General features: G+C 36.8%; 3 protein-coding genes and 1 long non-coding RNA gene across 19 annotated transcripts; all 4 read left to right on the top strand.

The window, feature by feature from the left end:
• The first annotated feature begins 14,208 nt into the window (after nucleotides 1-14,208).
• Nucleotides 14,209-16,338, top strand: LOC135671392 (PWWP domain-containing protein 6-like). The gene has a single exon (XM_065179495.1). The coding sequence runs from the start codon at nucleotides 14,209-14,211 to the stop codon at nucleotides 16,336-16,338; it is 2,130 nt and encodes a 709-aa protein (XP_065035567.1).
• Nucleotides 16,339-33,430: 17,092 nt separating this feature from the next.
• On the top strand, nucleotides 33,431-50,819 carry LOC135671442 (transcription termination factor MTERF5, chloroplastic-like). Of its 11 annotated transcripts, none has more exons than XR_010512748.1 (2): nucleotides 33,431-33,613; nucleotides 39,232-40,798. XR_010512748.1 is itself a non-coding variant. In XM_065179567.1 (2 exons), exon 2 carries the CDS (start codon nucleotides 49,581-49,583, stop codon nucleotides 50,748-50,750), a length of 1,170 nt encoding a protein of 389 aa, XP_065035639.1. In that variant the 5' UTR covers nucleotides 33,453-33,613; nucleotides 49,253-49,580; the 3' UTR covers nucleotides 50,751-50,819. The 11 variants fall into 11 exon arrangements, 9 of the variants coding, with proteins under 9 accessions (XP_065035639.1, XP_065035637.1, XP_065035640.1 ...); XR_010512749.1 differs by having other exon boundaries at nucleotides 39,226-40,798; XM_065179567.1 differs by lacking the exon at nucleotides 39,232-40,798 and adding an exon at nucleotides 49,253-50,819 and having other exon boundaries at nucleotides 33,453-33,613.
• A 3,365-nt stretch (nucleotides 50,820-54,184) lies between these two features.
• LOC135671505 (uncharacterized) lies at nucleotides 54,185-61,552 on the top strand. The gene is made up of 2 exons (XR_010512761.1): nucleotides 54,185-54,367; nucleotides 59,986-61,552. It is a non-coding gene; the product is annotated as an uncharacterized LOC135671505 (long non-coding RNA).
• A 2,642-nt stretch (nucleotides 61,553-64,194) lies between these two features.
• Nucleotides 64,195-71,575, top strand: LOC135671515 (transcription termination factor MTERF5, chloroplastic-like). 6 transcript variants are annotated; one of them, XM_065179708.1, is made up of 2 exons: nucleotides 64,195-64,368; nucleotides 70,019-71,575. In XM_065179708.1, the coding sequence occupies exon 2, from the start codon at nucleotides 70,340-70,342 to the stop codon at nucleotides 71,495-71,497; it is 1,158 nt and encodes a 385-aa protein (XP_065035780.1). In that variant the 5' UTR covers nucleotides 64,195-64,368; nucleotides 70,019-70,339; the 3' UTR covers nucleotides 71,498-71,575. The 6 variants fall into 6 exon arrangements, with proteins under 6 accessions (XP_065035780.1, XP_065035779.1, XP_065035777.1 ...); XM_065179707.1 differs by having other exon boundaries at nucleotides 70,012-71,575; XM_065179705.1 differs by having other exon boundaries at nucleotides 70,006-71,575.
• The last annotated feature ends 514 nt before the right edge of the window (nucleotides 71,576-72,089 follow it).

Genomic DNA, 72,089 nt, shown 5'->3' with positions numbered 1-72,089 from the left:
TGATGAGTTTACAATCTAATCTATGTTTTGAGTGACATAGGACTAACTTCGATTAGAAAAGGTAAGTCAATTAAAGCAGGAAGAATCAGACGTTGGGCCGGAGTGAATATGTCAGAAGATTGGATGTTGGTCGGAGGATCGATTGACGGGCCAACAGAAGGACTTCATGTCATGAATTCGGGCATCAGGCCGAAGGATCGGACATTGCACCTAGGAGATTAGAAGTTGCAAGAGATTAACATGCCGATTGGGCAATACGCTGAAGGAGATAACGATGCACCGAAGGATCGGACGAAGTGCTAGATGAACCAATGACATGCCAGACAACATAGAATTCTAGTTCTAGTCTTGTAATTAGTCATAGTTAGGTAGTAATTTAGTTAGATTCGGGTGTAACATGCCAACTCAATTACAGACCCATTGGGCCTAAGTTAGGACTGTTTTGGGCCAAGTGGAAGGCTCATTTGATTACCCAAGGTTATATGAAACCACCTATGAGTTAGAAAAGTCAAGAGCACACTTTTCCAGGCTGTCAGGTGGTGGTATTGCCTAGACATAGTCTCCCAGACTGTGTTAGGCGGTGGTACTATCAAACTGGGTGGTGGTACCACTTAGTGTCAATGTTGCATGTGATGGTACCGCCTAACATAAGCAGTGGTACCGCTAGGACCTGAGAAAACTGGTATGAGACCTTTTTTGGCTTGATTCTTGAAGCCATTTTGGGCCTATAAATACCCCACTCTTTTTTGCTTGAGAAAGCATGAAATTGAGTAGAAAGGGGCTATTATTCTGAGTTGAAAAAACTGTTAAGTGTTCTCCTCCTCCTCAAGATTTGTGATCATTCTAAAAGAGGTGTGAAACTTGTAAAGGTTATCTCCTAAACTTGTGAAAAGGAGAAAGAGTGTAAGGGTAGTTGATCTTCACCTATTGGAAAGAAGATCGGTAGTGGAAGCCGGTGGCCTCGAGTGCTTATTCCGGTCCTAACAGTTGGTATCAAAGCTAAAGTTTTTCTCGTTTGGTTTAATACATAAGAGAAATGACTTTTACTAACAATCAAGAGGGTCTTTTGTTAGAACCCTTACATATTCTAAACTTGGGGTTGATCTCTTTAGGGGATCAGCCTCCTTGGAACTCTATAAGGGTTCCTCCTTCTAAGTTGCTGGTCAAAGGCTGCAGAAAAGATTCATCTATTGTTTAAGAAAAGAGGATGAATACATGGCTATTTATAGGGCTTCTAAACCCTAACTCCTAATAGGACTCCTACTTCTAACCAACTCCTAATAGGACTCCTACTCAATACTCCTATTCCTTTACAACTCCTAATTCTTCTCTAAAAAACAACCTCCTAACCCTAACCGGCCTCTTCACCTCTTTAATAGGGGTCGGCTTAGGTAGGTTTTACATGAATGCCCCTCTCTATTAGGACTCTCCTAGCTATAGTCCTAACAGACCTACCCTCTTCAAATCAGACTTATCCTCGAGGCTAATATTCCATGAACTTTGAGAATTTGATATTCAAGTCATCATAGTTCTCCCAAGTGACGCATTCTGCTAGTAAGTTCGCCTATATTAGCGCTTTAGTAGTGGGTCATCATCGTCGGGTCATGATCTATCGATCAATAATGGCACTGGACTGGGTCTGGGGTTCTCCTTGGGTAGTCATATTTGGTGGATGGCTTTGGGCTGTCTCCAAGCACCTGTTCACCACTTCCGTCTGGCCATCGATTTGTGGGTGATACGCATACTCCTTTTTAATTTAGTGCCTTGCATTTGGAATAACTCTTTGGAACGTGGCAGCCCTTTGATGAAGTCTATGGAGATGTCAGTCCACATCGAACGTAGCTTCCCTAGACTTGCCACTATTTTACCCGTGTGCTATTGACATACATCACATTGTGCCACATATTCAGCAATAATTTGTTTCATCCCTCTCCAAAAAAAATTTTGCTTCACTCTTTTGTAGGTTCTCAGAAATCCGGAGTGCTTTGCTAAGGGTGTGGAGCGCATTTCATGCAGGATGATTTTGATGCAAGGGGAATCAGGTATAAGCACAATGCGACCTTTGTAGCATAGATCCCTCGAATCCCAAGTGAAGTGGCTATTGCACTTGGATCCTCCTCCAAATTTTTTTATGATGTTGCTGATCTCTTGATCCTTCTTCCATTCTTCCCTAATGTCCTCGAGGAAGCTGGTGGTAGGAAGGGAGATGGCTGAAACCTTAGCTTGCTCAAGTAGTCGTGAGAGTGCATCTGCAATAACATTTTATTTTCTCTTTTTGTAAATAATTTCATAATCAAATCCAAGAAGTTTGGTTACCCATTCTTGCTGCTCAAGGGATGATATCTTTTGCTCCAAAAAGTACTTGAGGCCTCTATGGTCAGTTTTAATTTGAAATCGTCGGCCGATCAAGTAGGGTCTCCACTTCATTGCTACGTGCACAATGGCGAGCATCTCCTTTGACATGTTTTGATGGGAGAGAGACAATGGCTTGATAGTGTATGCGAGTGGTCAACCGTGTTGCATGAGAACGACTCTAATTCTGACTCCAAATGCATCGGCCTCAATGATGAAGGGTCGGCTAAAATTTGGTAGCGCTAACACCGATGTCGTCATCATGACTACCTTAAGTTTGTCGAAGGCAACAAAGGCTTTGTTCTACTATTGGAAGGCATCTTTTTTCAGTAGAGAAGTGAGGGGTGCATTGATCTTCCCATAGTCCTTGACAAATTTTCAGTAGTAACCCATTAGTTCAAGGAACCCGCACAATAATTTCACGTTTGTAGATTTCGGCTAGCCTTATATTACTTCAATTTTTGTTGGGTCTATCGCCACTCCTTCTTCTGATATTATGTGCCCAAGGTACTCTACTTTGTGCTGGAGAAAGCTGCACTTTGGTTGCTTAACAAAAAGAGTATTCTCTCGAAGGACCGTCAAAACAATTCATAAATGCAAGAATTCATAATGGTCATCATGTGTGCGGAATGCAGTTTTTGGAATGTCATCTTCACATACCCGAATTTGGTGGTAACCAGATCGGAGGTCCAACTTCATGAAGACTCAAGCTCCTTTTAACTCATCAAGAAGTTCATCCACCACTGGTATTGGGTACTTATCTTTGATGGTGATGCAATTTAAAGCTCGGTATTCGATGCACATCCGCCAAGTTCCGTTCTTCTTACGTACAAGTAGCATCGGTGAGGAATAGGGGCTGTAACTTGGCTGTACCACTCCTATTTCAAGCATCTCCTTTATGATCTTTTCAATTTCATCCTTTTGGAGGTGAGGATATTGGTATGGCCGAGTGTTCGCTGGTGGCTTGCCCGGAAGGATTGAAATTTGATGGTCATGTTACCACGTAGGAGGAAGACCGTGCGGCTCAGCAAAAATATCAGCAAATTCAGTAAGCAATTAGGCAATATTTTAAACCTCAATTTCTATTTTCTTCCCCTCTAGTTGTTGTTGGAGATGCATTAAAAAGCCACCATTTATCTTGTACAAAATTTTCTCTATTTGTTGGGTCCAAATGATAGTTACGTTGCTTCTGCGCTTTCCATGTAGGATGATCTATGGACATCTTTGGTCGCACTTTAGTATTCTTCCATCGACGACCTTTATGTCGAACTTACTGCAACCTTCAATGTGGAGCACCATCCTTGCAGCAACCTTACTATTTAGGAAGTTATTAGTGCTGCTCATGTCAATGAGAACAGTGATCAGTTGTTGTTTGAGAAGGCCTCCAACTTTTATCGTTTGCAGGTTTGAGTAGCCGGCTAGTGCGTGTACTGTAACATCGGTTGATTGTGGCTCTTCTTTTACATATTCTTCTTCATGTTCAAGGCTCTCTTCTAGATGTTCAATGACCTCTTCTTCTACTGATTCAATCATAAGAAGTCTCCCTTTTCTACAACGATGCTCGTGGCTCCACGGCTCATCGTAGTGCCAACATAACCCCTTCACAGATTACTCCCAAAGCTCTTCTCTTGTCAACCTTTTTGGTGCAGGAGCTCATTTGATAGTAGGAGGGGCTGAGGGCTTCAGTATTGCTAGTCGAGGGGTGACCCTAGTCTTTCGAGCTTCATAGTTCAATCGCTCCTCTTGAAATCGTGCAAAAAAGATGGCTGCCATAAACATGTACGATTGTCGCGCTTTAACTTCTTCCCGGATCTCCGGCCTCAAGCCATCAATAAAGGTCCCCAATAGTTATTTTTCAGATGAATCATGAGTTCGATTAGAGAACCTTTCAAACCTGATTTGGTACTCCTGAATGGTAGAGGTTTGTCGGATCTTTGCTAGTTGTCCGTCAACGTTCTCGTAATTGGTTGGTCTGAAGCGGATCAGCAGTCCTTCTTTGAATTGTTGTCATGAGAGGACTCTATAAGTGTTTTCAAACTAGTCAAACCACTGTATGGCATCCCATTTAAAATGTATAGTCGTAATTTCCACCATAGATACGTCTGCGATTTTGTGGTGCCGAAAATATCGCTCTGCGGACGAGATCCAACCAATCGGATCTCATTCTTTCCATCTAGGGAAGTCCACTCTCATGTATGGATAGTTGGGGTCGGTCATAGAGCCTCCTCTCCCTTAGAAGTCATCTCTTTGGGCTTGGTGCAATTGAGCATAGCTCTCTCCTTGATGTGATTTCTTCGGGCTTGGTGGTTAGCCCAATTTGAGTTCGGTAAAGAGCGTTCGAATCTTATCCTACATTCGCACATCGAAGGCTTCGAATTTAGTATTGATTGTCTCCTCAGATGCCATAGTATATGCCTCCAAATCTATGATGTTAAGATCTCTCTTTTATTATCAGGTTAAAGGTATGTATAGGTTAAGAGAATTGATGGTCGAAAGGGTTGGTGGATTGGTGGATGTAGGCTATGGTTTAGGCTTGTTTTGTAGCTATTTTGGGTGCAGTTTGAGGGTGTGGTTTAGTAGAGTTTCAGGGCTGTGATGGTAGTAGATGAAGGTTAGGGAAAAAAATTTAGATATATGGTAGATGGCAGCAAAGGTTTGATAGAAATCAGTGGAAGTTACTATAGATATGTGTTATCTTGTAAGAGCAGATTGTCGTCGAAGAAACAACGATTTCTCGATGAAATTTCCAGCAAAAATCAAGAGATTTGAGGAGAAAATTTGATAGTAAAATTTCAGTTTATATAATATCAAAGATGACTAATTTAATCTAGAAAATTTCAGCAGTATAATAGCTAGGAAATTGGTGCAAGTTACGATAGCAGAATTCTTGTCGAAAAATTTCAACGGTTTGTGATGAAAATTTACAGCAATATAAGAATGTTTTTAGAGATAAATTCTTCAATAAATCAATTTTAGATAGAAGCCAAGATGATCTATAATGCATATAAGAAATTTTATTTAAAAAGGATTGCAAATAGATTAGTTAAAGGTAATAATATCCGGTTAGAATTCTGAAGTGCAGATTTTCAAGTATACAGATTGGACGTAAAAGATTAGTGGTTTATATTGAGAATTTTTTGACAAAACCAAAGGAAAATCTGCCGTTAAGAAGTTTTAAAGCTGTCATAAAAATTTTGTAGAGATTTGGAAAAAAAAAATAGTAGTAAGATTAAATAGACTGTGCTATGTGGCTGAAATTCTGTAGTGTATCTTTCATCGTAAAGATGAAAACTTTATGACAAAAAGTTTATACAACAATATAGGAATATTTTTTAAAAATTTTTTGAATAAGGATAACTAAATTGTAGCAGTAGTAAGGTAAGAAACCAGAACATATTGTAATTCACGAGGTGATCAAAGGATGATCTGCGGTGGTGGAGATGACGAAATTCGGCGATGATCTTTTAAGCAATTGTGAAAATTGCTTTAGGTGGCTATGGAGGGCTGATGGATCGCTATGGAAGGGCAACGAGATGCCAAGAATGCTACTCTGATACCAAGTGTTAGAACCCTTGTAAATTTTAAACTTGGAGTTGATCTTTTTAGGGGATCAGCCTCCTTGGAACTCTATAGGGGTTTCTCCCTCCAAGTTGCTACTCAAAGACTACAGAATAGATCCATCTATTGCTTAAGAAAAGAGGATGAATATATAACTATTTATAGGGCTTCTAAACCCTAACTCCTAATAGGACTCATACTCAAGACTCCTACTTCTAATCAACTACTAATAGGACTCTTACTCAAGACTCCTATTCCTTTACAACTCCTAATTTTTCTCTAAGAAACAACCTCCTAACCCTAACCGACTTCTTCACCTCTTTAATAGGGGTTAGCTTAGGTAGGTTTTACATAAATGCCCCTCTCTATTAGGACTCTCCTAGCTAGAGTCCTAATATCTTTCTATCTTTTATCCTCCTATGTTCAATGGGATGGACTACACATATTGAAAAACTCGAATGTAGATTTTCTTGCTTTCTATAGATTTTGAATTATGGAATATTGTTGAAAGCGATTTTGAAAAGTTTTCCAAACCAATAAACGAATAGAATGAATTAGAGAAGAAGACTTTCTCCTTGAATATTAAAGTGATGAATACTTTGTTTTGCGCTCTTAATAAAAATGAATTTAATCAGGTTTTTATATACGAAACTACACATGAGATTTTGCACATACTTGAAATTACACATGAAGGCACAAGTAGGGTTAAAGAGTCAAAAATTAATCTTTTGGTTCATAGCTATAAGTTATTTTGTATGAAACCAAGCGAGACATGTACACCCGTTTTATATATGTCGTCAATAGTCTAAAAACACTTGACAAAAGTTTTTCTAATTTTAAACTTGTTAATAAGATATTAAAATCTCTTCAAAAAAGTTGGGATCCTATAGTAAGGACAATACAAGAAGCAAAAGACCTAAATAACTTTTTGCTTGAAGAACTTATTGGGTCTTTGATGACCTATGAAATGACGTGTATAGCACATGATGAACTTGAGAACTACCTTCCAAAGAATAGAAAGGATTTTTCACTTCGAACAATAGAAGACCACTCGAGCGAAGCTCAAGTGATGATGATGACCTTGAACTCCTAACAATAAAATTTAAAAAGTTCATAAAACAAGAAGAAGCTACAAATGAGTGTCTGCAAATGAAGAAGAAGCTACAAAAGAAGAAGAAAGAATTCAAGGTGACATGGGATGAAATGAGTTCATTCGAAGACGAGGTTGCGAACCACACTTTGGTGGCTTTCGACAACAAGGTAAGTGACTCAACCAAAACCCCATTACATTACTATGAAATCACTTAATACATTTCATGAGTTATTTTTAAATTAGTATATAAAATAAAAAAGGAGGATCATGCTTCTTTTCTAATGATTTTGAAAAATTAAAAAATTAAGCATGATAATTACATGTTAACTCCTAGCACTAAGTATAAAGAGTCAGATTCACTTAAGAAGAAAAATGTATTACTATAACAAACAAAATGATTTTGATTGAAAATGCTTTATGTTTAATGAAATCATGCTTGATGATTCAATGATGCATAATGATTTAAAGTAATGATGATTTTTGTGATTTATGGTTTATTGATCTTGATGACTCTTATGATAAATCTTATTTTTCGATTTTAAACGATGATGCATGTTTTTGTTTGACATAAAAGACAAAAGCATGCTTATAAGAAATCAATCGCATAAATTAAAACAACTAAAAAAAAAGGAAAGCATTTTTCTTAAAAATTTCTCTATCTCTATCTTATCGATTTTTTTAATAAGATATTGATAAATCTATTTATGTCATTTTGAATCTCTTGAAAGCGATTTTGATGATTTGATGATTTGAATTTGAATGAGTTTTGTCGAAATCATAATCTTGATTTCTCGATATTTATAACTTGAAATATTTTATGAATCATGATATCTTATTACGTGTTCTCGTATCATTCCTTCTAATTACTAAAGAGAAAAATTATCCAAATGAATCATGATTATTCTTTTGATTACAATTTGAAAGTTTTCTATGAATCAAGATTTTTTTCTTTCGCTAAAGAAGAGATTCATTCAAACGAATCTTGATTCTTTCACTTGATATTTATGAATTAAGATTTATTATGAATCAAGATTTTTTATTAATTATCCTCCTACGATTCTTCTTAGTATTTACTAAAGAAAAGATGTATTTAAATTAACCATGATATGTCACTTGACTTCTTGATGTTTATGACTTAAATTGTATTATGTACAATTGCTTTGTATTTATGATTTGTATATTTCATGATATGATTGAATCAGTGATGTAAAAAAGAAACAAAATTGCTAGCATCTCAAGAGAACCAAAATTATTAACTTGAATGTTAAATTTAGGTAAATTGTTAAATCTCTCAAATGCATAAACTCTTCTTATACATTTTTTGGATCATGATCTTGATTTCTCGATTTTTATAACTTGAGTTTTCTTTTTAAATCAAGATCATTTTCTATCATTCTTTCTATTTACAAAAGAAGAGATATGTCAAAAATGACTCATGATTTTTTGGTATTCATGACTTAATCTTTCATTTTTTATGATTGAAATATTGATGTAAATTTATCTTTGTCATGATTTGAAAATTAATGTAAAGTGAAAAGAATTATAACAATGTATTCTTCCCTTCTTTTAACAATAACAAAGGGGGAGAAAGATTTACTAGCTTGCACAATTCAAGAAGAAGCAAAAACTTGTAAACTTGCAAAAATTCTTAGCTTGCAAAGAAAGAAAAAACTTGCTAGCTTGCTCATCTCAAAAGAGAAGCAAAGTTTGCTAGCTTACATATTTCAAGAAGATGCAAATGGAGAAAGAGGTAAAAAGAATGAAGAAGTGGGCAAACTTGGGAAAGCGACCGAAAGAGTTCAAGATTGGTGATTTAGTGTTAGTCAAGCTCCAACCAGCATCACTCCAATTCTTTAGGAACAAAGTACACAAAGGATTGGTGCGCAAGTATGAAGGGCCCTTCCCAATTATTAGCAGGGTGGGCAATGTCTCCTACAAGTTGTAGTTGTCGACATGGTTCAAAATTCACAATATTCTTTAAGCTAGTAGCTTGAAAGCCTACGGCTTAGATCCGCAAGATGCTTCTCGAAGTGTTCTAACTCGGCTACCCCCCACCAGAGACTCCTACGAGAAGCAAGTTGAAACCATTTTAGAGGACCACAAGATAAAGCTACCCACTAGAGCTAAGCAGACCGAGTACTTAGTGAAGTGGCAAAAGCTTCCCCGAACTGAAGCTAGTTGGGAGCCCGAAGACACCCTACGACATGAAGAAGAAATCATCAATAACTACCAACAAACGTCGATGAGGGCATTGACAGTTTGAGTGGGGTAAAATGTCATGAACGATCGTCGCGCACCTGCAACAACTCTGTTCAATGAACCATTCGTCGTTTGTGTTTATATGTACAACTACTTGGCAGCATATTTTTGGCTTGGTTTTATGTCCTTCTGCTTGTAAAAAGATAAGTTCGAATAAGTTGTAGCGCTATAGTGCTACCGCTCACCAAACCGAGAAAAACAACCTAAAACAGCTCCGTTTTCGCATGCCACGAATTATTTTCTACAACCAGCTGCTGCACGCGAAACGTCAGCCATCTTAGCACCCTGGAACCACCCGGGTGGCATCATGGGGGATGGGGCTTCGGTATAGTGTCGGGCATTGAATAATCTTTCTCAAGTCTGTACGTTACTTTGACAGGAACTTATTGTCGCGCCCGGCACCCAGTGAGCAGTTGTTTGTGGACTTGCAGCTGTTCGTTCAACCTTTTCTCTTGTGCATGCAAGGTACTCGCTGAATTGCTTGTAAAGCTTTCCCTTTTCGTGAGATGTCGGGACTTGTCCGTCACTCGTTCTTCGAACTAATCAACTTTCTCTTTTACAGGCCCTTCGGGACCTATGAGAGATTGCAAGTGGGCTGATCTTTGCGGACACATATCGCAAGGACGAGGCGCGACTTAGGCAACATAAGCTAAGTTCACGTCTTTACTATAAGGGTGCCTCATGACTTAGGCAATTCCAATTGATTCAGTGATAGTCTGGGGACTACAACGTAGTGGCCTAGTACGATTGCAATTGATGAGTGGAGTGAATTATTATAGGGATAATAATATATTGAGCCAAAAGGAGTTCTGACAAGTATGACTCATGGCTAGCTCGATATTAGGCTTAGAGGGTCACACACATATGGTAGGTGTTGCGACGAGTAGAGTTTCGAATATGAGATATCCCTTGGACTCCTAATCTTATTGGATATCCAATAGGACCCTGAATTATTGGATCCTATGTATGAGATCCAATAAGAGCCAATAAGAGATTATTGGGTAGAGACTCATTAATCTAAGAGGCTTGGGTAGTTGGATAGAGATCCAGTACCCAATATGGCAAGATCCATTAGGGTTAAGTTGATAGAGGGCCTCTATAAATAGGAAAAAATTAAAGGGCCATGGGCTAGGCTTTTTAGCTACTACCTCCTATTCTCCTCTCTCCCTCTCCTCCTCATACTGTAGCCTCTATTTGGGGCATGTGGATAGCAAGAAAGGGCAGTCGGTTCTTGATTGCATGGTGCATGCGATGATGAGATTTGGGCAGTGATTTGATGAGCATCTTCGTAGCCCCTACCATGTGGATCACCATTAGAAAGGAGGATAGTTGACCTCCTTCATCCTCTCCCATAGATTTGTAGGTTTTTATAGATATACGATCTCCCTAGGTAACATATCTTTCTTATGCGTGTAGTTTTCGGTTTCGCGGTTTTTTGCATACCAACTTTTGCACGACGATGAAACCTTCTTTTATGTGAAAATTTTTAGAATTTTTATTTTTTATTCTTTCGCTATGCATGTGATATCACATCAAGATTTCCCAACAGTGGTATCAGAGCCAGGTTGCTCGTGTAAAAGATTAGCTTTTAAACTGCATGTGTTGTGTTCAATCGCATAGAAATTGTTTTGTGCGATTGTTGTGATTTTTTATCATAGTTTTCAAATCTATGCTTCACCTTTTCTTGCTATTAAGAGGTGTTTAAAAGAGGTCTTCTAATGTCAAAATTATTGACATAAAAGGGGAAGAAAGGGCAGCAACTGTTGCTGCCCCTTGGATTGGCTTAAGGATGCTTGCAGCCTTACCCGAGAGCTCCAATTTCCTGCTCTTAGCCAGTTTTTCTTGGCCACCCATAGCAGCCCTGCAATCACAGTTTTCTAGCTGCAAGGGACTCCTTGGTGGCTACGATTTCCTAGACACATAAGATGTTGGGAAATCTTGGGGGTGACATCACATGCGCAGCGGAAGAACAAGAAAACAAAATCTCCGATTCCTAAAGAGATGTTTGTCATCGTGTGAAGATTTGTGCATAAAATCCGCGAAACTGAAAAACTGCATATAGAGTAAATTGTGTTACCTAGGGAGATCGTATATCCATGTTTCCTTGCAGATCTTTAGGAGAGGGTGAAGGAGGTCAAGCGTCCTCCTCTCTAGTGGTGATCCACACAGCAGGGCTGCGACGATACTCTTCAAAACTCCAAACCTGCTCTGAGGTGGAGAGGGGAAGGAGAATATGAGAGGCAAGCAAAGGCTCTAGCCTATGAGGCTCTGAATCCCTCCTATTTATAGAGGTCCCATGTCAAAACCTAATGGATCCTCCCCTAGTGGGTATTGGATCTGCATCCAATAACCCAAGCCTTTTAGATTAGTGGATCTCTATCCAATAATCTCTCATGGGCTCTTATTGGATCTCGTCCATGAGATCCAATAATTCAGGGGCTTATTGGATATCCAATAAGACAAGGGCTCCGTCGGATATCTCATATCCGAACCTCTACTCATCGCAATACCTACCATATGTGTGTGACCCTCTAGGCCCAATATCGAGCTGGCCGTGAGTCATACCTGTCATAAGACAGTCTAGTGTCCTAGGATTCCTAGCTTTATGGGATCCATACATTGTAAGATTTCCTTGCTTGTGAAGGAACAACCTGCCATGTGGGGCACCCTGTGGTAGGGTTCCCAAAATACTATGAAATAAGTAATTAAATAATTTAATTAATTATTATAATTATTATCTAGTAGTCCTACATAGTGATGATGTGTACTTATGATATGAATATTGTTATTATTGGGGCCTGCAAACCTCTAATTTTATTCTCGTTTATTATTGGGTTTGCATGTCTATGATTAAGTTGTAATCACATGAGAAGGTGCAGCGAGAGCGTAGAGGTAATAGCGGAACCCACGAGGCTGAGACGGACGATCGTGACGTATGGAGATGCATTGAGATATCGATGGAACCAACGAGGATGAGATGGACGATCATAGGGCATAAAAATACACCGCTACACATATAGATCTTGATATGAGTAATTAGACTCACTAGCTTGAGGTGTGAGTTGGGTGAGGTGAATCTGATTAGCACGATCCCGAGGTGTTGCTTGTTTGCTCGCGATGGGTTCTGCGCTGGACAGAGGAGGTTTTGACCACCTCCTATGGAGTCAACTCAAGGTGTGCCTTAGCCTCACCAAGGTTTTTACATAAGAGATCGGTGTAAGGGAAGTTCCCGACTCTGACCTCTCCGATGATAAAGTTAATGGCGAAATGGGAATAATAGAAATTTTTTCGTCCCCCTTTTAGATTCTGGGGACCGACTTTTATACTTGGGTAGTTGATGACGAGAGGCGGATAGCTCTTCCCCCCAATCTATAATAGGATTTTTTTTGTCCCCCTCTGAGATTTTGGGGGCCAACTTTAATACTTGGGTTGTCGGTGGCGATAGGCGGATAACTCTTCTGCCCAATCTATGGTTTTTAGGGGCTCATTTATGTTGACAGTCGACTGGTACACTTCATTGTGATGCATCATTTGTAAAGGATGGTTATAGGGGTACCGTTTGTTTGGGCTGGAGTCTGCCGGATAAGTGACCAGTGATTACCTATGGGTATGAGATCAGAAAATGCGGAGATGAGCTCCACCATCTAAGATTAATGCTCCCCGCGATCGAGCGTGTAACCTTTCCCGAAATTACGATTAGCAGGGAATGAAATGTCACTTCCCTGTCATTTGCTGCACGAAGGGGGAGGCGCGTGGACTCCTCTATCCTTGTCACTAATAAGATAATAGTGAAAAGCTGAGTAAGCTGTTGTCACCTTGTATCACTTATCAAAGCTCTTTAGATTTTAACTCAAGATAAAATATATAATTTTTTTCAATGATTTATATACATATTATAAGCAAAATAAAAGGTCAGATTAATCATGAGAGGCAAATAAATAATAATATAGAGTCGTTGTAATTATAGTGTAATAAGATCTTTAAAAATTGTTTTCATAAAGTAGATTATAATAGGAATTGATTGGGTTGGTCTGATTCGATCTAATTAATAAAAAAATTATCGATTTGGTTGGATCAAATTCTCGACCCATATAGAGTGGATTAGAGGAAGAATACCCACATAGATTTGGTTTAATATCGACATTTAACCCAATTCATTTTCATAGAATCGATTAATCAAAAATCGAAGAGTTTCGAAGAAATTAAATCGAATCGAACAAATGAGATCGATTTGGGTCGATGATTTGATTTTGGTGGAACAAGCGCCAATTAGACGCAAACTGATCCGATCCGACCCGAACCGACCCGACCAATTCCCAACTTTACGTGGCTTTCTGATGTCATACGTTGGGGCCCACAGGTGGAGAGCCACCTATAGGATGTCTGAACTAATGGGTGAGAAACTTTGGCACGCGTCTTTTTATGGGAAGTTAGTCTTGGCGGATGAGAGGTAGTTGGATCCGAAGACCCGCCAATTTTGTTGTCATTGTTAATTCTTGGCGGTAATCGCCTCTCTGGTAGGTTTCGAACTTGTCATAAAGTCACCACCGAGTCAGGACACCGCCCTATAACCGCGACTCAGTTCATCAGCATTGATCCTCTGCGATACTACCTTGATCTACAATCTTAAAATCGCATCTCAGACGTCTAATTTCGTGGGCCCCGGCGTTAATTCCGACTTTGATCGGGTTCGTGGATCCTAAGCGGATCGTGGGAACAAAATTTTACGCGGTGATCTCACCTCTGAGTACGGACACCCTCCTCCTCCGGTCCCTCGGGAAGCACGCTTCTATCGACGAACTCGGTCTGTCTTCCCCCTCTTATTGCTTCGGTGTTCGAAGTAATGATTACCGGCTTTTCCCTCTTTTTCTTTTCTTAAAACCTTTTAGGGTTCCTCCTCGAGCTCTTAGAAAGCCGCTAGGGAAATCCCTAAGATTGCTTCCTGCATGGCTTCAAATCCGTCGGAGGACTACGCCGGCGGCGTCTTCTATCCCTCCTCCTCCTTTTCCGCAGCTGTTGCTCCGCCCGAACCCGGGAAGTCTCGGCCGGAAACCCTAACCACAACCGTCGAGGTGGCCATCGATTTAGAAGATGGAGCAACAAGCGAGGCAGAGAAAGATGCGGCGTACAGCATGGCGATCGAGGTTACGGTATTGGGAAGTGAGAATCGAGGTTTCGTCGCCACGGTTGATGCTGGTGCGGCACATGAAAAGACCAGAGAGTCCGCTGAGATCGGGCTGGTCGATGTGAAAACGGTGGATGAAGGTCACATTTCTACCGCTGAGGTCGGTGTGGAGGCGGATGCGGGTGGCGTTGGAGACCAGAATGTGCAAGTGCAGCGACAAGAACCGTCGGAAAGGAGAAAGAGAGGGCGGCCGCGGCGTTCCACCGTGGAGAACGTCCAACATGCTAGGTATTTGCAATCCTTTCAGGATGAGCAGAAGGATGGGTTTGCGGTCTCGGACTTGGTGTGGGGTAAGGTGAGGAGCCATCCTTGGTGGCCAGGACAAATATTTGATGCCGCAGATGCATCAGACATGGCGTTGGGTGCTCAGAAGGAGGGCCACTTTCTGGTGGTCTACTTCGGCGACAAAACTTTTGCTTGGTGCGATGAGTCCCACCTGAAGCCCTTCCAGATGTACTTCACGCGGTTGGAAAAGCAGGATAGCTCGGATGTGTTTGGTACTGCAGTAAATGAAGCATTAGGAGAGGTTTCTAGGCTTCTAGAGCTGGGAATGGCATGCAATTGCTCCGGTGATGAAGCTTATGCTGTTCTTAAGGACAGAAAGGTCGAGAATGCTGGGGTACGGGAAGGGACGTGCAGTTCTGATGTTGACAAATTCTGGATCGTGAATTCTTTTGAACCAGGAAAAATAATTGACTATGTGCGGATGTTAGGTATATTCCCATGTAATGGCGCTGACAGCCTGGATCTCGTGATTGCAAAAGCGCAGTTGAAGGCCTTTCGTCGCTCAGACAGGTATCTTGAACTCTCTGCATTTGTCCTGGGCCAAGGGATAGAGAATGCTGGTGAGAGTTCGGCATCTGGTGAAAGAAACTGTGGCAATGACTTTGATCTTTCGATTCCAGTTTCTTCAGATTCTAGTTCTCAGAAGGATCAGCTCAGCAGCAGACGAGCAACATCTGCAAAGAAGAAACATGTTTCGGAGAATGGTAGAAAAAAGAAGAGCTTGTCTGAGCTCATGGACGAGAAAAGCTTCTCTCACAGTACAGATGGTTGTAGAAGTGGGTCTGGAGTAAGAGACTGTGTGCATACATTGGGAAGCAGGCAAGCAGATGCTAGTTCCCATCCTGGATTCTCAGGGAAGAGTAAGATGAAAAAGCTCGACACTCTGGGGGATCTGACAACACAGTCTTTATATTGTGATAAACCGCTCAAGATTCGAGAACGCATAGGAAGAGTTGAACGAAAGAGGACACAGTCACCTGCTATGATAAAAAAGAGTCCATCTGGTTTGGGACATAGGAGAAGTGCTGTTCCTGATGAAACTAATCTGCGACTGGTGAACCCACGAGTGAAAGGAGATGACTTAAAGGATTTCACTCCTTATGAAATGCTTTCACAACTGTGCTTAGCTGCAATTAGTCCCCTCAAAACATACAGTTTTCTGAATACAACAGTCAGTTTTTTCACTGAATTTAGTAATTGGATAGTATTTAGTTCTGATGATAACACACTGTCAGAGATATTTGGTGGTAAACAAAGAAGGAGAAAATTGTCATATTTTGAGACAGCCACTTTGGATTTAGCCACACCTGATTACATTCAAGATTCATATTGGTCTGATATTATTGTTTGTAGCAACTTTGATGAAGAACATGGGTCTGAGGGACCGAAAAGAAAAAGCGAATCTCAAGTAAAGAGGCAGAAGAAGAGGAAGAAGCCCAAAGAACAACCAGAACTCTTCATTCCATCAGGTTCTGTGCCGGAGGCTGAACAATATTTGCAGATTGGTTCAGCTAGCACTGGTATTGTACATGAATTGGAAACTGAAAGTCCTTTAGATAGTTTAGAAGAAGATGTCTATGGTTGCATTTCCATTAACCAAGTATGATCACTACAAGCAGTTTGTCTTCCTCTTTGAGTATGTCTCATTAAGATTTTTTGTAGCTATGGGCCTTTTAAGGAGGAAGAAGAAAAGGAAGCTATACAAAGAGGCATGCTGATGGAAAATTTGTTAAATGATACCAAAGGAAAAGATAACACCTTTGGGCCAGCAAGTGTTAACTGTAGCCTTAGTTAGTTGGAGATGGCATCATTTCCAAATAGCACATGACAGTAACAAAGGTGCTTCACATTTTGGATATAGTACTAGTTAAGAGGTCTTTGCTGTTTCTGCTTTGTCCAATTAACTATCCCTGGTTGCTGTATGAACTAAATGTGAATCTAACTGTAGTTCTGTTTAGTTTAGTTGTCTAACAAGATGCTGGTAATTGTGTAAGATAATATTCACCATGAAGCTAATAGATTTTCTAAATGAACTGTTAGTTAAATCAGCAGACAGTCTTTTCTTCAAAGAACTTTTTACATTGTACTTATTGAGCGTAGCTACAATTTGACGTGTTATATAGTCTGAAGGTATGCATTTGCATCCTGTATAAAGATTTGCCAATATTTCATGATGAGTATCTGCTATTTCTGTGTTTTGAGATGGCACTTTCAACTATTCTGTTTGTTGACAGTTTATTCTTGAATTTTCAAGTTGCAATGATTACCTAATGGTGTAAGATGTACTAGTTACCTTTTGCATGTTTATTGATGGAAATTTTGATGTGAACTCACTGGATGAGAACTCTGACCACAACTCATTTTTTCATTCTAATAATTAAACTATGCTTTGATTGTGCGCTGCTATTAACACAGTATGCACCAGTGGTATTGAAGATGTTCCTTATTCTTGAACTCATGTCAGGTTGATAGTTTGTCTTCTATAGTCGCTCTTTGGTTACCCATCTTTTTCTGTATGTATTTTGGTAATGTCCATCTTTATCATTATTATGCAAGCTGTACTATTAAAAGCAAGGTTCGTAATATCATACCGGACCGATGTTTCGACGTTCGCTCGGTATGGTACGAAACGGTATACTGAGCAGTATACCGCTCGGTATATATATATATATATATATATATATATATATATATATATATATATATATATAACTCGGCGACGTCGCTTCGGCGACGTCGCTTCGGCGACATCACCTCGTTTATATATATATATAAATTAATATATATATATATATTTATATATATATATAAAAGATTATATATATATTTATATATATATATATTTAAAAGGCGACGTCGCCTCATTTATTTAAATATATAAATATATATATATATATATATATATATATATATATATATATATATATATATAAAATCCGAAATAGGCGCCTCGGCGATGTTGTCGAACGTCGCCTTTTTCTAATATATATATATATATAATTTTATTATTATTTTTCGTTCCGCTCGGTAGCGGGCGGTTCGCGTACCGATATGTCGTCGGACTGGTACGTATCGTCCGTACCGGACGGTATCATTCGGTATTGCCTACCTTGATTAAAAGCATTGAAGTTTTGTGATGTTGGCTACTTAATATATTTCTTGTACAATAGACTTTCAAGTTATTAACTTGTCTGGGCCTGCCTACTACATATGTTCACGACTACAGGAAGCAGCTAGTTGGTACAAAATTGAAAAACTTTTGCAGGTATATGGTTGGAACCAGATGATCGATTGCCTAAGGTGTGATAATTTTATTCAGGACTTCACATAATCGGTCAGTAAAGCATTGTTGTATCACTCAAATCTTGTTGCAAACTTATAATATCAACTTAGTTGTAGTATAGTAAAATCATTAAATCTCTATTTATTTCAACAAGTAACTTGTTCTTTGGTTCATGAGAGGTATGGATTTGATGGTTGTCTTGGTAGCAATCATATCATTTTTTTTCATCTTGTTGCTTTTCAGTTGTTTGATAAAAGGATTGAAATATTATACTGTACCAAAATTTTGATATTTTCTTGATACGGTACGGTATACTGTACCGAGCGGTATACCGCTCGATATACCATTCGATACACCGCTCGATATACCGTTCGGTATATCGCTCGATATATCATTCGGTATATATATATATATATATATAAAGTAAAAAAAAAATTCGGTGACGTCGCCTCTCTTTCTCCCCAGGCGAGGCGACATCGCAAAAAAATGAGGCGACGTCACCTATATATATATATATAATCTTTTATTTATATATCTATTTATTTATATATTTATATATAAAAGTTTAAAAAATGTACAGAAAAACGAGGGGACGTCGTATATATATATATATATATATATATATATATATATATATATAATCTTTTATTTATATATCTATTTATTTATATATAAAATTTTTTAAAAAATTATGCGGCGTCGCCTCTCTTCTCCCTAGGCGGCGCAACGTCGCCGAGACGACGTCGCTGAAAAACGAGGTGATGTCACAGAAAAACGAGGCGACGTCGCCTTTATATATATATATATATATATATATATATATATATATATATATATATATATATATTATTTTTTTTTGTTTATTTATAAATAAAAAATATCGTTTGGTAGAGAGCGGTCCACGTACCGGTTTACTATCGGACCGGTATGTACCGCTCGTACCGGGTGTTATCATTCGAAACTGTATACCTTGGTTTAATATACCAGCTGTGGTACTATGTGTCCATGATTAGAAAAAGATAGGGACAAAGTTGATTAGGACATTACTGTAGATGAGAACTTGTGATGAGCAGGAAGCTAACTAAATGGAGCCTTTTCTGATCAGACAGGTCAATATTTTGATAAATCTTTTCATCATTTATAATATACACAATATCAATAGCCATTGTATTCATTGCTGCTGTGTAAGATGCTACTCCTTGTGTGTCTTCTCTAGAGACTTGAATTTTCATTTTCTCCATAAGCTTTGCATCATTTTAACTTTTGAGTTTCTGGTACTAGATTGGCCAACCAACTTATTAGTCTCACTAGAGTTTGATCAGATTTTGTGTTTGGTTGGGGGATATAAGATTTGTAAAACCTCACTGCATTTGAAATTTGAATCCTAGGATATACAGGGTGAGATCTAGAGGGTCGGTTTGGCTCAAATTCACGAGAAGCATGCATCCCAAAGGGGTTTTGGAACTCGAATGAGGGCATGATTTGGATAATGCTTTCTTAGCATAGGATCTTAGGGTGGAGACTATTGGGTGGAATCTTAAGGGTGCTTGTTTAGAATTCCCATGATCTTACCAAATGATGCCTAGGAGAAATTTGGAAGTACCAAAAAAGATCGTGATAATTGCTTTTGCAAATTTTCAGCTTCAATAAAATTCAAATTCAGCACATGATGGCAAATTGATTGGCCTACCTTTCATTTGGTGAGGATGATTAAGCAGTGATTATTGTTTGTATCTTTGCAATTTTTTTGTCTCAATGTTATTTCTTTGTAGCAATAGCCTTCTTTGCGTATATTGGCCCTTCCCAGAAATTTCATTAGTGGGAGCCTTGTGTGTTGTGTGACCCTTTTCTATGATATTTCTCTGCCACCAATAAGAAAATTTATTCAACCAAAAAAATCAGGTTCTTTTAGATTGAGATAAAAGTATATATGTTTATGCCAATGGTTCTTTTGTCATTGTCTACCTTATGGAAATAACTTGTAGTTGACAATTAGAACTATTATGATATAGCGATATTCTTGGTTAATTTTGCTTATAAGTTTTGGTTTTTAATTTTTTTCTAATATGTTGCTTTTGTGCTTTCTATTTACCAATAAAGCATGATATTTAACCTTATAAAGTTTTTGGATTATTAATATGCACTTGTTGACATATGCATTCTGAGTAATAATAAGTTCTGATTTTTCTTGTTCTCTAGTTGTTGAAGTTTTCACCATGTTTAATTGACTGTGTTGATTCTCCCTGAGAATACTTTTCTTATGGGTTGTGATGTGTGAATTGGAATGTAATACATCACATGAGGCAGTAAAGTTCAGATTTGATTAGCTTATGAATTTAAGAAAAAAAACCCAGACGATAGCAAGATCTTTCTGCTTAGGAGATGGCAAGGCTTCCTATTGAAGAGGAGAACAAGTTTCAATGGTGACAAACATGATATAGGAAGAATATGAAAAAGCTCTGATATAATAACAATAGATACATCGGGTCACAGAGTGATTAGAGAATGAGGAGCTATGTGGAAAATAGCCAAGAGCCAACTGAAACAAATTTTGCAATCTGATTTATTGTACACTGTACCTTACTTTAGCTGTAAACCCCTCTGATAATATCTGATGAATTTTTGATATGAAACAAACTGAAGGAACCAGGATGCTAAAATTCAGGATCAAGCTGTATGCGATAAAGTAGGAAGCTAAAAACTGCTGAGTTCAATTCATATATCATATATGTAACTTGTTGGTTCCTTTACCCATGCAAAGATAGGGTGATAGTTAGAGTATTCTTACATTACACTTAACTTGATATTCTCATGTGCTGCATCCTATAAAGTATTTAGTTGGAAAACTTTTCTTACCTTTAAGATTCTTCGACCAGAATTCCATCAAACATAAACTTCAGATTGCAGTCATTTTAGCAGGATTCCATTCCTTCCAGTCGGTCAGGGCCGGTCCAGTTCATACTATCCTTGTCTTGTTTTGGAGAACATGGTTCGCTCATTTCTATATAATTTTGTTTTGTTTGTTGTCCAAGCAGGCTATTGAATGGGGATGATGACTTGGGTGCATTCATGGACTTCGATCTGTGTGATAGTGTATATGATTTGGAGTCTGAAGCTTGGAAACCTTGATTTTTGAAATGGCAGGCTTTCTATTTCGGTGACAAGAGTTCAATGAGCAGTTTGGTCAGTTTCAACATTTTAGATGCTTTAGTTTGTTAGTTTTTTGTGATCAGCTTCATAAATTTTTAAAATATCTCATTATGATTCATTTTGCTTAAAGGTCTTTGTAAGGTGCTGTGTAAAATATAATCTTGCTTCTAATTTGCTTGATTGATGTCAAATGAGATCTGTAGAGGTCTTAAAAGATGATGTCTATCCCAGGTGTGTTTGACAAAAACTGGATTTTATGGACACATTAGGAGCTGTCACTTGAGTCTTAACTACTATGTTTGTTTACTTCAAACTGTTACCAAGTCACTCAACCACATGTTGGATGCTTACAAACTCTTCGATTGTTTAGTTGAACTATTAGCTAAAAGATTTTGATTTTTGCAACATTACGTACACACCATAACATTATTTTGTAGGTGAATATTTGATAAGCAGATAAGATTTCCTCAAGGCAGTTGAGGAAATCTCTCAGTAGTTGAGAAAAATCCTCCATGCTGAATGTGTATAAATGGCTATCAAGAGCTCACTATCAAAATGTATTAGCCAATTACATCTTATACATTTCATAGTTTCTTCTACAATTTCTATCTTTCTATCTTCTTTGTTTAATTCTTATCATGGTATCAGAGCTGTAATAGGTGGTCCGGGCAACTTATCATCACGCTTCAAGTACGTCTCATAGTCGATCAACTTATCATAAAGTTCTTCGAATGATATTGGTGAGTCACGTGCCCGAAGTGCTGCCATCAGTTCTTTGTACTCGCCTCCTAGGCCATTGAGGGTATGGATTAGGACTTCTTCATCGCTGAGAGAATGACCTATCAAAGCTAAATCATCGATGATAACTTTGATATTTTGTAGATAATCAGCAATAGTACTTCCCTCTTGTTTCATTTTCATCAGATTGGAGAGAAGTCCGAGCATGCGAGTACGCGAGCGATTTGCCAAAGTTGTTCGTAATTTGCACCATGCTTCTGCAGCAGTCGTACATGAGGATATCAGCGGGGCAATGGATCCAGCAACGGAAGCTTGAATAGCTTGGAGGATGAGGCGATCTTGACGTAACCATAGTTGGTGGGCTGGATTTGGCACTGGATTGTTGCAGCGAGGTGGAAGAAATCTCTGCAGCTTGCAGCGATTTCTGCAGCGATGCTGGAGAAATCTGCAAGGTTGGAGATAGTTGCAGTAATGCAGTATTGGAGTTTGGTGGCCGGAAGAGCAGCGGAGTTTTCAGCGGAAGACTTCGGTTGGCAAGGGAGCAGCAGCTGGCGGTAGAAACAAAGGCCGTGACTGTGCTTCCTTTAGGAGCATTGCCCACGGATCTGATATTAGCAGCCGCAAGTGCTGCAGTAGGCTGCAGCGAATGGCTACGGCTGAGGGGCGGAGACGTCGCCACAAGAGGGATGGTCGGACTCCGGTCGGGAGGTGGATGATGAAGACGTCAGATGTAGAAGAGTAGCTGTATGCAATGCTGAAGAGGGCTGCTGCTTCTTCCAAATGAGGCGATCTAATATTAACGCTTAGTTCACTTACCACAACCTTTACACTCGATGATGTTTTGTGTGCACCTAACATTAAAAGAAACCTCATTTCCGTTTCTCAATTCTGTAAACAAAATAATACATCAATTGAATTCTTTCCTAACTTTTTTCTTGTCAAGGATTTGAGCACGGGGGCATCCTTGGTCCAGGGCCAGAACAAAGACAACATTTATGAGTGGCCATCCACTTCACAAATTACCCTTCCTACTGCTCACTCCTCAATCGCAGCTCCGGTTGATGTATGGCATCGTCGTCTTGGTCATCCCTCCCCTTTTATTCAGCAAAAATTACTTTCTCGTTATTCTCTTCCTACCTTGAAAATCAATAGCACTATTAATCATTGTGATGCTTGTCTTTGCAATAAAAGTCATAAACTGTCTTTTGGGACAACCTCCATTTCTTGCTCTAAACCATTTGAAATCATTTATACCGACGTGTGGGGCCCTGCCCCAATTCCTTCTTTTGACAAGTTTCGTTTTTATGTCATTTTTGTAGATTATTTTACTAAGTACACATGGTTATATCCATGGCTCCGTCCCTATGCGTCACATAAGCTAACACCACGATCTAAGCCTTGCACTTTTATAGGCTACTCTCTTGAACATAATGCTTTTCGATGCTATGAACCCCAAACTAAAAAGGTCTTTATATCACGTCATGTTATCTTTGAGGAGTCTGTCTTTCCTTTTCAAAATAATCCTACCATGCAAACTACTCCGATAAACATACATCACTGGAATATCCCTCCGATCTCATCACACGAACCTCCAATGACACCGTCCAGTCCTTACTCTCAAAATTCACATACTACTATTACTCCAGTTCAACAGCTTCTCACTCCCTCTATTCCTCCACTCCCTTCCTCACAAGTTTCCCCTATTAATGAAGTCATACCCTCGGCAACATTGCCACTGGCTTTACCTTCTCCTAGATCTAGTGACATTGTTGTGCCGACGGTTGGCCCGGTCCATGACAGTGACTCGCCCTCGGCTATACCACCAACACAATCTACCACTTCCACCCCCCCTAGACATCCAATGACAACACGCTCCAAAAGTGGTATTTTCAAACCACGTCAAGTCCTTGACTTACATGCTATAACAAATTCCTCCACTGAGGCCAGTGAACCCACTACAATCACTCAAGCTCAAAAATCTTCTCACTAGCGTAAAGCCATGTGTGACGAATATGATGCTCTCCTCCATAACTCTACATGGACCTTAGTACCCTTTCATCACACACAAAATATCATCGGGTGTAAATGGGTCTTTCGAATTAAGCGGAACCCAGACGGATCCGTTGCCAGATACAAAGCACGTCTAGTCGCCAAAGGGTTTCATCAACGACCTGGTGTCGACTTCACAGAGACATTTAGTCCCGTTGTTAAACCCACAACAATCCGTCTTATCCTGAGTTTGGCTATCTCAAAGGGCTGGCACATACGACAATTGGATGTTAACAATGCCTTTTTACAGGGGTCACTTACTGAAGATGTCTTTATGCAACAACCTCCTGGTTTCGTTCATCCTCAATATCCGAGGCATGTCTGCAAACTTCAATACTGCATTACTGCAACTATCTCCAACCTTGCAGATTTCTCCAGCATCGCTGCAGAAATCGCTGCAAGCTGCAGAGATTTCTTCCACCTCACTGCAACAATCCAGTGCCAAATCCAGCCCACCAACTATGGTTACGTCAAGATCGGCATCCTTGATGGAAGCTCAATCTTGCGGGGGCATGATAAGCAGATAAGATTTCCTCAAGGCAGTTGAGGAAATCTTATCTGCTTCTCAACTGCTGAGAGATTTCCTCAACTGCCTTGAGGAAATCTTATCTGCTTATCATGCCCCCGCAAGATTGAGCTTCCATCAAGGATGCCGATCTTGGACCGATGAGATGAAAATAGTTTACGGGCGATGCTAACTCATCGATGATAACTTTGATATTTTGTAGATAATCAGCAATAGTACTTCCCTCTTGTTTCATTTTCATCAGATTGGAGAGAAGTCCGAGCATGCGAGTACGCGAGCGATTTGCCAAAGTTGTTTGTAATTTGCACCATGCTTCTGCAGCAGTCGTACATGAGGATATCAGCGGGGCAATGGATCCAGCAACGGAAGCTTGAATAGCTTGGAGGATGAGGCGATCTTGACGTAACCATAGTTGGTGGGCTGGATTTGGCACTGGATTGTTGCAGCGAGGTGGAAGAAATCTCTGCAACTTGCAGTGATTTCTGCAGCGATGCTGGAGAAATCTGCAAGGTTGGAGATAGTTGCAGTAATGCAGTATTGGAGTTTGGTGGCCGGAAGAGCAACGGAGTTTTCAGCGGAAGACTTCGGTTGGCAAGGGAGCAGCAGCTGGCGGTAGAAACAAAGGCCGTGACTGTGCTTCCTTTAGGAGCGTTGCCCACGGATCTGATATTAGCAGCCGCAAGTGCTGCAGTAGGCTGCAGCGAATGGCTACGGCTGAGGGCCGGAGACGTCGCCACGAGAGGGATGGTCGGACTCCGGTCGGGAGGTAGATGATGAAGACGTCAGATGTAGAAGAGTAGCTGTATGCAATGCTGAAGAGGGCTGCTGCTTCTTCCAGATGGCTGCTGCTTTTTACAGGGGTCACTTACTGAAGATGTCTTTATGCAACAACCTCCTGGTTTCGTTCATCCTCAATATCCGAGGCATGTCTGCAAACTTCAAAAAGCTATTTATGGACTTCGTCAAGCTCCAAGGGCTTGGTATAACGAGCTTGGCTCGTTTTTGACCTCAATTGGCTTCATCAATTCAAAATCTGATGCCTCGTTATTCATTTGCCAGCACAATGGAAGCATAATATATCTTTTAGTATATGTGGATGATATTATTGTCACAGGAAATGATCCTTTGAAGACTCAGGCATTTCTAAAGCACTTGGCCGATCGATTCTCCCTCAAAGATCTAGGAACTTTAAGCTACTTTCTGGGAGTGGAAGCAACATTTACATCTTCAGGTCTCTTCCTATCACAAAGAAAGTATATTCAAGATTTATTATCAAAGGCAAACATGCAGGATGCGAAAGAGGTTACAACTCCTCTCTCTACCAGTGAATCACTTAAATTATGTGATGGAAGTCCTGCTACAGATTCGACTCAGTATCGACAAGTCCTTGGCTCCTTACAGTACTTGGCTCTCACCCGTCCAGATATTTCATTTGCCGTCAATAAGTTATCGTAATTCATGCATCGACCATCTACTACGCATTGGTCTGCGGTCAAACGAATTTTGCGGTATCTTAAAGGGACTCTTAATCATGGCATTTTTCTTCATAAAAATACTTCACTCCATCTCCATGCCTTTGCTGATGCTGATTGGGCAGGGAACTTTGATGATAGAACATCTACATCCGGATACATTGTCTTCCTTGGAGCTACTCCAATCAGTTGGAGTTCTAAAAAACAAAAGACGGTTGCACGATCTACAACTGAAGCTGAATACCGTGCCGTCGCCACCGCCGCTGCTGAACTCAATTGGGTCACAAATTTGCTCAAGGAACTCAACGTCAACTCCACGGTTATTCCTATAATATATTGTGATAATATTAGAGCTACTTATTTATGTGCCAATCCAGTGTTCCATTCCCGCATGAAACACATAGCCATCGACTTCCATTTTGTGCGAGATCAAGTTGTCAGACATCAACTCCGAGTTTCTCACGTACATACAGCAGATCAACTAGCCGACTCACTCACAAAGCCTCTCGCCCGTAAACTATTTTCATCTCATCGGTCCAAGATCGGCATCCTTGATGGAAGCTCAATCTTGCGGGGGCATGATAAGCAGATAAGATTTCCTCAAGGCAGTTGAGGAAATCTCTCAGCAGTTGAGAAAAATCCTCCATGCTGAATGTGTATAAATGGCTATCAAGAGCTCACTATCAAAATGTATTAGCCAATTACATCTTATACATTTCATAGTTCTTCTACAATTTCTATCTTTCTATCTTCTTTGTTTAATTCTTATCAATATTTTGGTTTTTGAGACTTCTTATCGATGTTTGATGAACAACTCGAAATAGTACGAAGAATATCGTACCGATACAACATCTTATCAGTATACAGACTAGCTTGTTTAGAGTAGTACATGTGTTATCAGTATACAGACTAGCTCGTATAGACTAGTACGTAGGAAAAAGATTAGATATTAGTCTATACGTAGAAAAAGGTCGAGAATCGATTAGTACATGTGCTTGTATCGATTGATACTATTAAATAAGTTAATATGTTACCTTTTTACTTTTTTCGTATATCAGATCCTTACTCCTTCTCAAGTATTTAAGGATGTATTTTACTGTCTTTCAGTATTTCAAATCTCAAATCTGAATCCGTGTGATACCTACTTGTAATACTTAGAGCATGTATTATATTAGACCTGGTACATAACATAGTATATATGATAGATCTTATCGCTGAGACATAGGGTATCCTATTCATGTCTGTCCTTTCTATAAGAGTCTTTTGGGATATACTCCTCGATAGTGATATTTTGTGTCTTATCGGTATGAGACATCTCTTGAAATTTTTCATACTAAATATTTTGACAATGATGTCTATGTAATTAGATTGGAATAAACCAAGCATCCTCTTGAATATATTTCTATAGATTCAAATCTCCAAAATATAAGATGCTTTGCCTAAGTCCTTCATGAAGAAGTGTCTAGATAACTAAGCCTTAACCGTGGAGAGTATTCCTATATCATTCCCAATAATTAGAATGTCATCTATATACAGCACCAAGAAGGTGATAGCGCTTTCACTTATCTTCCTGTACACATAAGGCTCTATACATATTATCATTAGATTTAAATCTAACATTTTATTCCATTAACATAAAACATATAATTTTCATTATTATTTTTAAAATTATGAGCTTGATTATATTCTTGCATTTTTAATTTTTTTTAAACATATAATTTTCAAGAATAATTATTAAAAAAAGAAAATACATCATGAAAAAATCAAGTAATTTCAAAATAAATTAAGGGGGTTTCGATTTTTGTTCTGCTTCTTGCATTCAAGGCAAGTAGTTCCGTTCTTTTTGTTCTTAAGTTTTTATTTCATTGACTTTTTAAATTTCTTAGCGAGGAGTTCATATTCACCATCACTTGGGCTTATGCTCGAGTGGTCTTCAAATGTTCTATGTCCCAAATCCTTCCTGTTTTGTGGAAAGTGGTTCTCAAGTTCTTCACGTGTATTGCACGTTAATTCATAGGTCATCAAAGACCCTATTAGTTCTTCAAGAGGGAAATGGTTCAAATCTTTTGATTCTTGAATAGCGATTACTTTTGAATCCCAAGTTTTATTAAGAGAACGCAAAATCTTGTTTACAAGTTTAAAATCCGAAAAACATTTGCTAAGAGCTTTTAAACTATTGACGACATCCATAAAACGAGTGTACATGTCAACAATGGTTTCGCTCGGCTTCATTCGAAAGAGCTCGAAATCATGCATTAAAAAATTAACTTTAGAATCCTTAATACTACTTGTGCCTTCGTGTGTGATTTCAAGAATGTGTCATATGTCGAAAGCCGATTCGCAAGTAGAAACCCGATTAAACTCGATTTTGTCTAAGGCGCAAAATAGAGCGTTTATAGCTCTAACATTTAAAGAAAATGTCTTCTCCAAATCATTCCAATCTTTTATTGGAAGAGAAGACCTTTTAAAATCGGATTCGATAATGTGCCATAAATTCAAATCCAATGAAAGCAAGAAAACTCTCATTCGAGTTTTCCAATAAGTGTAGTTCGTCCCATTGAAAAAGGGAGGATGAATGAGAGAGTGACCCTCTTGGTTGCCGAAAAGAGCCATTTCAATTTGGGTGTTAAACCAAATATGAAAAACGAGGCTTTGATACCAATTGTTAGGATCAAAAGCACTAAGAGGGGGGGGGGGTGTGAATTAGTGCAGCGGATAACTTTCGACGATTTAAAACGATGTTCGTATGATAAAAACACTTTCGATGAAAAATCGTTTCGGAAAGTTCTTCAACTTAAGATTAAGCGAAGTGCAAGAAAGGGTGAGGTTTATATAGACCTCAACTAGTTCGAATTTGGAGCTCAAAAATATCATCTCCCGAATTTCCGGGGTCCTGGCGGTACTACCGCCATAACTAGGCGGTACTACCGCCTAGCATTGCTCAGAGACCGAGCTCAGGCGGTACCATCGCCTAACAGGGGTGGTACCACTACTCAGCTTTGCTCAGAGACCGAGCTCAGGCGGTACCACTGCCTGGCATTCCTGGGAGACTGAGCTCCTAGGCGGTGCCACCACTGGACAAGAATTCTAGGTCCGAATGGGCTAATCCATTCGGCCTAATTTGGGTCTGTCAAGGGCCCAATTGCCCCCAGATTAAGTTAATGGGATCACCTTCTATTCCTAACTTAATCTACATGCTAACTACGATATTTAAGACATTAATACTGCAACTTGCTCTGGTGCATCAATCGCTTCTTCTGGTGAGCTTCCGGCAAACTTCTGGCGAACATCCGACGAACCCTCGGCGATGCTCCGGCAGACTTCCAGCAAACTCCTGGACTTACGACGATCCACTTAGCGAGTTCTGACGAGCTTCTTTGGCAAGCTCCTGGACTTCTCGGATTTATTCCCGTAGAACCTCCGACGATCATCCGGACTTCCGTCGAACTCTCGAACCCCCAACGTGATCTTAGTCTTGACTCCGGCACAACACCTGCTGCATGTCTTGCTGTAATCGTAGTTAATCCTGCATATGTAAAACAAACTTTGATCTAGACAATTAATACTAAGCATTAATCAAGTTGTCTGGCATGTCATTGGTCCCTTGACGCTTCGTCTGATTCTTTGGCGCATCATCCTCTCCTACGGCCTATTACCCAATCAGCCAGTTGACTCCGTAACTCCAATATCCTTGGCGCAATACCTGCTCTTCTTGGCCCGATGCCTGAATCCACGGCCTGAAGCCTTCTGTCGATACGTCGACTGATCCACTAGCCCGACGTCCAATCTTCTAACATGTTCCTCCGGCCCAATATGATTTTTCCTGCTTTAATTGTCTCATCCTGATCAAAGCATCCTACGTCACTTAAAATGCATATTAAAACATAATTATCAATTAGTTTCATCATCAAAATACGAGATTCAATAGCAGCGAGGGTCGTGATAGGGAAGGAGGGCTGCGACAACAGAGGAAGCTTTGTTTCTGTAACCGTTGCAACGAGGGGCTGCGACTGCGACCCAGGGGGGGCACGGCTAGGGTTGCGGTTGGGAGGCGGGTAGCGGTGATCGAGCGGCCAGGAAGCAACGGCGGTAGTGGAGAAGGAGTTGCCTTGCAGCAACAGTGGGGAAGAAGGGAAGTTGGGGCTGCGGCAACCGGCGACTGCGGCTGCGACCCAAGGGGGGGCACGGATAGAGTTGTAGTTGGGAGGCGGGCGGCGGTGATCGATCGGCCGGGAAGCAACACCGGCGGTGGAGAAGGAGTTGCCCTGCAGCGGCGGTGGAGAAGAGGAGCAGGGCTACGGCGGAGTGGGACGTTGGTAGTGTCATCTCCTGGCAACGGTGGTGGCTCAAATGGGAGGCGATGGTGGACTCTGGCTAGAAGTGGGGCAGAGTCGATCGCTGGCCGAAGAGCAGCGACGGGCGACGGGTGAGCTGGCCAGAAGCAAGGGTGCGTGGCTGCAGTTGTTGCTTCTTCTTCTTCTTCTTCTTCTTCTCTCTCTCTCTCTCTCTCTCTCTCTTTTTTAAAGGCTGCTGGTCGTCTTCTTCTCGGTGGCTGTCGGGTTCACCTTCTTACAAACGTTTTTTTTTTTATAGCTATGACAATACTACAGCGAGAACGCCGAGGATCGCTGCCCTGCTACCAATTGTTAAAACTCTAAGGTCTTATCGTGGAAGAAAATGAAGAAAAGGAAATGATCGCTTCGAGGGGATCGGCCTCCTTGATCACTTTGAGGGGGTCGGCCTCCTTGATCACTTCGAGGGGATCTACCTCCTAAGGTTTGTCCATAGATTGGAACTCATTGATTGATTCCTTAAAAGAAAGAGTTACATCATTGTTTACAGAGTTCCACCTATGGTCCATCAGAATTTGGACTCTTAATAATAAATAAATATTAAATAAATCTTTATCTGATTTTAACTAAATTAAATCGACTTAATAAATAACTGAACTAAACAGACTCAATAAATATTATTCAAAAACTCAGGAAAAAAAAACCCTAACAATATCCGGATCATCAGAGCCTCCGGGAGATGAATGACTCTCCTTACTGCTAGCTTGTCTCCAAGCCCAACTTGTGAAGGAAGCTGGTTGTGAGCTGACATATATCATTTTCCGTCTTACATATAGCTTGGAGAAGAGGTTGAGACCTCGATATGAAGTTCCGAATTTTCTTAAGCAGAATAAATTGCTCTATTATAAGAGGACATAACCTTTCTCTAGCTGTCGTGATGCTGCTATCTGAAGAGTTCTGAAAGAAATTTCTTTTCCTGCTAAGCGAGGAGAAATTTATTAAGAGAATAATTACCAGGTAGGTAATAGTATGAACACATCTATGGTCATTTTTAAAAAAATATGAACATTATTAAATTATATTGTAAAGAAACATCCAATAAACAACTTGACGTGGAGAAAAGTCAAACTTAAATTTTTGAGTACCCTACTAATCCCATTTTTAATTTTTATATTAAAAACTATCAAACATTAGCTATATTAATTTTTGTTAAATATTTGTCTTTTAGTTTTGATGAAAAAAATTAGATTTATCAATTATTGTCAAGGCTTTAAATCCTACCACATGACAAATTCCGTGTACCACATTAGCTCGCACATTATACATTTTTTATAAAAAAAAATAGTTATATTTTTATTTATTTTAATATTTAGAGTGATCACTGGCAAATATACACTAGGAATCACTTATCATTAGATTGATAGTGATTGGACCATGTAAAAAAACTTATTGCTTTTAGAGTTTTTGTCAAATGACATAAAATCAATAATATTTAGGGAATGATAAATTTTATAATATATTATTTGATTGTTAAAAATTTTTTCCATTGGTTTTAATAATACAATGATAAATACCGCTTTTATTTTGAAATTACAAAAAGCTTGCCAACTTGGTTTCCATGGTTTTTTTTTTTTCATGTTAGATGTGCTCGTCATGTTTTGAATTTATGTTCAAACTTTTATCTCTCCTATTAAGCAAGCTATTTCATTCATGTGAAGTCATCCATAAGTAATGAAAAAAATAAGTCATATTTTATAAATTAAATAATAAAAGGATCAAAAGATTTCCTAAAGATATTTCTACCTAATGGAATTCAATATATAAATTATTTAAAAAATCTTTTGAATATTAAAAATTATTATATATTTTTATTACAAATAATATTATGAAAGTTTGCTTATATTCGCAACATTGGAATGTATGCGAAAGAATTTTAAAACTTTTTAATAATGTAATATATATATTTACTATGCATATTTTTTTAGGTTGTTTGTATTAATATGCTTGGTGAGTTATAAGAATATCAATATGATAATAATTTAAATATGACAATAATTACTATAAAATTTAAAAAATATAATTTTTTTTAATTCTATCGATTTATTTAATAACATATGTTTTTAACTCTCGTATTAGATTAAGTGACTTTAGTAATTATTCAATTATTTAACCACTTATTATGAAAGTTTAGGAGTCAATGATATTGGTCATAAAATTAGAGATATTAAAAAATTAATTATTAACATATATAACTATTATAGTGCTAATTATAGGAGACAACATAGTTCCTTCCAAACTTTTTCGGATCTAGTTATTAGAGATAATAAAATTTGTAAGGGAGAAAAACTATTATTACAAAGATAAAAAAAATCAAATGGATCATCAAGCTCAAACTTAATATGTATCTAGCAACTTAATATGTGACAATAATAGAGTTTCTTGTTGGATATGATATATAATGATATTTTCAATGTTGATGATGAATACTAGTAACCCTAGTGTCGATGATAACTATGGATCGAGACTTCAACTGAATTATAGATAAAAGTAGATTGAACACGACCCTCAAATTAGTTAATTAGACAAAGACAATGAAATAGAACTTAGAGATCATATAGAAGGATAACGATCTCCTATTTAATATATCAATTGAAGAAACGATCGAGACATCTAACATCAAAAGCGATTAAATATTTATAATATTTACATAATTTCATATCAAATATTTTATTATATCATTACATATTTACACTCATACTCAACATAGTTGTACATTCATTATCTTCAAAAAAAAAAAAATTATAAATTATTTTTAAATGAAATAATGAAAAATTATAGGTTCAAACTAGAATAAACCGAAACCAATTCTTGCCAATTCGATTTTGATTCCAAATTTTGAATTGACAATTTTTGAAATCGATGATTCTGAAATGGTGACTAAGGCTTAAAAAATATAACTTATATTTAAATCACATTGCCCTACTTATATTTAAATCATCAAATCTTATATTTGCTGGTTTAGTTTGTGAATCGAAGGAGGATTGACGTCAGCGGGCGCCCGATAAGTGGGCCGGGCGAGGGTGTTCAACCGGGTGCAGCCCAGCCGGCCGCCCTGATTCAAGCATGGTCGAGCCCGAGTCAAGTCAATTTGGATCTTCGTTCCGATTGAACCAGATGAGAACGGCATCCTCAAATGCCCTAAATGCAGCGGTGAAACTGTCTCCCTTCCCTTCTCTTACTGCGACTGCGGCGTTTTCCTTGGCGAAAGGCGGCGGCATCTTCCTCCGTCGAGCTCTCATCGCTGCGGCTTTTTCCTCGGAGAACGGTGGATGCTGCGGCTTCCTCTCCGCCAGCGAACGGTACAGCGTCCGGTATCTCTCTCTAACCCCTCGTTCGCCGTCGCGCAATCCCTTCTCCTTCTCTTCACCCTCTCTTTACATCTTCCCCTTCCCTTTCCTACTCCCTGATAGTTACCCGCTACCCCTCCCAACAAGCAGTCTGCAGCATGTCATGAGCATTTACTTTAAAGAAATAGCATGTCACTGTATGCAAGTTAAATACTGTTGTTAAGATAGACAGCAGGAGAAGTGATGCTTTCGGAGAGAGCAAAGAGGATCGGGGAAGTCTTAGAGACAAAAAAGCATGGAAAAGTTAGAAAAAGAGATAGCAGAGACAATAATCCGGTCACTGTGCAAAGAAAATCATAATCATTTGTCAATAGAATCGTGCACCAGTCTGACTATTCCTCATGTGAAGCATTTTAATTAAAAATATACCTAAGATAATACTAATCTTACTAGGTTTCCCAAAAGAAACTATCTCAACAGCAACTATTTATTTTGATGAAGTATTTGATTCATCAAACCTCTTAGTTTTCTTATTATGTTTACTGCATTGTAGTTTCCTCTTCCAGCACACCAGAACAACACAAAACCCCAAATGATACAAAGGACTCGACTCACCCTAAAGTACAAGTTGAGTAAACAACTAGAATTTGACTCGATTTCCAAACCCCAAAATAGACCCAAAATCTCAATGTATTTGGTTAGGTATAAACTTACACTTTTATGTCAGCATAGTATGTTCTCTGCCAAGTGCTGAAAGCAACTATCTTCGCTACTTGAGGCTTGCTCATACCTCAAAACACACTGGCCTGCTTATATTTGGATTGTCAAATCTTGTATTTGGTGGTCTTGTCAGTGATTGAAGGAGATTTTACTGGTAACAATAGAGAGATATTATAATGCTCTTAATTTAACAACAGATATTTTCTTACACAGAGTTCAAAGATACAAAAGATCCATATGGATGATGATAAATAGTTTGGACATCATGGCTTTTGTTATTATTGTTGTCGTTTGCACTTGTTGGTTTTATTGGCATATTCTCACTGATTTGAACCAAATTCATCATAGGTCCAGAAAGATTATTGAATTTGAGCTACATTGGTTGTATATCTATCTATTTTTTAAATGTCATGAGATTCAAGTTAGATCATCTTAGTTCTATCTAACCTAAACATTGGGTGCTTGGTGCTCGTCTAATCGCTCGAGGCGAGGCCTGAGAGCCTTGTTGTGCACATCACGCAGACCTTTTCACTCATGCGACGCTTAGGCAAGGACCGATTGGGCATTGGGCGGTCTAGTCGCACGCTCGAGTGGTGTTGAACCTTAATTGAACCCCATTTGGGTCCATTAAGACAAGCAATTTGATCCCCACCCTCGTGTGACTCACCTCCCTTGTAATGTTTCTTCCCCTCCTATTGGAGAGCCCTAGGAACCCTCAATTCCTACTCCCTATTGCGTGTAAGTGCAATGTCTAGGTTTAGCATCCCGATCCTTACATTTTAAAAATTTATATTGCCATCCCTATAATTACAAAAGTATAATATCTAAGTTTATTTACTCTAACGTTGTCAGTTTTACCAACGAAAATACAAAAATAAAAGGTTAAAAGGTAATTTAAATATTTCAGTTAGTGGTGGCGGATGACGTCGGTGGTTGTGGACGATGGCGCCACCGAGGGTTGTGGGTGATTGTTGTGGATAAGGAGAGCGATAACGAGAGGTGATAGTCGCTTTGTATCTATATCGACGTCGATGCAGTTGTCGAGCGATGAAAGGACTGTCGATATAAATGTCGAAGGGTGCCTCTCGGCAACTGCGTTGATGTTGACGCTGAGCGGTGCCGCTCAACATTTGTATCAGTAGCCCTCTCGTCGCTCGATACTACATCGACGCAAATGCAGATGCAGAGCGGCCCTCACCTCACGTTACTAGTCTCCTCATCCATAACAATCACCCGTGACACCCAGTTGCGTTGTTGTCTAGCACCACCAACGATGTTCGTCATCACAAACTGGAACGTTAAAATAATATTTTTACCTTTTGTTTTCGTATTTCCGTTAGTAAAACTGACGTCATCATGGTAAATGGATCTAGATGATTCACTTTCGTAATTATAAGGATGCAAATGTAACCTTTTAATGTGTAGGGACAGAGATGCTAAAGGTAGCTAACTACATGGGTTAATCTGTAATGAGTCTCTAATGCATAATATCTGGCCGTGCCTATACATATTGGAATACATGCTATTTTATTTAATCTTTTGATCCTTTATTAATTTCTTGTTGCTTGCCGCATAAGTCGGTTCTCAAATGGTTATGAACATCAAATAATTTTGTAATATGAATCGATACCTATTTGTTGCTTAGACATAATAATATGCATACTTTAGTCATCAGATGGAACCACACATGGGAGCGTAGCTCATGTTTCTTGTCAATTTTTTGCCCTTGGGATAACTTCATCACATGCATGCTGGTTCTGGTGTCTTGCTTTGAACCACAGTAATGAAATGTTGGACCTCTTTTCACACGTATTTACTAATTACACATAGAGAATGCATGCATATATTCAATTTTGAGGCTAAGGGGTGCCATCATTAATGGGATTTGGAGAGGGCACTTTAGTACTAGAAGCTATTAGGAGCTGTCTATGTATCTTCATGCTCTGCTCATTACATCGAAGCTCTTAGTTCTTTTTTGTTGCGCATGGCTGTGGATTTCTTCATCCATAGATGTGATTTTATATTTTGCTGTGCTTATATTTTAATTTCCATTTTTTCTCATTTTCATTTCTTTGCAATGGGATGGTAGATATGTGCCTTGGCAGTCATAATAAACTGTGTTTTCATTTTTACATTGTTGAAACATTAGTCATTTTGGTATTCAAAATAATTTTATCTGACATTTCAAATTCCCTATGACATCAATTATCTTCTTTTGTTCTTGAACATTGGTACAGTTGTTGTAGTAGAAATACAGATCTGAGTAAAACTTGAACAAAACAAAATTAGGCAAGGCATTTCTAGGAAACTATCTTCAAGATAGATAATTTTCCCACTACAATGCAGATGGCTTCACAGAAATTCTATCTTTAAGGATACAATGCCTATTACCTGAAATAATCAAGATTGCACTTCTTGATTACTTGAAGAATAAAAAATCAACTAGAAAATAAAGAGAAAGACATAATTCAGTACTTTGTTTGCACTAGAATTTTCTTATTGCTTTACTCTTCAATATAGCGGAGTTTATTTAGACATTGAAAGGATGCTAAAACATCCTTTCAGTTATCCTAAAGAGTTATGACTTTTTGAACCATTACAGCACATTAAATGAGTTTTTAAACTGCAAGTAGTTTCCATAACTGTTCCCGACATTTCTTTCCCATTTGTTTTTAGTAAATCCTTATACATAACAATCCCTGACTAATTTACATATGAGAAAAATATAAATCTTAAAATTACAAATCGAAATCTGTAATAGGCATAAGTGTAAAATCTGGGATGTATATAGTGTATATCCATAAGTGGACTACCCTTAAACTTTGGACTAAATATAAGGAACCATATTCACAAAATATACGAGTTTTGAATTCTAAATTTGGCAAACCTTTTTTGGACTTTGCACTGAATCCTGACTTACCCAGTACTTGTAGGATCTTACTGGTATGATCCGTAAGAAGCAGCCTCTTACTTCTCTATTGGCAAAGTTAGACTTATTAAGAGTGTCGACAATCATTGTAACTTGTACTGGAGGTCATAAAAAATAATCTTGACTAATATTTATCTAAATTTGCTTAACTTGATCGTAATCTAGATACTGTGGTCAAACATGGTGCTCAGTATTCTAAATTTTGTTATATTACGACATTTCCAATGAGTGTATTTAGTGGCAAGTGACAATTAATTTCCAGCTCTCGGATATTAGTTGGTTTAGAACTTACCTAATAATGTAAATTTTATCATTCTCAAATGTTCAATGATGCAAAAATGCATGCATATCATGTATGCGCATTTACTTTAAAGAAATAAGAAGTTGCAGAATGCAAGTTAAACACTGTTGTTAAGCTAGACAGCAAAAGTGCTGCTTTTAGATAGAGCAAAGAGAACTGGGGAAGTCTTAAAAAAATAAAACGCATGGAAAAGATAGAACAAGAGATAGCAGAGGCAATAATTGGGTCACTGGCCAAAGAAAACTATAATTATTTGTGCACTAGTCTGACTATTCCTCATGTGAAGCATTATAATTCAAAATATATCTAAGTAGTACTAATCTGACCAGGTTTCCCAATAGAAGCTCTCTCAACAGCAACTGCTTATTTTGATGAAGTGTTTGGTTCATCAAACCTCTTAGTTTTCTTATAATGTCTACTGCATTGTCTTTACAGCCCACACCGGAAAATTTCAACACAAAACCCGAAATGATCCAAAGGACCTGACTCACACGAAGGTACAAGTTGAGTAAACAACTAGAATTTGATGTGATCTCCAAACCCCAAAATAGACCCAAAATCTCAATGCATTTGGTTAGGTATAACCTTACACCTTTATGTCAACATAGCGTGTTCTCTGCTGTAGTGCTGAAAGCAACTATCTTCACTACTTGAGGCTTGTTCGTGCCTCAAAACACAGAGGCCTGCTTACATTTGAATTGTCAAATCTTGTATTTGCTGGTTTAGTTGGTGATTTGAAGCGGACTTTACTGGTAACAATAGAAAGAGATTTGAATGCTCTTAATTTAACTACAGATATTTTCTTACACAGAGTTCAATGATGCAAAAGATCCATATGGCTGATCGTGAATAGTTTGGACATCATGGCTTTTGTTATTATTGTGGTTGTTTGCACTTGCTGGTTTTATTGGCAACTCACTGATCTAGGCTTTTTTTCTTCATTAATGATATGTAGCTGAGGCTACATATAATGTTTTTACTGTAGTTGAAGTTGTTTACATGAGCATCTTTCTCATAAATTAAGTTCCTTTATCAGCATAGAGCCAAATAAACTGTAGCATTTCTTGATTGAGGCAGTTTTGTTATCTCTTTATTCATTTTTCAGAAAATTTATTGCCTTTCTCTGGTCTTCCAGCTATGTTGTTTTCTTTTGTCAAGTTGCACATCTTCATCAGCAATGCTTTTTTAGCATGTTGAACCTCACAAATTACTGTTATTGATTAATTAAACAGTGTCTTTTCTACTTACCGGTTTTGCTAGACTTATAACTAGATCATCTCTTGGCATTCTTGATGAAATGGATCAATTACTCTGGAAGTGCTGATTTGAAATGTTTCAGGTTTTAGTTGTAGGACATTAGTGAATCTAGATCATCTCTTGGGCATTCTTGATTAAATGGATCAATTACTCTGGAAGTGCTGATTTGAAATGTTCCAGGTTTTAGTTGTAGGACATCAGTGAATCTGATGTTAGAGAAAACATTATTCATCTTCCAGTTATTCTGAATTCGGTGGTACCCTTTGCAAGTCATTGATGTTCAACCTATTAGTATAAACATGAGTATACTCTAATGCAGCATATTTGATGAAAATACATTTGATATGGTTTTTCAATTGCTACTGGGATATTGGACGCTTGGTAGTGTCTAAACCCACCAACTACAATAAAAAAATAAATGGAATTTAGTGCCAGTGCGCAGGTGTTATTTGAAGCCATTATTTCAGTGGTGAAGAATTGCTTGGATGTGAGCATGAGAATGAGTAACTAATCATAGGTACTCTTTATTAACTCGCAAACACCAGTTAGAGACTTATCTCTGAAAGAAATGGCTGATTGGAACTGAATGCATGTGGATTAACATGAGTGGTAGAGGAATGTTGTCTGAGACAGATGATTAGTTGAAAGTTTTCACCATCCTTGATTTGAGGCAGAGGAGGAATTTGGATTGGAGAGGGCAGAAATAAGACTACTTTTCTTGTATTTTTCTGCAAACAGTACGTGATACTGCCTCAAACGACAATGTTTTTGGTGCAGAAGAGGCTCTTTTGCCTTCTCTCATGTAACAAGTCCACCATCCATCTTTCCTCGTATCAACTCTGCAGTCTGTTTAGCTTTTCCACTGCCGAAGACCACAGTTCAAATCATAGATCCAAATTTATGTTGGTCGACCCCCTTCAGTCATGTGAACTTTCCTCAAAAGAGGCTGCGAAAATGGCCAAGGATCGCATCTGTGAAAAAAAACTTCCAAGTTCAAGTCCTTCCATTGAGTTCTTTAAGCAGAGCGGTTGGAGTGATGCACAAGTCATGAAGCTTACCCGGAGGCGACCCAAGTTGATATTTGCTAGCGCAGAGACTGTCCTGAAGCCCAGGATGAGATCTTTGCAGGACATGGGATTTTCTGACACTGAAATATTTCAGCTGGTTTCATCATGTCCGTCTCTGCTCAGTTTCCGTGATATCCAACCAAGGATCAACTTCTGGAGGTCACTTCTTGGTTCTAATGAGAGGTTTCTGAAAGCCTGCAAGAGGAACATGTTTATGCTTACTTCTAGCTTGGCTCGGAATATAGAACCCAGTATATCTCTCTTGAGGGAACATGGCATCAGTGAAGAGCGCATCTCACATATGGTGGTGACAATGCAGGGCTATTTTGGTAGAATAGACAAATAAATTAAAGGAAGCTATCAAATATATTGAGGAATTGGGTGTCCCACGTGATTCTAGAGTATACACTTATGCACTTAATGTGGTCATTAATGTGAGCAGGTCCAAGTTTGATGCTAAGTCGGTAACTCTGATGAGCTTTGGGTGGTCCCAGCCTGACATCAATGCTTTATTCAGGAAGTGCCCATCCATTTGGTCATTCTCAAAGAAGAACATATCTGACAAGATGACATTCCTGATGAAGGAAGCTGGTTGTGAGCTGACATGTATCAGTAGCCATCCCATACTTCTTAAGTTTAGCTTGGAGAAGAGGTTGAGACCTCGATATGAAGTTCTTAATTTTCTTGATCAGAATAAATTGCTGGATAGAGAACATAACCTGCCATCTGTCATGATGGCAACCGAAGAGAAGTTCAGAAAGAAATTCCTTTTCCTGCTCCGTAAGGAGAAATTTATTGCTCAATATGATTCCTATGTTGTTGCTGTGCATGGAAAGCACCATGTTGCGGAAAACTAGGATTGCTAGTGTAAACCTACAACATTTGTGACAATTTAAATTCTGCAAGAGTTTATTAGAGTAGAACTTCCATGTTGATTTTGGGATTTTTCTTCTACTTATTTTTCTCTACAACAAAAAGAATACTGATTCTTATATATATATATATATATATATATATATATATATATATATATATATATATATTTTATTTTTTTTATTTTTATTTTTGTTGATATGTATATACAAAGCGATTTTAATACTTTTAATTTGACTACATATGTTATACTTTTAATTTGAGTACATATGTTTTCTTATATAGAGTCAAGTGATGCATAGCTCACGAATAGTGACTAGTTTCATTAACAAATTCTTGATCTATATTATGCATCTTAATTAAAAGATTTTTTTTTTTCACCAATGATGTGTATAGCTAAAGCTACATAAAAGTGTTTGGTTCATCAAATCTCTTAGTTTTCTTATCTTGTCTACCTTTCTACAATTTCCTTTTCAAACATATCACAAAATTTCAATAATCAACGAAACCCCAAATGATCCAAATATGCTGAACAACTATAACATAACTTATTTCCAAACCCGAAAATAGACCCAATATCTAAATGCATTTAGTTAGGTATAACTAGTTCTTATCTAAGTTCGATTCGAATCATAACTAAATCAAATCGACAATCTATTAATTTACAAATTGAATCCGAATTGACCATGGACAATTGATTTTAGTTCTTGGATTTGAAAATTTAAAAATATTGATCCCGAAATCTACGATTGGTTCGAATCGTTAATTTGATTATTTTTATATAAAAAAAACCTCGATCAAATAGGATGTTGATGGACTGTTGGTCTCAAATGATAAAATAGTTATATTTCTATTTATTTTAATATTTAGAGTGATCACTAACAAATATACATAGGAATCACTTATCATTAGATCGATAGAGATTGGACCATGTAAAAAAAATTATTACTTTTAGAGTTTTTGTCAAATGACATAAAATCAATAATATTTATGGAATGATAAATTTTATAATATATTATCTGATTCTTAAAATTTTTTTCCATTGGTTTTAATAAAACAATGATAAATACCGCTTTTATTTTGAAATTACAAAAAGCTTGCCAACTTGCTTCCCATGGTTTTGTTTTTTCATGTTAGATGTGCTCGTCATGTTTTGAATTTATGTTCAAACTTTTATCTCTCCTATAAAGCAAGCTATTTCATTCATGTGAAGTCATCCATAAGTAATGAAAAAACTAAGTCATATTTTATAAATTAAATAATAAAAGGATCAAAAGATTTCCTAAAAATATTTCTACCTAATGGAATTCAATATATAAATTATTTAAAAAATCTTTTGAATATTAAAAATTATTATATATTTTTATTACAAATAATATTATGAAAGTTTTCTTATATTTGAAACATCGGAATGTATGTGAAAGAATTTTAAAACTTTTTAATCATGTAATATATACATTTACTATGCATATTATTTTTGGTTGTTTGTATTATTATGCTTGGTGAATTATAAGAATATCAATATGATAATAATTTAAATATGACAATAATAACTATAAAATTAAAAAAAAATATAAATTATTTTTTAATTCTATCGATTTATTTAATTACATATGTTTTTAGCTCTGGTACTAGATTAAGTGACTTTAGTAATTATTCAATTATTTAACCACTTATTATGAAAGTTTAGGAGTCAATAATATTGGTCATAAAATTAGAGATATTAAAAAATTAATTATTAACTTATATAACTATTATAGTGCTAATTATAGTAGACAACATAGTTCCTTCCAAACTTTTTTGGATCTAGTTATTAGAGATAATAAAATTTGTAAGGGAGAAAAACTATTATTACAAAGATAAAAAAAATCAAATGGATCATCAAGCTCAAACTTAATATATATCTAACAATTTCTTTTCAGTTTGGTGACAATATTATAGGTATAGAGTTTCTTATTCTAGAATGATGTATATGATATATAATGACATTTTCAATGTTGATGACGAATACTAGTAACCCTAGTGTTGATGATAACTATGGATCGAGACTTCAACTGAATTCTAGATAAAAGTAGATTGAACACGACCCTCCAATTAGTTAATTAGACAAAGACGATGAAATAGAACTTAGAGATCATCTAGAAGGATAACGATCTCCTATTTAATATATCAATTGAAGAAACGATCGAGACATCTAACATCAGAAGCGATTAAATATTTATAATTTTTACATAATTTTATATCAAATATTTTATTATATCATTACATATTTACACTTATACTCAACATAGTTGTACATTCTTTATCTTCAAAAATTAAAAAAAATTTAATTATAAATTATTTTTAAATGAAAATAATGAAAAATTATAGGTTCAAACTAAAATAAACCGAAACCAATTCTTGCCAATTCGATTTTGATTCCAAATTTTGAATTGACAATTTTTGAAATCGATGATTCTGAAATGGTGACTAAGGCTTAAAAAATATAACTTATATTTAAATCACATTGCCCTACTTATATTTAAATCATCACATCTTATATTTGCTGGTTTAGTTTGTGAATCGAAGGAGAATTGACGTCAGCGGGCGCCCGATAAGTGGGCCGGGCGAGCGTGTTCATCCGGGTGAAGCCCAGCCGGCCGCCTGATTCAGGCAGGGTCGAGCCGGAGTCAAGTCAATTTGGATCTTCGTTTCGATTGAACCAGATGAGAACGGCGTCCTCAAATGCCCTAAATGCAGCGGTGAAACTGCCTCCCTTCTCTTACTGCGACTGCGGCGTTTTCCTTGGCGAAAGGCGGCGGCATCTTCCTCCGTCGAGCTCTCATCGCTGCGGCTTTTTCCTCGGAGAACGGTGGCTGCTGCGGCTTCCTCTCCGCCAGCGAACGGTACAGCGTCCGGTATCTCTCTCTTACTCCTCCTTCGCCGTCGCACAATCCCTTCTCCTTCTCTTCACCCTCTCTTTACATCTTCCCCTTCCCTTTCCTACTCCCTGATAGTTACCCGCTACCCCTCCCAACAAGCAGTCTGCAGCATGTCATGAGCATTTACTTTAAAGAAATAGCATGTCACTGTATGCAAGTTAAATACTGTTGTTAAGATAGACAGCAGGAGAAGTGATGCTTTCGGAGAGAGCAAAGAGGATCGGGGAAGTCTTAGAGACAAAAAAGCATGGAAAAGTTAGAAAAAGAGATAGCAGAGACAATAATCCGGTCACTGTGCAAAGAAAATCATAATCATTTGTCAATAGAATCGTGCACCAGTCTGACTATTCCTCATGTGAAGCATTTTAATTAAAAATATACCTAAGATAATACTAATCTTACTAGGTTTCCCAAAAGAAACTATCTCAACAGCAACTATTTATTTTGATGAAGTGTTTGATTCATCAAACCTCTTAGTTTTCTTATTATGTTTACTGCATTGTAGTTTCCTCTTCCAGCACACCAGAACAACACAAAACCCCAAATGATACAAAGGACTCGACTCACCCTAAAGTACAAGTTGAGTAAACAACTAGAATTTGACTCGATTTCCAAACCCCAAAATAGACCCAAAATCTCAATGTATTTGGTTAGGTATAAACTTACACTTTTATGTCAGCATAGTATGTTCTCTGCCAAGTGCTGAAAGCAACTATCTTCGCTACTTGAGGCTTGCTCATACCTCAAAACACACTGGCCTGCTTATATTTGGATTGTCAAATCTTGTATTTGGTGGTCTTGTCAGTGATTGAAGGAGATTTTACTGGTAACAATAGAGAGATATTATAATGCTCTTAATTTAACAACAGATATTTTCTTACACAGAGTTCAAAGATACAAAAGATCCATATGGATGATGATAAATAGTTTGGACATCATGGCTTTTGTTATTATTGTTGTCGTTTGCACTTGTTGGTTTTATTGGCATATTCTCACTGATTTGAACCAAATTCATCATAGGTCCAGAAAGATTATTGAATTTGAGCTACATTGGTTGTATATCTATCTATTTTTTAAATGTCATGAGATTCAAGTTAGATCATCTTAGTTCTATCTAACCTAAACATTGGGTGCTTGGTGCTCGTCTAATCGCTCGAGGCGAGGCCTGAGAGCCTTGTTGTGCACATCACGCAGACCTTTTCACTCATGCGACGCTTAGGCAAGGACCGATTGGGCATTGGGCGGTCTAGTCGCACGCTCGAGTGGTGTTGAACCTTAATTGAACCCCATTTGGGTCCATTAAGACAAGCAATTTGATCCCCACCCTCGTGTGACTCACCTCCCTTGTAATGTTTCTTCCCCTCCTATTGGAGAGCCCTAGGAACCCTCAATTCCTACTCCCTATTGCGTGTAAGTGCAATGTCTAGGTTTAGCATCCCGATCCTTACATTTTAAAAATTTATATTGCCATCCCTATAATTACAAAAGTATAATATCTAAGTTTATTTACTCTAACGTTGTCAGTTTTACCAACGAAAATACAAAAATAAAAGGTTAAAAGGTAATTTAAATATTTCAGTTAGTGGTGGCGGATGACGTCGGTGGTTGTGGACGATGGCGCCACCGAGGGTTGTGGGTGATTGTTGTGGATAAGGAGAGCGATCACGAGAGGTGATAGTCGCTTTGTATCTATATCGACGTCGATGCAGTTGTCGAGCGATGAAAGGACTGTCGATATAAATGTCGAAGGGTGCCTCTCGGCAACTGCGTTGATGTTGACGCTGAGCGGTGCCGCTCAACATTTGTATCAGTAGCCCTCTCGTCGCTCGATACTACATCGACGCAAATGCAGATGCAGAGCGGCCCTCACCTCACGTTACTAGTCTCCTCATCCATAACAATCACCCGTGACACCCAGTTGCGTTGTTGTCTAGCACCACCAACGATGTTCGTCATCACAAACTGGAACGTTAAAATAATATTTTTACCTTTTGTTTTCGTATTTCCGTTAGTAAAACTGACGTCATCATGGTAAATGGATCTAGATGATTCACTTTCGTAATTATAAGGATGCAAATGTAACCTTTTAATGTGTAGGGACAGAGATGCTAAAGGTAGCTAACTACATGGGTTAATCTGTAATGAGTCTCTAATGCATAATATCTGGCCGTGCCTATACATATTGGAATACATGCTATTTTATTTAATCTTTTGATCCTTTATTAATTTCTTGTTGCTTGCCGCATAAGTCGGTTCTCAAATGGTTATGAACATCAAATAATTTTGTAATATGAATCGATACCTATTTGTTGCTTAGACATAATAATATGCATACTTTAGTCATCAGATGGAACCACACATGGGAGCGTAGCTCATGTTTCTTGTCAATTTTTTGCCCTTGGGATAACTTCATCACATGCATGCTGGTTCTGGTGTCTTGCTTTGAACCACAGTAATGAAATGTTGGACCTCTTTTCACACGTATTTACTAATTACACATAGAGAATGCATGTATATATTCAATTTTGAGGCTAAGGGGTGCCATCATTAATGGGATTTGGAGAGGGCACTTTAGTACTAGAAGCTATTAGGAGCTGTCTATGTATCTTCATGCTCTGCTCATTACATCGAAGCTCTTAGTTCTTTTTTGTTGCGCATGGCTGTGGATTTCTTCATCCATAGATGTGATTTTATATTTTGCTGTGCTTATATTTTAATTTCCATTTTTTCTCATTTTCATTTCTTTGCAATGGGATGGTAGATATGTGCCTTGGCAGTCATAATAAACTGTGTTTTCATTTTTACATTGTTGAAACATTAGTCATTTTGGTATTCAAAATAATTTTATCTGACATTTCAAATTCCCTATGACATCAATTATCTTCTTTTGTTCTTGAACATTGGTACAGTTGTTGTAGTAGAAATACAGATCTGAGTAAAACTTGAACAAAACAAAATTAGGCAAGGCATTTCTAGGAAACTATCTTCAAGATAGATAATTTTCCCACTACAATGCAGATGGCTTCACAGAAATTCTATCTTTAAGGATACAATGCCTATTACCTGAAATAATCAAGATTGCACTTCTTGATTACTTGAAGAATAAAAAATCAACTAGAAAATAAAGAGAAAGACATAATTCAGTACTTTGTTTGCACTAGAATTTTCTTATTGCTTTACTCTTCAATATAGCGGAGTTTATTTAGACATTGAAAGGATGCTAAAACATCCTTTCAGTTATCCTAAAGAGTTATGACTTTTTGAACCATTACAGCACATTAAATGAGTTTTTAAACTGCAAGTAGTTTCCATAACTGTTCCCGACATTTCTTTCCCATTTGTTTTTAGTAAATCCTTATACATAACAATCCCTGACTAATTTACATATGAGAAAAATATAAATCTTAAAATTACAAATCGAAATCTGTAATAGGCATAAGTGTAAAATCTGGGATGTATATAGTGTATATCCATAAGTGGACTACCCTTAAACTTTGGACTAAATATAGGGAACCATATTCACAAAATATACGAGTTTTGAATTCTAAATTTGGCAAACCTTTTTTGGACTTTGCACTGAATCCTGAATTACCCAGTACTTGTAGGATCTTACTGGTATGATCCGTAAGAAGCAGCCTCTTACTTCTCAATTGGCAAAGTTAGACTTATTAAGAGTGTCCACAATCATAGTAACTTGTACTGGAGGTCATAAAAAATAATCTTGACTAATATTTATCTAAATTTGCTTAACTTGATCGTAGTCTAGATACTGTGGTCAAACATGGTGCTCAGTATTCTAAATTTTGTTATATTATGACATTTCCAATGAGTGTATTTAGTGGCAAGTGACAATTAATTTCCAGCTCTCGGATATTAGTTGGTTTAGAACTTACCTAATAATGTAAATTTTATCAATCTCAAATGTTCAATGATGCAAAAATGCATGCATATCATGTATGCGCATTTACTTTAAAGAAATAAGAAGTTGCAGAATGCAAGTTAAATACTGTTGTTAAGCTAGACAGCAAAAGTGCTACTTTTAGATAGAGCAAAGAGAACTGGGGAAGTCTTAAAAAAATAAAACGCATGGAAAAGATAGAACAAGAGATAGCAGAGGCAATAATTGGGTCACTGGCCAAAGAAAACTATAATTATTTGTGCACTAGTCTGACTATTCCTCATGTGAAGCATTATAATTCAAAATATATCTAAGTAGTACTAATCTGACCAGGTTTCCCAAAAGAAGCTCTCTCAACAGCAACTGCTTATTTTGATGAAGTGTTTGGTTCATCAAACCTCTTAGTTTTCTTATAATGTCTACTGCATTGTCTTTACAGCCCACACCGGAAAATTTCAACACAAAACCCGAAATGATCCAAAGGACCTGACTCACACTAAGGTACAAGTTGAGTAAACAACTAGAATTTGATGTGATCTCCAAACCCCAAAATAGACCCAAAATCTCAATGTATTTGGTTAGGTATAACCTTACACCTTTATGCCAACATAGCGTGTTCTCTGCTGTTGTGCTGAAAGCAACTATCTTCACTACTTGAGGCTTGTTCGTGCCTCAAAACACAGAGGCCTGCTTACATTTGAATTGTCAAATCTTGTATTTGCTGGTTTAGTTGGTGATTTGAAGTGGACTTTACTGGTAACAATAGAAAGAGATTTGAATGCTCTTAATTTAACTACAGATATTTTCTTACACAGAGTTCAATTATGCAAAAGATCCATATGGCTGATCGTGAATAGTTTGGACATCATGGCTTTTGTTATTATTGTGGTTGTTTGCATTTGCTGGTTTTATTGGCAACTCACTGATCTAGGCTTTTTTTCTTCATTAATGATATGTAGCTGAGGCTACATATAATGTTTTTACTGTAGTTGAAGTTGTTTACATGAGCATCTTTCTCATAAATTAAGTTCCTTTATCAGCATAGAGCCAAATAAACTGTAGCATTTCTTGATTGAGGCAGTTTTGTTATCTCTTTATTCATTTTTCAGAAAATTTATTGCCTTTCTCTGGTCTTCCAGCTATGTTGTTTTCTTTTGTCAAGTTGCACATCTTCATCAGCAATGCCTTTTTTAGCAAGTTGAACCTCCCAAATTACTGTTATTGATTAATTAAACAGTGTCTTTTCTACTTACCGGTTTTGCTAGACTTATAACTAGATCATCTCTTGGCATTCTTGATGGAATGGATCAATTACTCTGGAAGTGCTGATTTGAAATGTTTCAGGTTTCAGTTGTAGGACATTAGTGAATCTAGATCATCTCTTGGGCAATCTTGATTAAATGGATCAGTTACGATGGAAGTGCTGATTTGAAATGTTCCAGGTTTTAGTTGTAGGACATTAGTGACTCTGATGTTAGAGAAAACATTATTCAACTTCCGGTTATTCTGAATTCTGTGGTACCCTTTTCAAGTCATTGATGTTCAACCTATTAGTATAAACATGAGTATACTCTTATGCAGAATATTTGATGGAAATACATTTGATATGGTTTTTCAATTGCTACTGGGATATAGGACGCTTGGTAGTGTCTAAACCCACCAACTACAATAAAAAAATAAATGGAATTTAGTGTCAGTGTGCAGGTGTTATTTGAAGCCATTATTTCAGTGGTGGAGAATTGCTTGGATGTGAGCATGAGAATGAGTAACTAATCATAGGTACTCTTTATCAACTCGCAAACACCAGTTAGAGACTTATCTATGAAAGAAATGGCTGATTGGAATTGAATGCATGTGGATTAACATGAGTGGTAGAGGAATGTTGTCTGAGACAGATGATTAGTTGAAAGTTTTCACCATCCTTGATTTGAGGCAGAGGAGGAATTTGGATTGGACAGGGCAGAAATAAGACTTACTTTTCTTGTATTTTTCTGCAAACAGTACGTGATACTGCCTCAAAAGACAATGTTTTTGGTGCAGAAGAGGCTCTTTTGCCTTCTTTCATGTAACAAGTCCACCATCCATCTTTCCTCATATCAACTCGGCAGTCTGTTTAGCTTTTCCACTGCCGAAGACCACAGTTCAAATCATATATCCAAATTTATGTTGGTCGACCCGCTTCAGTCATGTGAACTTTCCTCAAAAGAGGCTGCGAAAATGGCCAAGGATCGCATCTGTGAAAAAAAACTTCCAAGTTCAAGTCCTTCCATTGAGTTCTTTAAGCAGAGCGGTTGGAGTGATGCACAAGTCATGAAGCTTACCCGGAGGCAACCCAAGTTGATATTTGCTAACGTAGAGACTGTCCTGAAGCCCAGGATGAGATCTTTGCAGGACATGGGATTTTCTGACACTGAAATATTTCAGCTGGTTTCATCATGTCCGACTCTGCTCTGTTTCCGTGATATCCAACCAAGGATCAACTTCTGGAGGTCACTTCTTGGTTCTAATCAGAGGTTTCTGAAAGCCTGCAAGAGGAACTTGTTTATTCTTACTTCTAGCTTGGCTCGGAATATAGAACCCAGTATATCTCTCTTGAGGGAACATGGCATCAGTGACGAGCGCATCGCGCATATGGTGGTGACAATGCCGGGCAATTTTGGTAGAATAGACAAATTAAAGGAAGTTATCAAATATATTGAGGAATTGGGTGTCTCACGTGATTCTGGCGTATACACTTATGCACTTCATGTGGTCGTTAATGTGAGCAGGTCCAAGTTTGATGCTATGTCGGTAACTCTGATGAGCTTTGGGTGGTCCCAGCCTGACATCAATGCTTTATTCAGGAAGTGCCCAAAAATTTGGACACTCTCAAAGAAGAGCATATGTGACAAGATGACATTCCTGACGAAGGAAGCTGGTTGTGAGCTGACATCTATCAGTCGCTATCCCATGCTTCTGAAGTATAGCTTGGAGAAGAGGTTGAGACCTCGATATGAAGTTCTGAATTTTCTTAATCAGAATAAATTGCTGGATAGAGAACATAACCTGCCATCTGTCATGACGCCAAAGGAAGAGAAGTTCAGAAATAAATTTCTTTTCCTGCTCCGCAAGGAGAAATTTATTGCTCAATATGATTCCTATGTTGTTGCTGTGCAGCGAAAGCACCATGTTGTTGCCGAAAACTTGGATTGCTAGTGTAAACCTATAACATTTGTGACAATTTAAATTCTCCAAGAGTTTATTAGAGTAGAACTTCCATGTTGATTTTGGGATTTTTCTTCTATTTATTTTTTCTACTACAAAAAGAATACTGATATGTCTAAGAAATTAGAGTTTGAGGGTGATAAAGGATCTTTTGGTCGATCGATCATTGATGGGACCTGACCTGTATGTTCTTGAATGACTATCCTTATCACATAACCTCAAACAATCTATTTAAAAATTAAATAAAAGAAAATAAGTTAGTATTTCCTTATTTTGTGTATTGCTTTATTATAATATCCTGTTCAACCACATTAGAAAATTTCAACAATCATCAAAATATTAAATGATCCAAAGGTGTTGAATAAAACTATAACGTGACTTATTTCCAAACTCAGAAATAAATCTAAAATCTTAATGCATTTGGTTAAGTATAACCTTGAACACACCATTATTTATTACAGTACTGTAAGCCATTATCTTGATACCTTGAGGTTTATTTGTATCTTAAAACACGTTGCACTGCTTATATTTTAATTATCAAATCTTGTATTTGATGGTTTAGTTGATTATTTGAAGAAGAATTTACTAGTCACAATACAAAGCGATTTTAATACTTTTAATTTGACTACATATGTTATACTTTTAATTTGAGTACATATGTTTTCTTATATAGAGTCAAGTGATGCATAGCTCACGAATAGTGACTAGTTTCATTAACAAATTCTTGATCTATATTATGCATCTTAATTAAAAGATTTTTTTTTTTCACCAATGATGTGTATAGCTAAAGCTACATATAAGTGTTTGGTTCATCAAATCTCTTAGTTTTCTTATCTTGTCTACCTTTCTACAATTTTCTTTTCAAACATATCAGAAAATTTCAATAATCAACAAAACCCCAAATGATCCAAATATGCTGAACAACTATAACATAACTTATTTCCAAACCCGAAAATAGACCCAATATCTAAATGCATTTAGTTAGGTATAACGAGTTCTTATCTAAGTTCGATTCGAATCATAACTAAATCAAATCGACAATCTTTTAATTTACAAATTGAATCAGAATTGACCATGGACAATTGAGTTTAGTTCTTGGATTTGGAAATTTGAAAATATTGATCCCGAAATCTATGATTGATTAGAATCGTTAATTTGATTATTTTTATATAAAAAAAACCTCGATCAAATAGGATGTCGATGGACTGTTGGGCTCAAATGATAAAATAGTTATATTTCTATTTATTTTAATATTTAGAGTGATCACTAGCAAATATACACTAGGAATCACTTATTATTAGATTGATAGTGATTGGACCATGTAAAAAAAAATATTACTTTCTGAGTTTTTGTCAAATGACATAAAATCAATAATATTTATGGAATGATAAATTTTATAATATATTATCTGATTCTTCAAATTTTTTTCCATTGCTTTTAATAAAACAATGATAAATACCACTTTTATTTTGAAATTACAAAAAGCTTGCCAACTTGCTTCCCATGGTTTTGTTTTTTCATGTTAGATGTGCTCGTCATGTTTTGAATTTATGTTCAAACTTTTATCTCTCCTTCAAACTTTTATCTCCTATTAAGTAAGCTATTTCATTCATGTGAAGCCATCCATAAGTAATGAAAAAAAAAGTCATATTTTATAAATTAAATAATAAAAGGATCAAAAGATTTCCTAAAGATATTTCTACCTAATGGAAATCAATATATAAATTATTTTAAAAATCTTTTGAATATTAAAAATTATTATATATTTTTATTACAAATAATATTATGAAAGTTTTCTTATATTTGAAACATCGGAATGTATGTGAAAGAATTTTAAAACTTTTTAATAATGTAATATATACATTTACTATGCATATTATTTTTGGTTGTTTGTATTATTATGCTTGGTGAATTATAAGAATATCAATATGATAATAATTTAAATATGACAATAATAACTATAAAATTAAAAAATATATAAATTATTTTTTAATTCTATCGATTTATTTAATTACATATGTTTTTAGCTCTCATACTAGATTAAGTGACTTTAGTAATTATTCAATTATTTAGCCACTTATTATGAAAATTTAGGAGTCAATGATATTGGTCATAAAATTAGAGATATTAAAAAATTAATTATTAACTTATATAACTATTATAGTGCTAATTATAGTAACAACATAGTTCCTTTCAAACTTCTCCATCTAAGTTATTAGAGATAATAAAATTTGTAAGGGAGAAAAACTATTATTACAAAGGTTAAAAAATCAAATGGATCATTAAGCTCAAACTTAATATGTATCTAACAACTTCTTTTCAGTGTAGTGACAGTACTATAGGTATAGAGTTTCTTATTCTAGAATGATGGATATGATATACAATAACATTTCAAATGTTGATGATTAATACTAACAACCTTAGTATCGATGATAGCTATGGATCAAGACTTCAACATAAGAGAATGGATCCTAGATGAAAGTAAGATTGAGCATGACCCTCGAATTAGTTGATTAGACAAAGACGACGAAATAGAACTTAGAGATCATCTACGAGGATAACGATCTCCTATTTAATATATTAATTGAAGGAACAATCGGGACATCTAACATCAGAAAAGATTAAATATTTTTAATTTTTACATAATTTTATATCAAATATTTTTATTATATCATTACATATTTACACTCATACTCATTATAGTCCTACATTCATTGTCTCCAAAAATTAAAAATAAAATTAAAAAAAATTAGATTATAAATTATTTTTAAATAAAATAATTAAAAATTATCGGTTCAAACTAGAATAAACCGAAACCAATTCTTGCCAATTCGATTTTGATTCCAAATTTTGAATTGACAATTTTTGAAATCAATGATTCAGAAATGGTGATTAAGGCTTAAATATAAATTAAATATTTTTAATTTTTAAATAATTTTATATCAAATATTTTATTATATCATTACATATTTACACTCATACTCATCATAGTTGTACATTCATTATCTTCAAAAATTAAAAATAATTTTTTTTAGATTGTAAATTATTTTTAAATGAAATAATGAAAAATTATCGGTTCAAACTAGAATAAACCGAAACCAATTCTTGCCAATTCGATTTTGATTCCAAATTTTGAATTGACAATTTTTGAAATCGATGATTCTGAAATGGTGACTAAGGCTTAAAAAATATAACTTATATTTAAATCACATTGCCCTACTTATATTTAAATCATCAAATCTTATATTTGCTGGTTTAGTTTGTGAATCGAAGGAGGATTGACGTCAGCGGGCGCCCGATAAGTGGGCCGGGCGAGGGTGTTCAACCGGGTGCAGCCCAGCCGGCCGCCCTGATTCAAGCATGGTCGAGCCCGAGTCAAGTCAATTTGGATCTTCGTTCCGATTGAACCAGATGAGAACGGCATCCTCAAATGCCCTAAATGCAGCGGTGAAACTGTCTCCCTTCCCTTCTCTTACTGCGACTGCGGCGTTTTCCTTGGCGAAAGGCGGCGGCATCTTCCTCCGTCGAGCTCTCATCGCTGCGGCTTTTTCCTCGGAGAACGGTGGATGCTGCGGCTTCCTCTCCGCCAGCGAACGGTACAGCGTCCGGTATCTCTCTCTAACCCCTCGTTCGCCGTCGCGCAATCCCTTCTCCTTCTCTTCACCCTCTCTTTACATCTTCCCCTTCCCTTTCCTACTCCCTGATAGTTACCCGCTACCCCTCCCAACAAGCAGTCTGCAGCATGTCATGAGCATTTACTTTAAAGAAATAGCATGTCACTGTATGCAAGTTAAATACTGTTGTTAAGATAGACAGCAGGAGAAGTGATGCTTTCGGAGAGAGCAAAGAGGATCGGGGAAGTCTTAGAGACAAAAAAGCATGGAAAAGTTAGAAAAAGAGATAGCAGAGACAATAATCCGGTCACTGTGCAAAGAAAATCATAATCATTTGTCAATAGAATCGTGCACCAGTCTGACTATTCCTCATGTGAAGCATTTTAATTAAAAATATACCTAAGATAATACTAATCTTACTAGGTTTCCCAAAAGAAACTATCTCAACAGCAACTATTTATTTTGATGAAGTATTTGATTCATCAAACCTCTTAGTTTTCTTATTATGTTTACTGCATTGTAGTTTCCTCTTCCAGCACACCAGAACAACACAAAACCCCAAATGATACAAAGGACTCGACTCACCCTAAAGTACAAGTTGAGTAAACAACTAGAATTTGACTCGATTTCCAAACCCCAAAATAGACCCAAAATCTCAATGTATTTGGTTAGGTATAAACTTACACTTTTATGTCAGCATAGTATGTTCTCTGCCAAGTGCTGAAAGCAACTATCTTCGCTACTTGAGGCTTGCTCATACCTCAAAACACACTGGCCTGCTTATATTTGGATTGTCAAATCTTGTATTTGGTGGTCTTGTCAGTGATTGAAGGAGATTTTACTGGTAACAATAGAGAGATATTATAATGCTCTTAATTTAACAACAGATATTTTCTTACACAGAGTTCAAAGATACAAAAGATCCATATGGATGATGATAAATAGTTTGGACATCATGGCTTTTGTTATTATTGTTGTCGTTTGCACTTGTTGGTTTTATTGGCATATTCTCACTGATTTGAACCAAATTCATCATAGGTCCAGAAAGATTATTGAATTTGAGCTACATTGGTTGTATATCTATCTATTTTTTAAATGTCATGAGATTCAAGTTAGATCATCTTAGTTCTATCTAACCTAAACATTGGGTGCTTGGTGCTCGTCTAATCGCTCGAGGCGAGGCCTGAGAGCCTTGTTGTGCACATCACGCAGACCTTTTCACTCATGCGACGCTTAGGCAAGGACCGATTGGGCATTGGGCGGTCTAGTCGCACGCTCGAGTGGTGTTGAACCTTAATTGAACCCCATTTGGGTCCATTAAGACAAGCAATTTGATCCCCACCCTCGTGTGACTCACCTCCCTTGTAATGTTTCTTCCCCTCCTATTGGAGAGCCCTAGGAACCCTCAATTCCTACTCCCTATTGCGTGTAAGTGCAATGTCTAGGTTTAGCATCCCGATCCTTACATTTTAAAAATTTATATTGCCATCCCTATAATTACAAAAGTATAATATCTAAGTTTATTTACTCTAACGTTGTCAGTTTTACCAACGAAAATACAAAAATAAAAGGTTAAAAGGTAATTTAAATATTTCAGTTAGTGGTGGCGGATGACGTCGGTGGTTGTGGACGATGGCGCCACCGAGGGTTGTGGGTGATTGTTGTGGATAAGGAGAGCGATAACGAGAGGTGATAGTCGCTTTGTATCTATATCGACGTCGATGCAGTTGTCGAGCGATGAAAGGACTGTCGATATAAATGTCGAAGGGTGCCTCTCGGCAACTGCGTTGATGTTGACGCTGAGCGGTGCCGCTCAACATTTGTATCAGTAGCCCTCTCGTCGCTCGATACTACATCGACGCAAATGCAGATGCAGAGCGGCCCTCACCTCACGTTACTAGTCTCCTCATCCATAACAATCACCCGTGACACCCAGTTGCGTTGTTGTCTAGCACCACCAACGATGTTCGTCATCACAAACTGGAACGTTAAAATAATATTTTTACCTTTTGTTTTCGTATTTCCGTTAGTAAAACTGACGTCATCATGGTAAATGGATCTAGATGATTCACTTTCGTAATTATAAGGATGCAAATGTAACCTTTTAATGTGTAGGGACAGAGATGCTAAAGGTAGCTAACTACATGGGTTAATCTGTAATGAGTCTCTAATGCATAATATCTGGCCGTGCCTATACATATTGGAATACATGCTATTTTATTTAATCTTTTGATCCTTTATTAATTTCTTGTTGCTTGCCGCATAAGTCGGTTCTCAAATGGTTATGAACATCAAATAATTTTGTAATATGAATCGATACCTATTTGTTGCTTAGACATAATAATATGCATACTTTAGTCATCAGATGGAACCACACATGGGAGCGTAGCTCATGTTTCTTGTCAATTTTTTGCCCTTGGGATAACTTCATCACATGCATGCTGGTTCTGGTGTCTTGCTTTGAACCACAGTAATGAAATGTTGGACCTCTTTTCACACGTATTTACTAATTACACATAGAGAATGCATGTATATATTCAATTTTGAGGCTAAGGGGTGCCATCATTAATGGGATTTGGAGAGGGCACTTTAGTACTAGAAGCTATTAGGAGCTGTCTATGTATCTTCATGCTCTGCTCATTACATCGAAGCTCTTAGTTCTTTTTTGTTGCGCATGGCTGTGGATTTCTTCATCCATAGATGTGATTTTATATTTTGCTGTGCTTATATTTTAATTTCCATTTTTTCTCATTTTCATTTCTTTGCAATGGGATGGTAGATATGTGCCTTGGCAGTCATAATAAACTGTGTTTTCATTTTTACATTGTTGAAACATTAGTCATTTTGGTATTCAAAATAATTTTATCTGACATTTCAAATTCCCTATGACATCAATTATCTTCTTTTGTTCTTGAACATTGGTACAGTTGTTGTAGTAGAAATACAGATCTGAGTAAAACTTGAACAAAACAAAATTAGGCAAGGCATTTCTAGGAAACTATCTTCAAGATAGATAATTTTCCCACTACAATGCAGATGGCTTCACAGAAATTCTATCTTTAAGGATACAATGCCTATTACCTGAAATAATCAAGATTGCACTTCTTGATTACTTGAAGAATAAAAAATCAACTAGAAAATAAAGAGAAAGACATAATTCAGTACTTTGTTTGCACTAGAATTTTCTTATTGCTTTACTCTTCAATATAGCGGAGTTTATTTAGACATTGAAAGGATGCTAAAACATCCTTTCAGTTATCCTAAAGAGTTATGACTTTTTGAACCATTACAGCACATTAAATGAGTTTTTAAACTGCAAGTAGTTTCCATAACTGTTCCCGACATTTCTTTCCCATTTGTTTTTAGTAAATCCTTATACATAACAATCCCTGACTAATTTACATATGAGAAAAATATAAATCTTAAAATTACAAATCGAAATCTGTAATAGGCATAAGTGTAAAATCTGGGATGTATATAGTGTATATCCATAAGTGGACTACCCTTAAACTTTGGACTAAATATAAGGAACCATATTCACAAAATATACGAGTTTTGAATTCTAAATTTGGCAAACCTTTTTTGGACTTTGCACTGAATCCTGACTTACCCAGTACTTGTAGGATCTTACTGGTATGATCCGTAAGAAGCAGCCTCTTACTTCTCTATTGGCAAAGTTAGACTTATTAAGAGTGTCGACAATCATTGTAACTTGTACTGGAGGTCATAAAAAATAATCTTGACTAATATTTATCTAAATTTGCTTAACTTGATCGTAATCTAGATACTGTGGTCAAACATGGTGCTCAGTATTCTAAATTTTGTTATATTACGACATTTCCAATGAGTGTATTTAGTGGCAAGTGACAATTAATTTCCAGCTCTCGGATATTAGTTGGTTTAGAACTTACCTAATAATGTAAATTTTATCATTCTCAAATGTTCAATGATGCAAAAATGCATGCATATCATGTATGCGCATTTACTTTAAAGAAATAAGAAGTTGCAGAATGCAAGTTAAACACTGTTGTTAAGCTAGACAGCAAAAGTGCTGCTTTTAGATAGAGCAAAGAGAACTGGGGAAGTCTTAAAAAAATAAAACGCATGGAAAAGATAGAACAAGAGATAGCAGAGGCAATAATTGGGTCACTGGCCAAAGAAAACTATAATTATTTGTGCACTAGTCTGACTATTCCTCATGTGAAGCATTATAATTCAAAATATATCTAAGTAGTACTAATCTGACCAGGTTTCCCAATAGAAGCTCTCTCAACAGCAACTGCTTATTTTGATGAAGTGTTTGGTTCATCAAACCTCTTAGTTTTCTTATAATGTCTACTGCATTGTCTTTACAGCCCACACCGGAAAATTTCAACACAAAACCCGAAATGATCCAAAGGACCTGACTCACACGAAGGTACAAGTTGAGTAAACAACTAGAATTTGATGTGATCTCCAAACCCCAAAATAGACCCAAAATCTCAATGCATTTGGTTAGGTATAACCTTACACCTTTATGTCAACATAGCGTGTTCTCTGCTGTAGTGCTGAAAGCAACTATCTTCACTACTTGAGGCTTGTTCGTGCCTCAAAACACAGAGGCCTGCTTACATTTGAATTGTCAAATCTTGTATTTGCTGGTTTAGTTGGTGATTTGAAGCGGACTTTACTGGTAACAATAGAAAGAGATTTGAATGCTCTTAATTTAACTACAGATATTTTCTTACACAGAGTTCAATGATGCAAAAGATCCATATGGCTGATCGTGAATAGTTTGGACATCATGGCTTTTGTTATTATTGTGGTTGTTTGCACTTGCTGGTTTTATTGGCAACTCACTGATCTAGGCTTTTTTTCTTCATTAATGATATGTAGCTGAGGCTACATATAATGTTTTTACTGTAGTTGAAGTTGTTTACATGAGCATCTTTCTCATAAATTAAGTTCCTTTATCAGCATAGAGCCAAATAAACTGTAGCATTTCTTGATTGAGGCAGTTTTGTTATCTCTTTATTCATTTTTCAGAAAATTTATTGCCTTTCTCTGGTCTTCCAGCTATGTTGTTTTCTTTTGTCAAGTTGCACATCTTCATCAGCAATGCTTTTTTAGCATGTTGAACCTCACAAATTACTGTTATTGATTAATTAAACAGTGTCTTTTCTACTTACCGGTTTTGCTAGACTTATAACTAGATCATCTCTTGGCATTCTTGATGAAATGGATCAATTACTCTGGAAGTGCTGATTTGAAATGTTTCAGGTTTTAGTTGTAGGACATTAGTGAATCTAGATCATCTCTTGGGCATTCTTGATTAAATGGATCAATTACTCTGGAAGTGCTGATTTGAAATGTTCCAGGTTTTAGTTGTAGGACATCAGTGAATCTGATGTTAGAGAAAACATTATTCATCTTCCAGTTATTCTGAATTCGGTGGTACCCTTTGCAAGTCATTGATGTTCAACCTATTAGTATAAACATGAGTATACTCTAATGCAGCATATTTGATGAAAATACATTTGATATGGTTTTTCAATTGCTACTGGGATATTGGACGCTTGGTAGTGTCTAAACCCACCAACTACAATAAAAAAATAAATGGAATTTAGTGCCAGTGCGCAGGTGTTATTTGAAGCCATTATTTCAGTGGTGAAGAATTGCTTGGATGTGAGCATGAGAATGAGTAACTAATCATAGGTACTCTTTATTAACTCGCAAACACCAGTTAGAGACTTATCTCTGAAAGAAATGGCTGATTGGAACTGAATGCATGTGGATTAACATGAGTGGTAGAGGAATGTTGTCTGAGACAGATGATTAGTTGAAAGTTTTCACCATCCTTGATTTGAGGCAGAGGAGGAATTTGGATTGGAGAGGGCAGAAATAAGACTACTTTTCTTGTATTTTTCTGCAAACAGTACGTGATACTGCCTCAAACGACAATGTTTTTGGTGCAGAAGAGGCTCTTTTGCCTTCTCTCATGTAACAAGTCCACCATCCATCTTTCCTCGTATCAACTCTGCAGTCTGTTTAGCTTTTCCACTGCCGAAGACCACAGTTCAAATCATAGATCCAAATTTATGTTGGTCGACCCCCTTCAGTCATGTGAACTTTCCTCAAAAGAGGCTGCGAAAATGGCCAAGGATCGCATCTGTGAAAAAAAACTTCCAAGTTCAAGTCCTTCCATTGAGTTCTTTAAGCAGAGCGGTTGGAGTGATGCACAAGTCATGAAGCTTACCCGGAGGCGACCCAAGTTGATATTTGCTAGCGCAGAGACTGTCCTGAAGCCCAGGATGAGATCTTTGCAGGACATGGGATTTTCTGACACTGAAATATTTCAGCTGGTTTCATCATGTCCGTCTCTGCTCAGTTTCCGTGATATCCAACCAAGGATCAACTTCTGGAGGTCACTTCTTGGTTCTAATGAGAGGTTTCTGAAAGCCTGCAAGAGGAACATGTTTATGCTTACTTCTAGCTTGGCTCGGAATATAGAACCCAGTATATCTCTCTTGAGGGAACATGGCATCAGTGAAGAGCGCATCTCACATATGGTGGTGACAATGCAGGGCTATTTTGGTAGAATAGACAAATAAATTAAAGGAAGCTATCAAATATATTGAGGAATTGGGTGTCCCACGTGATTCTAGAGTATACACTTATGCACTTAATGTGGTCATTAATGTGAGCAGGTCCAAGTTTGATGCTAAGTCGGTAACTCTGATGAGCTTTGGGTGGTCCCAGCCTGACATCAATGCTTTATTCAGGAAGTGCCCATCCATTTGGTCATTCTCAAAGAAGAACATATCTGACAAGATGACATTCCTGATGAAGGAAGCTGGTTGTGAGCTGACATGTATCAGTAGCCATCCCATACTTCTTAAGTTTAGCTTGGAGAAGAGGTTGAGACCTCGATATGAAGTTCTTAATTTTCTTGATCAGAATAAATTGCTGGATAGAGAACATAACCTGCCATCTGTCATGATGGCAACCGAAGAGAAGTTCAGAAAGAAATTCCTTTTCCTGCTCCGTAAGGAGAAATTTATTGCTCAATATGATTCCTATGTTGTTGCTGTGCATGGAAAGCACCATGTTGCGGAAAACTAGGATTGCTAGTGTAAACCTACAACATTTGTGACAATTTAAATTCTGCAAGAGTTTATTAGAGTAGAACTTCCATGTTGATTTTGGGATTTTTCTTCTACTTATTTTTCTCTACAACAAAAAGAATACTGATTCTTATATATATATATATATATATATATATATATATATATATATATATATATATATATATATATATTTTATTTTTTTTATTTTTATTTTTGTTGATATGTATATACAAAGCGATTTTAATACTTTTAATTTGACTACATATGTTATACTTTTAATTTGAGTACATATGTTTTCTTATATAGAGTCAAGTGATGCATAGCTCACGAATAGTGACTAGTTTCATTAACAAATTCTTGATCTATATTATGCATCTTAATTAAAAGATTTTTTTTTTTCACCAATGATGTGTATAGCTAAAGCTACATAAAAGTGTTTGGTTCATCAAATCTCTTAGTTTTCTTATCTTGTCTACCTTTCTACAATTTCCTTTTCAAACATATCACAAAATTTCAATAATCAACGAAACCCCAAATGATCCAAATATGCTGAACAACTATAACATAACTTATTTCCAAACCCGAAAATAGACCCAATATCTAAATGCATTTAGTTAGGTATAACTAGTTCTTATCTAAGTTCGATTCGAATCATAACTAAATCAAATCGACAATCTATTAATTTACAAATTGAATCCGAATTGACCATGGACAATTGATTTTAGTTCTTGGATTTGAAAATTTAAAAATATTGATCCCGAAATCTACGATTGGTTCGAATCGTTAATTTGATTATTTTTATATAAAAAAAACCTCGATCAAATAGGATGTTGATGGACTGTTGGTCTCAAATGATAAAATAGTTATATTTCTATTTATTTTAATATTTAGAGTGATCACTAACAAATATACATAGGAATCACTTATCATTAGATCGATAGAGATTGGACCATGTAAAAAAAATTATTACTTTTAGAGTTTTTGTCAAATGACATAAAATCAATAATATTTATGGAATGATAAATTTTATAATATATTATCTGATTCTTAAAATTTTTTTCCATTGGTTTTAATAAAACAATGATAAATACCGCTTTTATTTTGAAATTACAAAAAGCTTGCCAACTTGCTTCCCATGGTTTTGTTTTTTCATGTTAGATGTGCTCGTCATGTTTTGAATTTATGTTCAAACTTTTATCTCTCCTATAAAGCAAGCTATTTCATTCATGTGAAGTCATCCATAAGTAATGAAAAAACTAAGTCATATTTTATAAATTAAATAATAAAAGGATCAAAAGATTTCCTAAAAATATTTCTACCTAATGGAATTCAATATATAAATTATTTAAAAAATCTTTTGAATATTAAAAATTATTATATATTTTTATTACAAATAATATTATGAAAGTTTTCTTATATTTGAAACATCGGAATGTATGTGAAAGAATTTTAAAACTTTTTAATCATGTAATATATACATTTACTATGCATATTATTTTTGGTTGTTTGTATTATTATGCTTGGTGAATTATAAGAATATCAATATGACAATAATAACTATAAAATTAAAAAAAAATATAAATTATTTTTTAATTCTATCGATTTATTTAATTACATATGTTTTTAGCTCTGGTACTAGATTAAGTGACTTTAGTAATTATTCAATTATTTAACCACTTATTATGAAAGTTTAGGAGTCAATAATATTGGTCATAAAATTAGAGATATTAAAAAATTAATTATTAACTTATATAACTATTATAGTGCTAATTATAGTAGACAACATAGTTCCTTCCAAACTTTTTTGGATCTAGTTATTAGAGATAATAAAATTTGTAAGGGAGAAAAACTATTATTACAAAGATAAAAAAAATCAAATGGATCATCAAGCTCAAACTTAATATATATCTAACAATTTCTTTTCAGTTTGGTGACAATATTATAGGTATAGAGTTTCTTATTCTAGAATGATGTATATGATATATAATGACATTTTCAATGTTGATGACGAATACTAGTAACCCTAGTGTTGATGATAACTATGGATCGAGACTTCAACTGAATTCTAGATAAAAGTAGATTGAACACGACCCTCCAATTAGTTAATTAGACAAAGACGATGAAATAGAACTTAGAGATCATCTAGAAGGATAACGATCTCCTATTTAATATATCAATTGAAGAAACGATCGAGACATCTAACATCAGAAGCGATTAAATATTTATAATTTTTACATAATTTTATATCAAATATTTTATTATATCATTACATATTTACACTTATACTCAACATAGTTGTACATTCTTTATCTTCAAAAATTAAAAAAAATTTAATTATAAATTATTTTTAAATGAAAATAATGAAAAATTATAGGTTCAAACTAAAATAAACCGAAACCAATTCTTGCCAATTCGATTTTGATTCCAAATTTTGAATTGACAATTTTTGAAATCGATGATTCTGAAATGGTGACTAAGGCTTAAAAAATATAACTTATATTTAAATCACATTGCCCTACTTATATTTAAATCATCACATCTTATATTTGCTGGTTTAGTTTGTGAATCGAAGGAGAATTGACGTCAGCGGGCGCCCGATAAGTGGGCCGGGCGAGCGTGTTCATCCGGGTGAAGCCCAGCCGGCCGCCTGATTCAGGCAGGGTCGAGCCGGAGTCAAGTCAATTTGGATCTTCGTTTCGATTGAACCAGATGAGAACGGCGTCCTCAAATGCCCTAAATGCAGCGGTGAAACTGCCTCCCTTCTCTTACTGCGACTGCGGCGTTTTCCTTGGCGAAAGGCGGCGGCATCTTCCTCCGTCGAGCTCTCATCGCTGCGGCTTTTTCCTCGGAGAACGGTGGCTGCTGCGGCTTCCTCTCCGCCAGCGAACGGTACAGCGTCCGGTATCTCTCTCTTACTCCTCCTTCGCCGTCGCACAATCCCTTCTCCTTCTCTTCACCCTCTCTTTACATCTTCCCCTTCCCTTTCCTACTCCCTGATAGTTACCCGCTACCCCTCCCAACAAGCAGTCTGCAGCATGTCATGAGCATTTACTTTAAAGAAATAGCATGTCACTGTATGCAAGTTAAATACTGTTGTTAAGATAGACAGCAGGAGAAGTGATGCTTTCGGAGAGAGCAAAGAGGATCGGGGAAGTCTTAGAGACAAAAAAGCATGGAAAAGTTAGAAAAAGAGATAGCAGAGACAATAATCCGGTCACTGTGCAAAGAAAATCATAATCATTTGTCAATAGAATCGTGCACCAGTCTGACTATTCCTCATGTGAAGCATTTTAATTAAAAATATACCTAAGATAATACTAATCTTACTAGGTTTCCCAAAAGAAACTATCTCAACAGCAACTATTTATTTTGATGAAGTGTTTGATTCATCAAACCTCTTAGTTTTCTTATTATGTTTACTGCATTGTAGTTTCCTCTTCCAGCACACCAGAACAACACAAAACCCCAAATGATACAAAGGACTCGACTCACCCTAAAGTACAAGTTGAGTAAACAACTAGAATTTGACTCGATTTCCAAACCCCAAAATAGACCCAAAATCTCAATGTATTTGGTTAGGTATAAACTTACACTTTTATGTCAGCATAGTATGTTCTCTGCCAAGTGCTGAAAGCAACTATCTTCGCTACTTGAGGCTTGCTCATACCTCAAAACACACTGGCCTGCTTATATTTGGATTGTCAAATCTTGTATTTGGTGGTCTTGTCAGTGATTGAAGGAGATTTTACTGGTAACAATAGAGAGATATTATAATGCTCTTAATTTAACAACAGATATTTTCTTACACAGAGTTCAAAGATACAAAAGATCCATATGGATGATGATAAATAGTTTGGACATCATGGCTTTTGTTATTATTGTTGTCGTTTGCACTTGTTGGTTTTATTGGCATATTCTCACTGATTTGAACCAAATTCATCATAGGTCCAGAAAGATTATTGAATTTGAGCTACATTGGTTGTATATCTATCTATTTTTTAAATGTCATGAGATTCAAGTTAGATCATCTTAGTTCTATCTAACCTAAACATTGGGTGCTTGGTGCTCGTCTAATCGCTCGAGGCGAGGCCTGAGAGCCTTGTTGTGCACATCACGCAGACCTTTTCACTCATGCGACGCTTAGGCAAGGACCGATTGGGCATTGGGCGGTCTAGTCGCACGCTCGAGTGGTGTTGAACCTTAATTGAACCCCATTTGGGTCCATTAAGACAAGCAATTTGATCCCCACCCTCGTGTGACTCACCTCCCTTGTAATGTTTCTTCCCCTCCTATTGGAGAGCCCTAGGAACCCTCAATTCCTACTCCCTATTGCGTGTAAGTGCAATGTCTAGGTTTAGCATCCTGATCCTTACATTTTAAAAATTTATATTGTCATCCCTATAATTACAAAAGTATAATATCTAAGTTTATTTACTCTAACGTTGTCAGTTTTACCAACGAAAATACAAAAATAAAAGGCTAAAAGGTAATTTAAATATTTCAGTAAGTGGTGGCGGATGACGTCGGTGGTTGTGGAAGATGGCGCCACCGACGGTTGTGGGTGATTGTTGTGGATAAGGAGAGCGATAACGAGAGGTGATAGTCGCTTTGTATCTATATCGACGTCGATGCAGTTGTCGAGCGATGAAAGGACTGTCGATATAAATGTCGAAGGGTGCCTCTCGGCAACTGCGTTGATGTTGATGCTGAGCGGTGCCGCTCAACATTTGTATCAGTAGCCCTCTCGTCGCTCGATACTACATCGACGCAAATGCAGATGCAGAGCGGCCCTCACCTCACGTTACTAGTCTCCTCATCCAGAACAATCACCCGTGACACCCAGTTGCGTTGTTGTCTAGCACCACCAACGATGTTCGTCATCACAAACTGGAACGTTAAAATAATATTTTTACCTTTTGTTTTCGTATTTCCGTTAGTAAAACTGACGTCATCATGGTAAATGGATCTAGATGTTTCACTTTCGTAATTATAAGGATGCAAATGTAACCTTTTAATGTGTAGGGACAGAGATGCTAAAGGTAGCTAACTACATGGGTTAATCTGTAATGAGTCTCTAATGCATAATATCTGGCCGTGCCTATACATATTGGAATACATGCTATTTTATTTAATCTTTTGATCCTTTATTAATTTCTTGTTGCTTGCCGCATAAGTCGGTTCTCAAATGGTTATGAACATCAAATAATTTTGTAATATGAATCGATACCTATTTGTTGCTTAGACATAATAATATGCATACTTTAGTCATCAGATGGAACCACACATGGGAGCGTAGCTCATGTTTCTTGTCAATTTTTTGCCCTTGGGATAACTTCATCACATGCATGCTGGTTCTGGTGTCTTGCTTTGAACCACAGTAATGAAATGTTGGACCTCTTTTCACACGTATTTACTAATTACACATAGAGAATGCATGTATATATTCAATTTTGAGGCTAAGGGGTGCCATCATTAATGGGATTTGGAGAGGGCACTTTAGTACTAGAAGCTATTAGGAGCTGTCTATGTATCTTCATGCTCTGCTCATTACATCGAAGCTCTTAGTTCTTTTTTGTTGCGCATGGCTGTGGATTTCTTCATCCATAGATGTGATTTTATATTTTGCTGTGCTTATATTTTTATTTCCATTTTTTCTCATTTTCATTTCTTTGCAATGGGATGGTAGATATGTGCCTTGGCAGTCATAATAAACTGTGGTTTCATTTTTACATTGTTGAAACATTAGTCATTTTGGTATTCAAAATAATTTTATCTGACATTTCAAATTCCCTATGACATCAATTATCTTCTTTTGTTCTTGAACATTGGTACAGTTGTTGTAGTAGAAATACAGATCTGAGTAAAACTTGAACAAAACAAAATTAGGCAAGGCATTTCTAGGAAACTATCTTCAAGATAGATAATTTTCCCACTACAATGCAGATGGCTTCACAGAAATTCTATCTTTAAGGATACAATGCCTATTACCTGAAATAATCAAGATTGCACTTCTTGATTACTTGAAGAATAAAAAATCAACTAGAAAATAAAGAGAAAGACATAATTCAGTACTTTGTTTGCACTAGAATTTTCTTATTGCTTTACTCTTCAATATAGCGGAGTTTATTTAGACATTGAAAGGATGCTAAAACATCCTTTCAGTTATCCTAAAGAGTTATGACTTTTTGAACCATTACAGCACATTAAATGAGTTTTTAAACTGCAAGTAGTTTCCATAACTGTTCCCGACATTGCTTTCCCATTTGTTTTTAGTAAATCCTTATACATAACAATCCCTGACTAATTTACATATGAGAAAAATATAAATCTTAAAATTACAAATCGAAATCTGTAATAGGCATAAGTGTAAAATCTGGGATGTATATAGTGTATATCCATAAGTGGACTACCCTTAAACTTTGGACTAAATATAGGGAACCATATTCACAAAATATACGAGTTTTGAATTCTAAATTTGGCAAACCATTTTTGGACTTTGCACTGAATCCTGAATTACCCAGTACTTGTAGGATCTTACTGGTATGATCCGTAAGAAGCAGCCTCTTACTTCTCAATTGGCAAAGTTAGACTTATTAAGAGTGTCCACAATCATAGTAACTTGTACTGGAGGTCATAAAAAATAATCTTGACTAATATTTATCTAAATTTGCTTAACTTGATCGTAGTCTAGATACTGTGGTCAAACATGGTGCTCAGTATTCTAAATTTTGTTATATTATGACATTTCCAATGAGTGTATTTAGTGGCAAGTGACAATTAATTTCCAGCTCTCGGATATTAGTTGGTTTAGAACTTACCTAATAATGTAAATTTTATCAATCTCAAATGTTCAATGATGCAAAAATGCATGCATATCATGTATGCGCATTTACTTTAAAGAAATAAGAAGTTGCAGAATGCAAGTTAAATACTGTTGTTAAGCTAGACAGCAAAAGTGCTACTTTTAGATAGAGCAAAGAGAACTGGGGAAGTCTTAAAAAAATAAAACGCATGGAAAAGATAGAACAAGAGATAGCAGAGGCAATAATTGGGTCACTGGCCAAAGAAAACTATAATTATTTGTTAATAGAATCATGCACTAGTCTGACTATTCCTCATGTGAAGCATTATAATTCAAAATATATCTAAGTAGTACTAATCTGACCAGGTTTCCCAAAATAAGCTCTCTCAACAGCAACTGCTTATTTTGATGAAGTGTTTGGTTCATCAAACCTCTTAGTTTTCTTATAATGTCTACTGCATTGTCTTTACAGCCCACACCGGAAAATTTCAACACAAAACCCGAAATGATCCAAAGGACCTGACTCACACTAAGGTACAAGTTGAGTAAACAACTAGAATTTGATGTGATCTCCAAACCCCAAAATAGACCCAAAATCTCAATGTATTTGGTTAGGTATAACCTTACACCTTTATGCCAACATAGCGTGTTCTCTGCTGTAGTGCTGAAAGCAACTATCTTCACTACTTGAGGCTTGTTCGTGCCTCAAAACACAGAGGCCTGCTTACATTTGAATTGTCAAATCTTGTATTTGCTGCTTTAGTTGGTGATTTGAAGTGGACTTTACTGGTAACAATAGAAAGAGATTTGAATGCTCTTAATTTAACTACAGATATTTTCTTACACAGAGTTCAATGATGCAAAAGATCCATATGGCTGATCGTGAATAGTTTGGACATCATGGCTTTTGTTATTATTGTGGTTGTTTGCATTTGCTGGTTTTATTGGCAACTCACTGATCTAGGCTTTTTTTCTTCATTAATGATATGTAGCTGAGGCTACATATAATGTTTTTACTGTAGTTGAAGTTGTTTACATGAGCATCTTTCTCATAAATTAAGTTCCTTTATCAGCATAGAGCCAAATAAACTGTAGCATTTCTTGATTGAGGCAGTTTTCTTATCTCTTTATTCATTTTTCAGAAAATTTATTGCCTTTCTCTGGTCTTCCAGCTATGTTGTTTTCTTTTGTCAAGTTGCACATCTTCATCAGCAATGCCTTTTTTAGCAAGTTGAACCTCCCAAATTACTGTTATTGATTAATTAAACAGTGTCTTTTCTACTTACCGGTTTTGCTAGACTTATAACTAGATCATCTCTTGGCATTCTTGATGGAATGGATCAATTACTCTGGAAGTGCTGATTTGAAATGTTTCAGGTTTCAGTTGTAGGACATTAGTGAATCTAGATCATCTCTTGGGCATTCTTGATTAAATGGATCAGTTACGATGGAAGTGCTGATTTGAAATGTTCCAGGTTTTAGTTGTAGGACATTAGTGACTCTGATGTTAGAGAAAACATTATTCAACTTCCGGTTATTCTGAATTCTGTGGTACCCTTTTCAAGTCATTGATGTTCAACCTATTAGTATAAACATGAGTATACTCTTATGCAGAATATTTGATGGAAATACATTTGATATGGTTTTTCAATTGCTACTGGGATATAGGACGCTTGGTAGTGTCTAAACCCACCAACTACAATAAAAAAATAAATGGAATTTAGTGTCAGTGTGCAGGTGTTATTTGAAGCCATTATTTCAGTGGTGGAGAATTGCTTGGATGTGAGCATGAGAATGAGTAACTAATCATAGGTACTCTTTATCAACTCGCAAACACCAGTTAGAGACTTATCTATGAAAGAAATGGCTGATTGGAATTGAATGCATGTGGATTAACATGAGTGGTAGAGGAATGTTGTCTGAGACAGATGATTAGTTGAAAGTTTTCACCATCCTTGATTTGAGGCAGAGGAGGAATTTGGATTGGACAGGGCAGAAATAAGACTTACTTTTCTTGTATTTTTCTGCAAACAGTACGTGATACTGCCTTAAAAGACAATGTTTTTGGTGCAGAAGAGGCTCTTTTGCCTTCTTTCATGTAACAAGTCCACCATCCATCTTTCCTCATATCAACTCGGCAGTCTGTTTAGCTTTTCCACTGCCGAAGACCACAGTTCAAATCAGATATCCAAATTTATGTTGGTCGACCCCCTTCAGTCATGTGAACTTTCCTCAAAAGAGGCTGCGAAAATGGCCAAGGATCGCATCTGTGAAAAAAAACTTCCAAGTTCAAGTCCTTCCATTGAGTTCTTTAAGCAGAGCGGTTGGAGTGATGCACAAGTCATGAAGCTTACCCGGAGGCAACCCAAGTTGATATTTGCTAACGTAGAGACTGTCCTGAAGCCCAGGATGAGATCTTTGCAGGACATGGGATTTTCTGACGCTGAAATATTTCAGCTGGTTTCATCATGTCCGACTCTGCTCTGTTTACGTGATATCCAACCAAGGATCAACTTCTGGAGGTCACTTCTTGGTTCTAATGAGAGGTTTCTGAAAGCCTGCAAGAGGAACATGTTTATTCTTACTTCTAGCTTGGCTCGGAATATAGAACCCAGTATATCTCTCTTGAGGGAACATGGCATCAGTGACGAGCGCATCGCCCATATGGTGGTGACAATGCCAGGCAATTTTGGTAGAATAGACAAATTAAAGGAAGTTATCAAATATATTGAGGAATTGGGTGTCCCACGTGATTCTGGAGTATACACTTATGCACTTCATGTGGTCGTTAATGTGAGCAGGTCCAAGTTTGATGCTACGTCGGTAACTCTGATGAGCTTTGGGTGGTCCCAGTCTGACATCAATGCTTTATTCAGGAAGTGCCCAAACATTTGGTCACTCTCAAAGAAGAACATATGTGACAAGATGACATTCCTGACGAAGGAAGCTGGTTGTGAGCTGACATGTATCAGTCACTATCCCAAGCTTCTGAAGTATAGCTTGGAGAAGAGGTTGAGACCTCGATATGAAGTTCTGAAGTTTCTTAATCGGAATAAATTGCTGGATAGAGAACATAACCTGCCATCTGTCATGCTGCCAAACGAAGAGAAGTTCAGAAAGAAATTCCTTTTCCTGCTCAAGGAGAAATTTATTGCTCAATATGATTCCTATGTTGTTGCTGTGCAGGGAAAGCACCATGTTGTTGCAGAAAACTAGGATTGCTAGTGTAAACCCATAACATTTGTGACAATTTAAATTCTCCAAGAGTTTATTAGAGTAGAACTTCCATGTTGATTTTGGGATTTTTCTTCTATTTATTTTTTCTACAACAAAAAGAATACTGATTCATGTCTAAGAAATTAGAGTTTGAGGATGATAAAGGATTATTTGGTCGGTCGACCTTTGATCATTGATGCGACCTGTATGTTCATGACTGACCTGTATGTTCGTGACTGTATGTTCGTGAATGACTATCTTTACCACATAATCTCAAACAATATACTTACAAATTAAATAAAAGAAAATAAGTTAGCATTTTCTTATTTTTTGTATTGCTTTATAATATCCTGTTCAAGCACACTAGAAAATTTCAACAATCATCAAAATATTAAATGATCCAAAGTTGCTGAATAAAACTATAACGAAATCTTATTGCATTTGGTTAAGTATAACCTTGAACACACCTGTATCTATTACAGTATTGTTAAAGCTCCATATAAGTGTTTGGTTCATCAAATCTCTTAGTTTCCATATCTTGTCTACCTTTCTATAATTTAAAATTTCAATAATCAACAAAACCCCAAATGAT

Source organism: Musa acuminata, unplaced genomic scaffold (genome assembly GCF_036884655.1).
Source record: "Musa acuminata AAA Group cultivar baxijiao unplaced genomic scaffold, Cavendish_Baxijiao_AAA HiC_scaffold_1139, whole genome shotgun sequence".
Taxonomy (NCBI): domain Eukaryota; kingdom Viridiplantae; phylum Streptophyta; class Magnoliopsida; order Zingiberales; family Musaceae; genus Musa; species Musa acuminata.
This window is presented reverse-complemented; position numbering and strand designations above follow the sequence as displayed.

Coding starts and splice junctions, on each gene's coding strand:
- LOC135671515 (XM_065179708.1), top strand. CDS start 70,340: ATGTTTTTGGTGCAGAAGAGGCTCTTTTGCCTTCTTTCATGTAACAAG.
- LOC135671442 (XM_065179567.1), top strand. CDS start 49,581: ATGTTTTTGGTGCAGAAGAGGCTCTTTTGCCTTCTTTCATGTAACAAG.
- LOC135671392 (XM_065179495.1), top strand. CDS start 14,209: ATGGCTTCAAATCCGTCGGAGGACTACGCCGGCGGCGTCTTCTATCCC.